The 71916-nt window shown below is 42.4% G+C and overlaps 1 protein-coding gene across 4 annotated transcripts; it reads left to right on the top strand.

The window, feature by feature from the left end:
* Nucleotides 1–39732: 39732 nt before the first annotated feature.
* Nucleotides 39733–70669, top strand: GPM6B (glycoprotein M6B; the record flags this gene model as incomplete). 4 transcript variants are annotated; one of them, XM_080344730.1, is made up of 8 exons in its annotated part: nucleotides 39733–39793; nucleotides 47188–47307; nucleotides 57852–58038; nucleotides 62016–62172; nucleotides 65623–65794; nucleotides 67713–67786; nucleotides 68100–68165; nucleotides 70520–70669. In XM_080344730.1, the coding sequence occupies 8 exons, from the start codon at nucleotides 39733–39735 to the stop codon at nucleotides 70667–70669; spliced, it is 987 nt and encodes a 328-aa protein (XP_080200856.1). The 4 variants fall into 4 exon arrangements, with proteins under 4 accessions (XP_080200856.1, XP_080200857.1, XP_080200858.1 ...); XM_080344731.1 differs by lacking the exon at nucleotides 70520–70669 and adding an exon at nucleotides 68866–68946; XM_080344732.1 differs by lacking the exon at nucleotides 47188–47307.
* Between the last annotated feature and the right edge of the window lie 1247 nt (nucleotides 70670–71916).

Raw genomic sequence — 71916 nt, 5'->3', positions numbered from 1 at the left:
AGCTGGGCATCATTACTTATATTTTTAAGCAACATGAAATTCCTCTTCCCATGTTCCCACAAACATCATGCTATAGATACTTTTTTCCTCTGTGTATACATATGGACATGTTTATTTCCTGGGGGATAGATGCACCCTCATGGTGCTTATCTTCCCATGCTATTATTTCAAGACTACTTGATGGCTGCAAACGATAATTCCCCAAACAGGAAGACGTCAGGTCTAGATTCTTTCAAAGCTTGTCTCTGGCATATTTCTCATTAGCTGAGGGAAGGTTTCTTGTGTAATGGATGGCTGAGGAACCTGATGGGGACTGCAGAATATTTTGTTGCTCCACGTAGAAGAAAATAATTTGCTCCTTCTGATTTTTTCAGTTAGGTATTTGTATCAAGCTATATATAGTCTATACTGGAGACTGGACATGATCTCCAGGAAAACTTTGGGTTGTTTTATACAGAGTACTTTTAATGATAGCTTTGTTAAAAGTTTGTCACCTTGTTCTCAGATGGCAAGAGAGGAATTTAATCTTGATTTTCTTAAGTGGATTAGCCCTGTGATGCTACTCAGTCTTCAAGGTGCCTTCAAGGTTGCAGTGTTATAACAACATGAACAATATTTCTCCCAAAATGCACTTGCTAGCAATCTTCAGTATTAAGTGAATCCATATAGAAAACCTTTACAGGGAGTTTAATCTTCTATCACAGTTTAGAAACTTAGAGCTGATGTGCAACTCTTTGTATGTTAAAAGTTATGGAATTTGCCTTTTTTTAGCAAATGTCCTGTTTTAGAAACTGTTGCAGCTGATTGACGATCAGTGTTTCTAGTTCAGTTAGTTTTGGAACCAAAATTCTAGTTCAAGGTTGTAAAGACCCAAGACACAACACTATCAAGGTGGAATCCACTAATAATTTAGTGCATTTATGGACAAACAGTTGAAGTGAGTGAAATCCTGTGCTCAGAACAGATTATTGGGAGCCTGACTTGGATTCTTCTCATGGGTTCGTCCTGCCTTGAGCTTCTGTGTTAGTCCCCTCAAAACTGAGGATGAATAACACTCATTTCGCTGATGAAAATGAGTTTAGAGTGGGTGTTGTTTTAGATATGCAACTTCCACAAACAGACTAGTACAGTGTCTGTCAGACTGTTTCAGGTAACAGTTGACAGTGTGTTGCAGAGCGTATATTAAACAAAGTTTACACCTCACTTTGAAAACTTAAAATTCCTACTGTTCTCATGCAGGTATCAGCTGTTGCAAGCCCACTTTGGGATTACAGCATTATGATTGAGAGATGCCATCGTATCTCCTCCAGTGCTGTTTATCCGTCTGCACTGATTGTTTTCTCCTGACTCTCTGCAGGGATGAAAGGGAAAGACAGAAGTCTTGATCTGATGACTGGCTCTATCATTCTCATACTTCAAAGGCTATCGCTTGCTCTCGTCACCTCCTGCACTATTTATGTTGTATCAGCTGATCCACATTGTGCTCCTAATAATTCTCAAGCTGTTTGCCAGAGCTGCTCATCATTGTCCTTGCTGCCATGGAAACAAATGATTCCTAGTTTCATAGGAAGAATATTTTCTTTTTTCTGACAGCTTTGGTTATGATGCATCAGAAATTGAGAGGCCAAGCATCATTCTCTATAACCAGGTGCTCTCGGAAGAGTTTTTGAGGGATTAAAGAATGGGCGATGCTACTTAATGGTTGTTGTTTGTTCTGTTTGGAAAATCAAGTGAAAGAAGTAAGGGGACAGGCATTTGATCATATTTGTTGCTTTCTCTTAAGGAAAACACTGTCCAAAAGTCTTGCTGCAACACGTCATTTTAAAGAATGAATGACTGCCATTGTCTTTCCCTTGCTCCTTGCATCTTCATGACAGTGTGTTCCCATTGACTTTTTCTCTGACAACATTGGGCAGTCGCTAATTATTTAAGCCAGATTTGACCTTTGCATCCTTGTGAACAAGAAGTGATGAGGGGAGAAAAACAACCCCTTTCCTAATTGCAGTATCCTATGCATACCTAGTGGGATCTGGTAATGATACATGATGAGACAATGCTGACTTTTGCCTGCTCTGAGATAACCTGCTGCTGGATTGTTACTACGTATGTTCCCAGAAGCACAAAAATTGATTAAAACCTTTTGTCTTTTTTTATGCATGTGAACACACAAAATATTCTGATGTCTCCTTGACCTGAATATGAATTCTTCCTCAAACAACTCTATTGACTTTAATCGTGCTTTTTTTTTGCACACAGTTTCTGGTTCTTTGTAGTCCTGCTGTGTGCATGTGGAAAGAGCTCCCTGTCCAGGAAAGCAATGCTTCTGTAAACGTACCTTTCCAGAGTGCGCCTGCCTTGGTAGTGTCAATCTGGCCATGATCTTGAGCATCTGATTGAAGTCTCAGATTTTGATAATCTGCCCTGATTTCACTATTGCTTTATCCTTTTAGTCGAAGGATATTCCATGCCATCTGTTTCTTTTGTTCAGCTCCTGCAACTTGTCTATGCAGCAAGGAATTCAGTCTAGGATTACAGCTGCTTTCTTCCTTCCTGACGTGCCTGGAGCAGCAGGAGCCTTCTCCCTACTTGAGCCTTGAAGGTGCTAATGCAGTAATACTTTTTGCTGATGGTGACAGCTGACAGCATATGGTCGCTCCTCAGCAGAACAAGAATACTCTCATACAACGGAGCTGCAGGGTGGGCAAGGTCCCCTTGGCAGGTTGGTTGCATTTCTGCTTTTCCCCAGATGGAGAAAAACTTGCATCAAAATGGCTGTGGATTCCCTGCCCTGCTACCTTTAGCTGATTTTTATTCCACCCTTACCAATTATCCATGTTGTAGGTTTTACCTGTCTGCAAAGTTATAGTGGTATTTGATTTCAGATTCAGTGGGATGCGCTGTTGATGCATTGAGGAAAAGGGAGAGGGAACAGAGGAGATGGAGGATCATTTTGATTTACTGGGCTCACAAACCAGGTCATTGAGTAACAACTGAAATAGGCAGAGGAGGATGAGCTCTCTCACTTCCACTCTGTCTCCCACTTTCAGTAGTTTGGAGTTTGAAGGTACACTGTTTTAAGCATATTGAAATTAATTGCTCAGTTTTTCATCCTGCCTTAGATTTGTCAGAAGACGCTCCAGAAAGAAGCTTTTATTTTTTTTTTTTTGCATTGAGGGTTTTAATGTAAAGAAGATACTTTTAATGAGGCCAGAAAATTCGCAAGCAAATAATTAAACTATGTACTAGATAGTGATCTCTGCCCATCTCATACTCCAACAGTCATGAAAGTAAACCTTGATACTGGATGTGAAAATGAAAATGAACTCTTTTTATGGTCTTCCTGTGATATACAGCCAATGAAACTTGACAGTAGAACAAAAGACAAGAAAGCTATCAAAAATACCCTTTCATCTAATAGCATAAGCAAGCAAGAGGCGGTCGCTGCCCTGCCAGGAAGATTTTGGTCGTGTGCTGCGGTTCTCAACCCACCCCGTTTCGAAGTGGATCAGGTGCAGGAGCTCAGCAGACGCCTCAGAGTGCTGAGTAGCTGGGGGCGAGTGGGTAAAACACTGACTGACTTGTGTTGGCAGATGGGAATTCAGGGATTCATTAGTTATGCTGTAGTCTCTTGTTTTGCAGTGTGTTGTGATGAAAAGAAAGAAAAGAGTTGCCTTTCAGTCAGTGAAGAAGGTTTTTAGATACTGCAGGCTGAAGGCTGCTGTGCTTGAACAATGTTTTCTTCCACAGCAGTTGATCACCGAGGTAGTCATGCTGCAGATCAGGGATGTGTATGTGATGGGATTAGGATTACCAGGCTCTGTTAATGATGGAGAGTGGACTGCTGGACATTATTTTGGAATAAGCAGAGAATGATACAAAGAGACATCCTAAATGAATTTTCTGTAGGTAGGAAGACTGTTTTCAACTACAGCATAATCATAGAATAATAATTCTTGTCTTACCAAATTAGGGTCCATTCTGATAAAAATCAGTCAACTGAAAGATACATACAATTTTTTTCAAAGCATCTTACTTGATGGTACCTTTATGATACTCAAATTTGGGTTCTACATCTATGTCATGTTTCTTTCACCCAAGAGGCTGTGGCGTGCCTACTTAAGAGAAGCTTTGCCTTGCCATTCTGGAGTGATTCACTTTTTGGGTGGAAATTGGGTCTAGACCTGTGCTATCTGTCAAAGAAGTAGAGGATGTGTGAGGCACGCTGTCCTGGTCACATAGTTTTAATTTTAGATAGCAGGAGGGAGGAGGAAGACAAACAAGTCTTGCCAGCCACCTACATCTTCAGTATTGAAGTCACAAATGTCTAAAAGGGTGTTAGTAGAAATGATTAGCAGTAAAATTGTCCATTTAAGTTAATAGATGGGTAAATATACAATGAAGTGAAAGATGCCATAAAATTAATACTTGGAGAGTCATGAATATTTGTAACCTCACTAATGTCTGTAGCAAAATGAAGTACTCTTGAATAAATTAAAATAACAATGAGAAGAATAAGCTTACGAAAAGTTGGAAGTATGTTCTGTCAGAACCGGGCAACGTTCCTTAGTCAGGTGTATCTCAGAGGTACGCTCTTGCCTTAGGAGACACAGACAGACTTTGTGAAACAGTCAAGCCAAGAGAAAACCAAATTAATGGGAGCCATGCCATTTTGCACTGGATGCTTGGTAAAGAGATAAGTGTGAAAGCCCTTCATACGATGAGACCAGTTTGTGGGGACTGACGGCTGGCAGCCTTGGGGTTAGAGCTCTCCAAGCTCAGCTTCATGCCTTCTTCTCCTGAAGTGTAGGTGAATAGAAAGATTTAAAATAAATGTTCCTCAGTGTAGGAAGTGCAGTTTTCAATGAAGTCATCCCATGTCTTGGCTGCCTCCAAAGACACTGAGTGTTGTGCTTTTCTCATGCTCTCTTCTGTCCCTGTTGCACTGCAAGCATTTGAAGATTTTCATGTTCGCAGTCACCTTTGGGTGGTAGTGCTGGTCAGAAGTACCTTTCTGGCTCTTGAAAGAAGGGACATAAACTACCATTTTTTTTGGACAGTTCAGGTAAGCACGATATTCAGAGGTGATCCAAGCCCAAGTTGTTCTTGAATTAAGGAGACATTTTGTGTTTGTTAGCTGTGAGTGTTGGACAGGAGCAGCTGCCTGCTGGGCCCTGCTGTGTACCATTCCTTTGGGATGCCAAAGTGCCAATCAAGAGGCCAGGTTTGTGCATCTGTTAAGGAGCTGCTTCTGTGCAAATACTGACCAGTGCCCTTGCAAATGCTATGGAGAACCAGCCTAATAAAAACCAAAGCCTCATCTTTGAATAGCTTCTGGATGGATGTACAGTGCGGGAGCAGCTTTTGTACTTGTGTGGGGGGGAAAGAACTGAAGCGTTTGGTATTTCCAAAATGTTCTAACCATACTGTCAGTGTTGCTTAGCAGCAGAGGGTTTAAAATAGCGGTATTACTCAACAGTGTGAGCCACATTTGCACATGGTAATGTTCTGTGTCCTGTATTGACTTGCTGCATTATAAAAGCGCTAAGTTAATGTAAGGAAAGTGAAGATAGCTCACCTCCTCATCTCTTAACTTGATGAACAAATGGCTGAACAGTGACATGTCTTCCGATGGTTTCAATGAGCAGGTGTCCAGCACAGACAAAACATGGTGTTTTGGTCCCTGTAGATGTGCACATTTAAACCTCACTTGGATGTAAAGGCCTTTCACACCCCCGTTTCATTATGGGCAAGTTTAACTGTCAACCCAGCATCCCACACTGGTGCCAACTGGGGCTGTGCTATTAATGCAGCACTAGTTGGTTTGGGTGGCCCTAACGATGAACAGCGGGGATGAGAACAAGTGCAAATAACACTCATCTCTCAGCAGCCCGACTTCTTGGTCCTTGTCAGTGCACGTTCCCACTCCTCATCTGCTTCCTGGGTGGTCTGGTCTTCTGAAGTGATGCTTAGAGCATCTGAGGTGGGGGTGTCTCTCACCCACCATTTCTGGGAGTCCCAGACTTCCCTGGAGTAAGTCAGAGGGCTTAAAGAACTGCAGCTGTACTTGCTGTCTGCTCCAGAACAATGGATTACACTGGTGAGGGCAGTAGGTTGTGGTGGCCCAAGTGAAAAGTTTGATGCAGGTATCAAGGAGTTCAAGAGTTTTGTCCTCTACAGGATTAAACTAAGGATGAATGGTGGTTAAGTTGTATGGTAGCCTACTTTATTTGCTGATGTAAAAATGAAGAGCCCAGTATATTACATGTTTTACCTGCTTTGAATAACTTCAACGTTTGCTTTAGAGCTATAACATTGCTAATGTCTTCCTAACAAACATGACTATGTATTATTGTATCAAAATGCGGCTGTATTTTAAAGCCATGTAGTGAATTAAAATAGCAACTGGATCTGTCATTAGTGTTTTGTATGCTGTACCATGGAAATAAAATGTTTATCAGATGCAGATGTTTAAAAGCTGACCTTAAAATAAGGAAAAGATGTTTCTTAAGGAGATCTCTCTGGGTTTTTTTCAGTATTTAAAACCATGGCCTATTTCTTCAGTGAAGGCTCATAAAAAATCCATCTCCAATTGTGCAGTTAGAATATAATATCATTTAAATTTATGGCTATTTTATTCACCCTTTACCTGAAGTGTGGACCATTTTATGATAGGCATTGCCTCAGCACACAGTATATGAACAGTGAAGGAGTATGGCCATTAAGTTTTAATCTAAGACTGGGCTCTGTGCAAGTAAGTACTTCATTCAGCCACTTGAAGTTTGTCAGGTAGTGTTTCAGAAAGAAATCTTGGTAGTGCTTGTGACAAATAGCATGGTACAAATGGTGGGAACTAGTATTCATTTAAAATGCTTTTTGAGGAGGAGGACCAAGCTTAGTACACATATAAATGAAGTCAATTGGTTTGGGTCGGAGATAGCAATGGGTTTAATACTTCCATAGACTTACCTGTCACTGCTTTACCTCTGTGGAAACTTAAGATACAAGTGTCAAGGACACCAGAAAAAATTATTATGCCACCCGTTGCTTGGAAAGATGATGATTTTCAGCTGTTAAAAGAAAACAAAACCGACATCACATTTTAGTCAGAAAAAGGTCACCTGATGTGCCAAGGGCTGACGCTTTTTTTTTTTCCCCCGAAATGATTATGAAAGACATAAAGGTCATATGACAGACCTCATATTTCCCTGCACACATGTTTTGTGCTTCAGAGAGTAGCGAGTCTCAAGAAATATCAGTTTCTGAGAAAAATATGCTTCTGTTTCCAATTAGACAAGCGAGGTCTTGTGAAACCGTCTCTGCAGCCTCCTGTAGCTTTGTTTCAAAGTTCCTGTTGGAGATGCATTCATAGGAGCCCAACTTGGAAATTCCTCAGGTGCACAGGAGATGGTGCGACTAATTTCTGTGCTACTGGCTTTACACGTTTGGGCCATATGGTACCCAGCTGATGTACAGAATGCCATGTGCAGACTGAGGATGTTGCTGTCCTGTGCTGTCTGGTATGCTTCTGAGCTGGCAAAGCATTTTAGTGAGTGTGGTTCAAGGGCAGCACTTAAGGACGCACTGCAAAGAGGAGAGAGCTTTTTCAACTGGTATCTCTGACAGTGAATTGCTCTGAACAGATTCCTGACTGGAGGAGAGGAAAAGATGGGGATTGGAAAGCACTCGGTCCAGCTGAGTGCTGTGTTGATATTATTTACCACTTCTGATAAGTCCCTAAACAAATAATTTCTCTGTGTGTGCACATGTGCTATAACAAGGCCTCAAAATGTTTATCCTGCATTTCAGAAGTATCTTGTTCTTGTGATTTCTAGCAACAGTGCTTATCTGTGACCTGTTTCCTGGATAGTTTACAATGAACACAAAATTTATTTAGTTAGAAGAAAGCAGCTGAATGAAAATTAGCTGGGCACATACACAATATTGTCCTTTATATGACTGCCTGCCCTTACTGATAAACTTCGCAGAGAGATGAGCAGGATTTCTTTTTATTTGTTGCTGATCAAAATCTTGCTAGAGCTTGGAAGTATTTCACAGATGTGCATAATTAGCTGATAGGAGCCTTACAGGACTCACCTGGGCTTCAGCAGGGTTGGATTGGGTCCTTCAAAAGTGTTATTGCCATACACGTGCTTGAAGTGTGTGTTGTCTCAAGACTTCAGTGTTGCCTTAGATCACCGTTTTCTTGAAGACTGGTAGCTCCATGCAGGAGGAGGGATGAGATGCTGATTCTTTCCACCAGCCTCCATAACCATCTTAAAGGTTGGTTTCCTTATGCCTTTTTTCGTGTCTGTGTGTGCTTACAGTTGTGAATGTAAACCTCTTGAGCCAGTTGCTGTGGAAAGAAGGAAAAAGTTCCACATTCAAACTGCTGCTGGCATGAGCCCAGCTTTGCCATGAGTGTCTCGCATTAGGCTCTGAGGCCAGGCCAAGCTAAGAGATACATTTCCAGGTTCTCTTTGGCTTTGGAAACTAGTTTTACATCTGGAGAAAAGGCTTCCATGAAATGTTTACTCCCTTTGGGCAGAGGCAGATGCGGACCCTGCACATAAGCCACGTACCAGCACCCGGATGTTTGTTGCTCTCAGTTCAGCTGCTGGTCCGAGAGCTCCTGACTCCCTGAGGGAGCAGCATTCCTGGTTAGATGTGGGATGAAGAGCACCTCAGGGCAGGCACATGGACAGCTGCTTCTTTTTAGTGGGACCTGGGAAGGGACATTTGTCTGCATACTGTCCTGCTTCTAGGTGTGCCTAAGATTAGTTTTTCTGGCCCACCAGATAAGTGATGCATAGTGAACATGGTGGTATTTTGATTTGTGACCAAGCATTGCATAAACTACTGCATACATTACATTGCTGATGAGGCCTGTGCATAGCATCTAAGGACTGTTCTTGTGCTTTCACACCTTGCCAATTCAGGACCTAAATAAGTAGAAACAGATCTCAGGTGCATAATTTTGGCTCTACTTTCCTGAAGTTTGGTGCTTTCCCATGTCTGGCTGGTGTCACTCTCTTTGCCAGCCCCACAGATAGCTGTCAGCTGTGGGGAACTATTACATGTGCTGTCTCCTGTTCGGGGTTGACCTTTTGCTGTTTCTGAATTTGTATTCTTGTTCTGAAGGGAGTTTTTCTTCTTAAAATTTTCCCTACAATGAACAATGTGGTTCTTTTGCTTGTTCTTGTTTAATCTGGGGGCTTCTGATCATGGACCATCTTTACTCTGTTTTGCTATGCTGAAGCAGCAGTTGCTGGTACCTGAAAAAGCTTTGAGCCCTGGGTGTTTCTTTAGTGTGGGCTGCCTAAACGTAATTTAGGGGCAGGTTAAAGCATGATGAGCTGTGGCTTGTTTGTATTGTCACTTGGCTGGCTGCCTGGTTCAAAGTATCCCTCGTGGCCTTCTTTGTTAGGGGAGAGCTTGCCATGTTGCTCTGGTACAACTTCTCCCGCTCAGGGCACTCTGTGCCAGTGTGCTTCTGACACACTTGCGTGCAAACTGGTGTGGTTTAGTAGGAAAAGCTGAACCTGGCACAGAGCTGGGATCCATGCTTAACTGCTGCCTGAGGTGCGCTGTTTCCTAAGCCCAGTTTTTGCTTTTGGTGGGTAGAAGTGTCTAGAAATAGATCCAGGAGCTGGTATTTGCACAAGTCAAATCCAGTGCAAAGTCCACTTAATATTTGGTGGATTTTTTTTTTTTTGATCTGTATGCATATTTCCTGGTGGTCTTGCCCCTGCCATTTAGATGTCTTGGAGCTGCCAAGATTTGGTGGTGTGTACGAGCTGTGGGATGGGGGTGTGACCAATGCGTTCCTAGATATCTCCTTGCTGCTTCCTGCCTCCTCCAGCCATCTCGTGTTGCTGTGGCAACTCTGAGCATCTACAGGCATGGAGCAGTTGTTGCCTATCCTTGCTTCATTATCCTCATATTTCTGTGCCTCTCAGTTTATTGCATGTTGTGGGGCTTGGGGCTTCTTTTGGTCAAGGCTAGAAACAGCTAACTTTTTAGGATGGCATTTGTCTAAGACAAGATGTCTTGGATTACTTTTGGCCATGCTGGATGTTGTGTTGCGTTTGTGTTTGATTAAAATTCCTCAGGCTTCTTTTCCGAGTGAAGCGAAGCACGCGGTCATGCGGTGTCCCAGTCACACGGTAACAAAGGACTCCATTACAACATTTCATTAGAAGTCTGTGTATATCACAGTTACTTCCATTTCCAACAAGAAACCCACAAGCGACCCAAGGGAAAGTAAAAAATACGTACGCTGTTGTCCAGCTATCTGCAGCTGGATGGAAAATGTTTTTGCAGTCTCCATCCTGTGTTTTGTTAAATATTTTCTCGTGGTCTTTTAAATTAAAAGACTTACATTTTTGCATTTTATCAACTATTACAAAAATTCAGAATTATACAGAATGTATTTTGCTGTCATTTTCTTCAATTAAATATTTTATCTTTCTCTAATTAAGCTCTTTATCTTAAGCGATTACTGCAGTCTTGTAGAAACAATTGCCAAAAGGTTATCTTCCTCTAATAAGAGAACAGGAAATTGTGCTAGGGATTACAGGCCCTGTGGAGGTTTGCCAGTAAATCTTCTGCATAAAATGTTTGTAGTCATTGTAATTGCATACTGTACTTTGTGCTAGTGCAGAATCATACTCTTCCCTTGAGTTCATACTGCCTGAGTCTTAGGGCTGTTATGGTGCTTACGTGTTTAACAAGAACTTGCTGCTGCAGCCCAAAAGCAGATTTAAATTATGGGGGAAAGAAAATGGCTAATGTTTTGCTTGCAAATCTCTGTCACAGTGCTACAAAGAGGAGTAAGCCAGGTGCAGAGACAGACCAGTGGAGGGAAAGACAACGTGCCTGAAGGGCCATGGCAATCCCTGTTGCTAGATATGGGTATAGAGGAAATCCAGGCGAGTCTGAGGGGTGTCAAGTCAGGCTTGTGAAAGTAGATTCAGTTTCATGGGGGCTGGAGTGAAATTGTGGTGTTTCACCCTTCATTTCAGCTGAAATGCCCATGTACTTGAATTTGTACAGGTTGTTCTTGCGTGTTTCTCCTTGTGACTTGGTCTGTGGTTAGTAACTACGCTAGCTAGAGAGAATCTAATTTGGACATGCCTGCATGTGTTACCATTGCCCCTCTGATGATAATGTGTGCTGGAGAAATACATACGAAAACTGCGCGGGTCACTGTGAATTCTTCCAGCTGGCCCCCGTCGCGTTCCTGTTTTGTTCTTTGCATGGTGATATTGCTCTAGCCATGAGTCCTGCAAAAATAAACGTTGAGTATTAGAACAGAGAACTTTTTTGGTTTTCATGTTTGTTTGTGTTGTGGGTTTTATTTTTTTTTTTTTTGTTTGGTTTGGTTTTTTAACTAGTGGAATACCCTCTTGGTAATTAAGATTAAATGGATTTATCCTTTTAGAAGGGTCTCCTCTTTCAGGATTGCTGGTTTGATGATGACCCCAAAGGGACAGAGATTTGTTTCAGAGAGATCTTTCACTAGCAAACTGCTTTCCCTACTTTGCCAATTGTGCATCCGTCTATAGAAAAAGCGCTTCTGGTTATTGGACTCTTAACATTTAATAGTATTTGCAGACACACATCTCTGCCCCGTGTGTTCTATTTTGATTTAATGCAACAATAATGTGTCTGATATATTGAATCTGAAAAAAATGAATGGTGCTATAGCAGCACGGGCAGTGTTATTGTAAGGTACTGTAACTTCAAGCCAAACCCCACAATACAAGAGGTGTCAGCTACCTAAGGCTTAATTTGCAAATGTGAAAACCCCATCCCAATTAAATTCAGAAAAGTTGTGGGCCCTCATCTTTGCGCAGGAGAGCCAATCGAGTTTCCTTCTCTTTAAATGTGGAGCTTTGACCAAGCTCAGTCCCTCTTTCTAGCCCTGAGCTTTGTTGTACCAAAAGTAGGGAGGGACGCACAAGAGAGTTTACATGTCTCCTATAAATGTGGGTTTCTGAGACTGGGTACCTGATACCATGTACTGATGGCCGCTGTGTTCTTCAGAAACGTTGGTGAGGAGGTGGGCATGGAGCTGAGGCTCCAGGCATGGACTGTGCTCTTGCATGTATGTGTTCTTGCTCTGTATGTAAGTGACGCCCACTGCTGTCACCCTGGCTGTTGCCATGTTTCTGTGAGGTGGGCAGGCTTTGAAAGAGAGGCTCTCAAGAAGTTTTCCTCAGCCAGAATTTTCCATGATAGGGTCTGAAGTGTGCAGAAGTCCTCACCTGAGATTTGGAAAAGCTTACAGCCAAGGTTCAATTCTTGTCATGCAGGGTGAGCATGCTTCTGGGTTACAGCCTGGCTGCTGGTCTGTAGGCAACATTCATCTTCTGCACAGCCTCGCTGCCTAGCTCAGAGTACTGAAGTCCAGCCAAGTACCTGGAAGGTGCCCTGCTGCTTTGTCTAGGCCAGGACGGACTAACTGTCCAAGTCCTGTGAGGAGCAGCTGAGGGAACTGGGGCTGTTCAGCCTGGAGAAAGGAGGCTGAGGGGAGACCTGATCGCTCTCTACAACTACCTGAAAGGAGGTTGTAGCATGGAGGGGGTTGGTCTCCCGAGCAGCAAGTGACAGGACAAGAGGAAATGACCTCAAGTTGCTCCAGGGGAGGTTTAGATTGGATATTAGGAAAATATTCTTCACAGAAAGGCTTGTCAGACCTTGGAACAGGCTGCCCAGGGAAGTGGTTGAGTCACCATCCCTGGAGGTGTTTAAAAGGTGCAATAGATGAGGTTCTTAGGGACATGATTTACTGCTAGAGTTAGGTTATGATCTCTATGCCTGAGGGTCTCTTCCAACCTAAATGCTTCTAGGATTCTATAACTGCAGCTGTTAGCCATGTCCAGCAGCTGTACATCTCTCATTGTTCAATTTGCTGTGTTACCAGCAGCGAGACAGTGCTGGGAGGTGCGCAGTGGTGCGGTGCGGAGGGGACCCTGCTGTGCCCCATGCACATCAGGTCTGTTCTTCATGACCCTCTGGTCCTGTTGTCCATCACCTTAGATTTTCCTCAGCTTTCCTTCATAGGTAACGTTTTGCTCCAGTGTGGGTAGGATGTCTTTTGGCTCTTACATGGATTAAGAATTTACTAGGCAAACTGCATTCAGGAGTGTGCTCTGTCCCTTGATCCAATGCATGTTCTTCGCTACCTAAGGAGCTTCTCGTGCAATACTTACTTAAAACTAAAATACAGCATTTAAGATTGCCTGCAGTAATCCAGTGGCAGTGCTTATCTGAGGATGCAAAATTAAGATAAAAGCTAAATTGGAGGTTTATAGTATATTACTTAAATACAAAAATAACATTTTCTAGCCCCAGTTGCCAACTTCTAAGTTTGGTTCTTCAGTGTCTCCGCAGGCCCCCAAATCTGCTATGCTACATGCAAAATGAAGCTACCAGCTACTCTGAAGCCAAAACTGGTCATTACAAAACCTCTGTAAGCCGGCTGCCAGCCTCAGAGTTCATTATGAGGGAGGTCATTCTTCCTTACAGGGAATGAATGTAGCTTTTGAGTACATTTTAAAGTTTCATTTAATCACAATGCGGATGAATTGTTTTAGCCGTGATCGCCTGATGGGAAACTAACTTTTTTCTTCCTGGAAGAAAAAATACCGTGTTGATTCTCGCAGCAGCTTTTAGAACTACGGGATGTGAATTGTTTTTTTTTTTTAAGGAGTTGAAGATTTTTGGCACTAACAAAGGAAATTTTTTTCTTCCTCTTCTTTGCTTTTTCTTTAATACTGAGTAGTCAGTTTTCTTTTGAAATCCGTGAATGCACAGAATAAGGTCTTCAATGGGGCTCTTTCAGAAGCATCTCCTCAAAGTGCATGTTTTTACAAATATTTTGAGCTCTTCCATAAAAATTGTGTGGTTGCAAAATGCTTTGAAGACTATATCGGTTTTGTATTTGCTTAAAATGTTTTAGATGGGGAGAGGAAACAACTATCTTCTTTTTTTTTTTCATGGTGGATAGTCATTCATGCCCTAATGGGAAGGTTTGAAGAAGAAGCCACGCTCTCCTTGAAGGTGTGCAGTATTAGGATGGGAAACCAGATTCCCAGGCTGGAACACAGGAATTTCTGATGAGATCCAAGGAAATATTTTTTTTCTCTGTGATGGTGGTTGAGCCCTGGAAGAGGTTGCCCAGGGAGGCTGTGGACACGCCGTCCTTGGAGATACTGAAAAGGCAACTGGACAAAGCCATGAGCAACCTGCTGTAACTGCCCCTGCTTTGGCCAAGGTGTTGGACTAGAAACCACCAGGGATCCCTCCCAACCTTTGTCATTCTGTGAAATCACCTTTCATTGTATATGCAATGTGTATGGTATTGCATGAGTATGCCATTCTGCTATATGATTGTATTTTGTGTGTGATTACTGACATGGAGAGGGGATGGTCTTGACAGAGGTCAGAAGTCTCATGCAGCAGCTAGAGGTGAGGAGTCCAGTGCAGTGAGCTGCTAATTGTTCAGGAGATCATCCTGCAAACATGAAATGTAGAGCGGTGTGTGTACATTACTCCTTGGCAGCTGTCTGAGGGTTGATTGTCATGTTGCAAATATCTGTGAAGAGGTATGCCCAGGCTTGAGTGTCATTATGTGTGTAAAAATGGGTTGGTGAACAAAAATAGTAAGTTTGAAGTACTGTAGAGCTTTACTTTCCCTAGTGTAGACCCTTTGCCAGGATCAGTTTAGAAGAATCCAGTCTTGTAGCACTAGTCCCTGAATGCTGAGAAAAACAAATAGCAGCGATTTCAAACACCTGTCTCCTCCCAGCCAAACTCCAGGACTTTTTCCAAGTAAGTACTTGTTTCAAAACATGTTCAAATATTAAATTTTCACATGGCTTAAACTAAACACATAAAGTAGCGGGGATATCCAGTTCTAATCCTCTGTAAGCCTTTTGATGTACTTTATGGTTGTTGGAGAGGATATTGATTGTCTTTTGCCAGAGGGATTCAAGATGAGTAAAAAGACATAGTATTGTAGATGCTCCCCAACCCAACAGGTTAGAAAGGGAAAATTGCTTTGCGTTAACTAACTTGAAATGTTTCAGCAGAAAATAAATATGGCTTCCATCAAATGTTGTGCTCTCAATTCTAGGTGTTTCTTGATAGTCTGACGTAATTGATTAATACAGATATTTTATTTTTTAACAGAGAGGTGTCAGTGCTATCCTGGTGTGGATCCATAGAAATTCTGGGCCATCAGTGTCAAAGAAATTCTAAATCAATTAGGTGTGTGGTCCAGGCTGCAAGGAGGTAGTTAAGAGAATATGTTTTCCTGTCACAATCTGTGTATTGGTGTCCTTAATGCTTATTTTTTAAAGTGGGAGGAGACTTGAGAAAGAGTACTAGGTGATGTTCACTGAAAGAGAAGGTCTCTTGTTTTCAGATTCATCTGAAGAATCTTTTTTTACTGGGAAGAACTCGGCCAACTAGTGTTGAGATGTATCTTCTATACCATGCAAAGTTGCAGAAGCCACTTAAAACTGTCATGCTGCTGAGCTGAGATGAAAATCTTTGTAGCTGTGACTCAAAGAGCAATATCTGGATTTTTTTCCTCCCTCCCATCGCCCCCAGAAGTGGAAAAGGAATTCACTTAATGTTAGCTGTCCCTGGCATACCTGAGCCACAAAGTCCAAGTCTAATTAAGGGTGACTGTTACGTTCTTATTAATGGATAAAGAAAAAAATGCATAAGAAAGTCTTGGTAGAGCCATTTAAACTGTAAATAAATGCTATTGTGAGTAAATGATACATGACATAAAATGCTTCCTAAAAATCCAGTGGACTTTGAGCAGATTTGGGGGGGAAGGGAGGTGGATGAGGGAGAATAATCTTTTTTCAATTAATTCAACCAGCCATAGGTGATGAAGATAAAATATTGATGAAAATAGGGTATTGAAACGCTTGAAAAAGAGGTTGTATCCAGAAACCAAATGTAGGTCACAATCCAGGAAAGGGAAGAACTGGGGTTTGAGAAGCACATATGGTTTATGATGGATAACGGAACATGAGCACTCGGTGTAGTGCACTCGGTAAAGGAACACAGCTGATCCCTGGTTACAGGAGTGAATGAAGATTCAGTGCTGTGTGAAAGAGTTTGATTCATGAGAGTTGCAAGGAGAACAGTAAGTCGAGAAAGCTGTGAGGGAGTGAGCTTTTGCTTTCGTCCAAGAGAAAGCTAAGATATTGCCAGGTCAATCTCCATATGGGAGAATATTTCTACCAGCGGACAGGGGTTTGATTCATAAGGCAGTGGCATAACAAGATTTGATGCCTGGAAGTCGGAACGTAAAATGCATGCTACTAATAAGGAATACTCTTTATTATGCTGATGATTCATTTATGAAAGAACTAAGGCATAAATTTGGTAGGTTCCCCATCTGGCCAAGTCTTTAAAGATATGAGATTAGCTGTCTCTGTCCAGAATATATGGCATAGCTTTGTAGAAAAGGTAGAAGACAGTGAGATGACGCAGGACTCACTGGGTGAAGTCTGGTGGGCTATAATAATCTGGAAGCTTTATGATCTGGAATAAGTCTGTCAGGAGCTGGAGTGATGCCATCAGGTTTTTTTCCAGATAGGCTGCTGAACAGCTGTCAGACAGTAGCTGCCAGTTAACATAAAGAATGTGTCCTATGTTGCCAAAATGTCTAAGTGGTTTTGGCAATGGAAGGAAATGTGGGCTTGCATTGTAGTCTTTTCATCGCAGGAATGGATCATGCGCAGTATAATCTGTTCTAGCTGAGCATTTGTTTGTGCATCAGAGGAAATGAAAGAAAACACAGAACAAAAATCCAGATCAGTGCCCTGTAGAGAAGAAAGGGCAAGACTAGATCATGGAGGCTTTTATGTACAGTAAGTTCCACTCCTCAGGAAACTTTTAGAAGCAGCTTCCTAAGTCATGGAATATTTTATGTTGAGAGTTCTGACTTGCTTGAAGCTGTAGGCGTCACTGCCCAAGAGTAGCTTCAGCTGAACTCACCAAGGTTAGAGATGGGAAATGTGTCTGGTTTTACATTCCTGTTGTCCAGCGAGCCTTTCTTCTCTTTGCTCAGACTGTGCCAATTTGGGGCTGGTGCCCTTTCACAGGTGTCAGAGCTGAGTGTCATCATCCTTTACACCCAAATGGGTGCTGACTTGGGTATCTCCTTTTTCCAGACCTGACCTCATAGGGGCTCTGCTCCTCTCCCAGCAGGTGCACATGGTTTGAGATGCAAAATGTGGATCACGTAAATGTTGAGAGGAAAACTGAAATCTCTCATACTCTGAATATTTTCATTTTCTTTATGACTCTGCAGTACTATTTAAGCATATGTCCTGCAGGTTTTGGGAGTGCCATGCTCTGCCTAGCTTGGCAATTCTCTGTGTGGTATGTATTACCTCCATTTAAATCCCAATAAGAAAGTTATCTTCACTCTTGTCCTCTTACCTGTCTCGTGACACCCTGACCTACTACAGCACTTGATCACCAGGTGTTGGGCCGGTTCAGTGATTTGTCTCTGGCCTGTTACAACAGACTGAGATCTCCAAGGGCCAAATCTTTCTCTCGAGCCTTCCATGTGAATATCAACCATGGTCAGTGATTCTTCATTACCAGCTCATTGTCATCACTCTTTGCAACTTTCTTTTGAGAAGGGGATAGAGATCGCAAAGAGGTCAAACAAACCTTGAACTACCCAGTTTCTAGAGATCTTGGTACAGTCAATGGACATAAAGATTGTATGTAGACCACTGAGTGCTGCCTTGTTCCTGCTGGAAGGTACCTCATCTGGAGTGAGGCATGAGGAAATACCTATGCTTGGCACCAGCAATCAGCTGGCAGCCATTCCCAACTTCAGAAGTTGATAGTGAAGAATTACATTAAAATAATGACTACTAAGTAAATACTAATCAATTGGAAATTGAGAAAGGATGAATATACTGCATAAGCACAGTGTTATTCCTTTACTGTAGATATTTAGAATATAACTTTTCTACTAACACTGAGAATCTGCTGGAATTCAGTCTTTAAAAACAGTCCATTACAATGAAACACGATGAGAAGTTAGGATTAGTTTCCTCTCATAATAATCAGTAGCTATATGTAAATTGTGACTACTCAACTCTGAGAGACTTGTACCTCTAGCAAAACAATTCAATGAAGCTGGCAGGGTTCACATGAAAAAGGGGTTCAATGCACTTTCAAGTAAGTTCATTTGCTCAGCTAAGAATAAGCATATGCAAACATTACAGGATTCAAGGGGAAACCAGTGAACCAGCTAGCTTCTAAAGGAAAGATCTTATTGCCTATCTGTTTCCACAAAAAAGCACCTCTACCCATCACTGTACTTTGAATGGCCACTCTTGTTGGGGATCTTTTTGTTCTGTAACTGGTGTCTAATCAAGAGCTACTAAGAGAAGATTAAAAGTTCTTTCATAGGAATTCAGGAATAGTTCAGTACCATCAAAGAAGAGCAATTGAATTGGCTGCTATCAATCAAATGCTTTTTGTTGTTGTTGCTATTAAATCCTCATTCCTTTCTGTAAAATATTTGCTTTGCTTTGCTGAAAATTGTTCACATTTCACATGGAAGATCTTTTCCCCAGCTAACCCGAGGCTGTGCCTGTAGGTCAGGTCTTTCTCCTTATAAACTGGCAGTTTGCACCTCATCTGATCTTGGGAAATTTCTTCCAACCTCCATGAATTTGCTATGCTTTACTGAAAACGATGCTATATTGCAAATTTCCACATGATGCTATGAGAGGTGAAGGAAGAGAGTGAGACTTTAAGTCCTCCTTCGCATATGGGTTGGTGAGAGAACCCCAGTGAGGTTCTCATGTGCTCTGGTTACTTCCAAGTAACAACCCAGTCTGGGGCTATGTATATGCTTTATGTTGCTCAGAGGTGCTCTGTGAGAAAATGAAACAGCGAGGCAAAATCTGTGCAAAATTTTACCTTCTTTTACCAAAATGTGGTTTGCATACTGGCTTTTCCGAGTCTTCAGCCTGAATTAATCCTCTTTCTGATTATTCATTTAAAAATAAGCTGGCTTGAACAATCCACCAAGTCCACTTTGGTACATAGAGGCATGAGGTTACATCTACATGTGAGGTGATTACTTCCATGAGCTCTCTTTGTGTTTGGTGAGTAGCTCTCTGAGCCTGGCTGCATATCCGAGTTGCTGGCATCGTAACGCCTTGCTGGGCTGTGATGGTGCTTTTGGATAATATCTTGGGTATTGCATGCTGGAGAAAGAGAGGGTAGCGCCCATCGTCTGCTTGTAGTGAGACAACTTGCTCACCAGAGAAAGTGAGAAGAAGCCCACTGGGAAGTTGGGATGTGTTGATGCTGCTACACTTGCCTTTGCAATAAACAGAAGTTTATCTGGTCACAGGCAAAGGAATTAACTCTTCCCCATCAGATGAGGCAATTGACAAAGAGAGAAAGTTCCTACAGCACAAGAGCATTCCTACCAGAGGACAGATTTTTGTATTGGATGCAATGAACAGGCTGAAGTTTTATCTAATTAATGACTGTAGAAGCTGGCCTGGTGCTAGAAGGCTATATGTTCCCTTGTGTAGACAGGGTGAAAACAGGCAAACAGCATCTGCAGCACTTACAGATCTGCCTCAGAGCTGCTTACTCACTGCAAAGCACTTGATGAGGAAGGCAGCCGTGGTGCCAACCTCCTGAAGTAGCATTGATGCTCGCTGATGATACATGAGCAGATACAGCAGTACACGAATATTCATGGCCCGTTGCTGCCGGCAGCATTTTGTCACTATGGGAGGGGGTCCTCAGCCTGTTGACTGGCTGGAGGCACCTCATCCGTAGAAGGGCTGAACTGCTGTATAAATGCTTGGCTACTCAGAGCAGCCTATCTGCCAGAAAGAAGGGAAGCAGGTGTGCGTGGGAAGGACTCACCTATGTGAAGTTACAGCTGGGAGCTTTTCTCCAGCCTTTGGTAGCAAAGTGTATTTCATCACCAGGTCCACAAATCCTGAAATGTGTGCCAGAGCTAACAGGAATCTATACATGCATGTACCTCTTTTAAGTATAATTCTCTCCAAGGAGGTAAGGGAAAGTGTATTTTAAAGGTGGGAAAATAGTAGTTCAGTATAAAATCCCTTCTGGAAATCTGTCTCAGCCTTTGAGAAAGTTCTGTGCTTCTGGTTGGTCTTTTCTGCCTGAGAACTTTGATATTCAAGGAGTGAATAGGAGACTTTGAGAAGGATCAGAGCACATAAAACAGTTTTGCTGTGATCCATTTTGGTAAGATGAATGGTGACCATTTACTTGACTCCAGAGTTGCATTGTTTCAGTGGGCAGATGATGCCTTGGGTTGTATAGGCAAAATCTGGAAAACTTTTATTGAACTAGAGGAAAAAAGGTGGTGTTTCTTTGTCCTTGTGGTGTTTTGTATTTGTCCTCTGGGATAAAGGATAGGTCAAATGAGATAATTTTGGAAAACTAAGAAGTACTGGCAATTTTTTTTCCCTTGATATTTTTGCCAATTCAGGCAGTTCTGTCTTTCAAATATCGTTTTTGCTCTGACTTTCACTCTGACAGAGGCCAGCTCCTGGGTGGATGGCTTCCAGCGCTTCTTGGCACGTGAGGGAGAAATGTTAGCCAGGGAAGGGGTATTGTTCAGCTCCGTGGCCACATATAGCCTCACCATCTCCAAACACAGGCACTTAAGTCTTCCAAAAGTGAGCATTTGCATTAAAAGATGGGAAGGTTTGTAGTTACCTGCAGTGAAATGAAACCATTTTTATATCCACCTCTATACCACCAATGGGCAAGTGGGCATTTCTGATCAGTTGCAGAAGAAATTGTAGAGATTTTAGTTGTCTCAGTATCTCTGTGGATTTGTTAATTATCCTTTTGTGCCATTCAGCTGAAGCATGTTTGTTAGTTGCTCCAAAGTACTTCAACTTCTTTCAATATATTGAATTCCACTTGGATGCTTTTAAAAGTGTTTGGGCAGCATATGCCTTTCTTAGGAGTATGGGAAATATTCACAGTCTGAAACAAAAGTACAGTATTCTGAACTCAGCATCCATGTTGTTATCCCGTAAATTAGTACGTTCTGTGCTGTTACATAAGTTTATCTTGTGTCAGAACAATAAAAGTTGAGTGTGCTAAAAGGCTGATAAGCCTGCCATGAAGGATTACATTGTTCAAATTCTTCTGCCTTAAAATAACACCTATTGCTTTACTGACTGGTGCTGGTAGAATAGTCTGGCTTAAGAACTAGTATGAAGTGTAAAAAAAAAAAAAATAAAAATTTTTAGAAAACCTTTTTTTTCAGGCAGTTTAGATATGAGCCTTAGCAGCCTTGAATTTAGTATTGTCTGTAAGCCACTCTTACACAAAAAGACTACAAGAAAGCACAGCTGTTCTGTATTTCCAGATATTAAAAATGGACAAAGTAACTTTTCAGTACTACTACTGTAGCCTTGAGGACTGAATGCAAAAAAACAAGTGCTCCTTCTGTTGGCAGGTGGGAAGTTCAATCCCTTAAAATGCAAGATAAAAAGTAATAAAGTAGATGGTTGTGCAGATTCTGAGGGTAGCCTGCAATGAGGGTGAAGGGACAAGCACCCCACAGCTGCCAGCAAAAATCACTGCTGGCTGTGTGCACGCATAAACCCACAGCGTGCTCCCAGCAGCCCTGACATAAATGGCAGGGGGGAGAGGGGAAGTTCATCCCTGCTGCCACGGTTCTGCACAATGATCCCCTTTCTGGATGCCGGGGTCACAGCTGCTGTCTGGAGATTACGTACAGAAGCACTCTTCTTCTCGGGAGAATGAGGTTTCCTGGAGGATTAAGCACCAGCTGAAAGCAGGAGGAATTATTCAGGAGGGAGACAAAGAAAGCGAGCCCAGGGCCATGACAGGCAATGGGTATCAGGGGAGGAAGACCCTGAGCGAGAAGACAGCTACTGGTAGTTGCTGCTTGAATGAGAGATGTTCCAGTTTGGGTTCCTGAAGTAGTCCAGTTGTGGGGTGAGGTCCATGGGTTTGGCATGACCCTGCCTGCCTGGCGTGAGTGGTGGACGGAGCCTGACAGAGCCCGGCCACCCCCTGCATCCAAACTGAGTCAAGTCGCCTTTAACCACTCAGAAATAGTCATCAGTGTGGTGATCTGAATCCCCATGTAAAGGTGCATTTGCACTCCCCATCTGCTCAGAAAGCTACGCTTTTTTTCTCTGTCACAAACATGGTGTCACCATGCCTTCTGACCCTGCTGCTTTGGTGCTTCCTTCTTCCCTCTTCCTTCTGATCTTGGTTTTTCTCTCCTTTTTTTTCTTTCTTTCTTTTTTTTTCTCTCCTCTCTTTTATCCTGCTATTTTACTTCTTGAGTGCACACATTCCTGAGATAGTACCCAGAAAAATCATCATCCTACCCACGTATCGTGTGCCAGCACCTCTGTTTTGTGTAGGAAAGTCTTCTATATTTGAAACCAGGGCCATCTGCCTTGCTCCTCAAAAAAAGGAAAAAAAAAAAACAACAAAAACAGGTTTCTTGCATTTTTCTGCAAGGGCAGTGGCCACAGTTCTTCTGTATAACTTCAAAAGGAAAGTCCAACCCATCCTATAGTAATACTATTTTGAACTTCTGTTTGTTAACTACTTCTGCAGTTGAGACTCATTTCACTTACTGGATCAAATTTCCCACAGATCCTATATGCCAGCCACCTCTGTTTAGTGGCTTCAGAATCCTCTAGTGCTTTTTATAGTCTGAATCAAGCGGGTGCTGCACATAGTGTAGGAAAGGAGAGGTGGAGGCAGAGGAGGCTGACAATGGATGCATTCAAACTATGTGAAAATGCAAGTAGGAAAAATATGACTGTGTTGGTAGAGCTCGTCAGATGGGTATTAAGGCATGTCCTGTATTAGCAAATCATAGATATTTTGAAGACAAAAGAAGGAAATTTCTTGGAAGGAACAGAATTCCAGAAGGAGGCTAACCAGTAAGTTTTGGGTACCAGTATTTAAATGCAGTGTCATAGTTGCTAGTTATTGTCCCTGCTGCATGGATATTTCTGAAGTGCAGTATGAGTCTTAACAATCTCACTTTTAAAATGCTTTTTTGTTTGCCTCTGGCTTTGTAAAATCCTCTCTGAATCAAATAACCTGGTAAGATATAAAATACTGATGCTGCAGCTGAAAATAGTTAATGCTTTTGATGTTGCATTTGAGCACAAACATAAATAAATGGTAAACGATACAAAAGGTATTGAGAAAAGTAATTTGATATAAGGTAGAAATGTGACCTGTGCTGCTCACTTCGGTCCTTGGTTGGTACTTTTGTTGGAGCAGGGTGCTGACAAGTGCTCCCTTGCCGAGAAAGAACTTAAGACACTTTGGTTTTTTACTGAATCACAAGTCCTTAACACGAAGAGTACTGATGACTGCCCACATCTGGTGAATTGGATTAAAATCTAATTAGCATGAAGAATTTAGGAAACTTTAATAAAGTTTCAAAAGTAATATGTGAAGGAAATAAATAGCTTAGCAACAAATTCAGAGAAGTATTGCTAAGATGTTTCTTGGGGATAACTTGAAAGTAGTTTTCCTGCTTCTGAAAGATTTAGCAGACATGAATGGTAACCTATTTTATTTGTTAACATTTTCTCTTCTGATAATTTGGTATGTTTAAAGATATCTGTTGCCTCTAATTGACCCCTGTTGTTTAGAGTCCATCTAGAAATCTAGGCACATACTGTGAAAGATCAATAAAGTGATTTTAGTGTTTGTGAAAGCAATTTTTCTGGCCTCGTTGATGCATTAAAAAGGATAATACACCTGTCCTATGTTTGTGAAGTATCTCAGCAAACACAAAAGGGCAGTCCATTCAGTTTATGTACTTTATTTGCCAAGACCGTATTGTGGTGGCATGTTTCCAAGTAAAAACATACTTTCCCCTGTAATCTCATTCACTTACATGCACATTAACTATTTTGGATAGTGAAGAAAGGTTAAATTCAGGCTGAAATGTGGTGCAAAGGAGAGATGGAGGCAAAAAATCTAGAATACTTACTGTAGAGGAGTAGAAATTCCTTTTCCATGTCTCTAAATTTAGGATTTACATCTGCAATGAGAAGCAAAGGCTTTTTGCAATTAGAATAAATTGTGTAGTAGAAATTAGAAATATTTTAAGATGAAAATAGCTGCTTTAATGTCTTCCCTCTCTGTTGCAGTTCTGACTATCTGCTCAGCTTTAGGTGTGCAATCTCTTTTTGTCTGTGGGATTGCATGTGGGATTGCGTTTGGAGAGGAAGCTGTATGAAGAGCTGCTAAAGTCACTTGGTTTGTTCAGCCTGGAGAAAAGGACACTGAGGGGAGACCTCATTGTGGCTACAGCTTCCTCACAAGGGAGGAGGAAGGGGTAGTCACCAAAATCTACTCTTTAGTGACCAGTGACAGAACCCGAGGGAGTGGCAGGAAGATGTGCCAGGGGAGGTTTAGGTTGGACATGAGGAAAAGGTTCTTCCCCCAGAGGGTGGTGCAGCACTGGAACAGGCTCCCCAGGGAGGTGTCACGGCCCCAAGCCTGGCAGTGTTCAAGAAGAGACTGGACAACGCCCTCAGACACACGGTGTGAACTGTGGGGTTGTCATATGCAGGGACAGGAGTCGGACATGATGATCCTTGTGGGTCCCTTCCAACTCAGAACATTCTGTGATGATGAGCAGTGCTTCAGCTTGTAAGGGTGGGAAGTGGAGCCCTGTTTGCGTTGTTAGTAGGTATTTTGTGTCCTGAGGAAAAATCTCAAACAATAGTTGTTAGGATGGACCACCACATCTAACACTATGTCAGATGATTCAAACTGTGTGAAAATTACATTTGACTTCTGTAGGGCATCTCACATATCTGGTTGCTACATCTTAGATTTTTTTTTTTTTTTGGTGGTATGACACTCTAAACCCTTTATCTTTGAAATAGTTATCGAAGACCATGACATTTTGTCAGCATCCCTGGTGATGTTATATTGCAGGTGTAGTAGAGGTAAAAAGGAAAGTGGAGTATGGCTTTTGGGGAGAGAAGGAGTTTAATGTTTTTAAGCATGCAGGCATTTCAGTGTTTCTGGAGCTGTTACACTTCAGAGATACATCTCTGTGAGGAAGCCCCTCTGTAGCAGGACACAGGATATTCCTTCCCAGTTTGGGATCAGCTTGTGCTGCACACCAGGGACCACAAAGGATCTCTGTGGGAAGCTTCACTGCCAGCACCATCCAGGTACCACACTCCAACTAGGATGGAGTAGGATGGAATGTGGGAAAGCTTTTCCTTCTCTTCTCACCCTGCTCTGTGCATAGTTTCATCGCTCTCCTGATCTTGATCCTGATGTGGCCAACAACCCAGCTCCACTATTTAGTGTTCCCAGCTCTCCAGCCTGGACTTGAAATCACAGAATCATGTAATAGTTTCGTTTGGAAAAGACCTTCAAAGCTGATCTAGTCCAACTCCCCTGCAATGAGCTGGGACATCTTCAACTAGATCAAGTCGCTGAAGGGAGTCTTTTATTCTATGGGGCCCTATTCCTCTGTCCCAGGGCAGTCTTGAAAGCCCAGAATGCTTTTTGTCTTTAACATCTTTATGTGTATCTGAATAAGTGCTGGATCTCTCACACTCAGAGCAAAAGTTTTAGACTAGCAAATCTCTACCATATCCTGAGAAGACTGAAAATCACCTCTGCCTTGATACCTTCAGCCAGATTCCCCAAGTCAGGCCAGTGTTTAGAAAGTAGTAAAAATAGTCATGATCTGGGAAGTCAGGTTTGTTAGACTGAGTTAAAAGCACACGAAAGAAGACATGAGGGACTTGTCCCACTTCACAGCAAATCAATCTCAGTTTGAGTGCCAGTAGTTTTGGGGTTTGTTTTTTCATTAGATTAATATAGAAGGCCAGAAATTATTTCTGCCTGCGGGACTAGGCATAGTATGTCCTGAACGTCTTCTGTGGCTTTCTCTTCTCACTGAAAGCTGAAGCGTGAAGCATATTCTGAGGTAATTCCATGTTGTTCGCTTGCACAGAAGAAAATAGCAGTAGGTGGGATATTGGAAAAGTTAATAGCACTTACTCAATTTGTTTCAGCAAGATAGTGACTCACGATGCCAAAATGAATGTAATGAGGATGGTTTATTTTAGCTTAGATATCATATGTACCTGTTGAGTTCTACGAAAAAGCAAGTGAACCTGTGGTAGGAATTCTGTCAGGGTTCGGTACCCTGTAGTGATCTGAGCTGTAAAAGCCCATCTCCTCACGTGAGAACACAGAGCGCTCTTTCTGGGCTGTTTGAAGGAAGAGTGGTGCTGTTGTTCGTGAGGTGCTGCCCAGTGACAGAATGTCAGAGCGGATGGCAGCCTGTGCTGTGTGTTCATTGTTGGTCTGAATCCAGTGAATCTGAAGAAAAACTGGAATTGGAGAATATTTTCCTTGACCGATGAAGTTCTATGATCACGTCCCTTTGGGGCATTGGCAGTGTGAAAGGGACTGCTTTACCCTGCTCTGACTTCTTTTGCGTCTTTTCTTCTTCACACTCCAGCCATCCTGAAGAGAAATTATACAGGCGAGACTTAATATCTCCTAATTAGTGGAAGGCTTTTTTTTCTCAGCCTTCTTTTGGTCTAAGTTCAAAGTTACGAGACTCTTTTACCTAAAGTTTCTATTGGTACCTTGCATCCCCAAGAAGCCTAAAATCTCATTGCTGAGTTGACTGCACCTTTTTAGTGGGCATTTCTCTTATTACCTTTTTGTGACCTATCAGAACTGTGGTGATGTGAGTACATCTGTTTGTAAATGGAACTGAAATCTTTTTTACTTCATTCTCTGCGCCAAGCTGTTGTGGAAGTTGGTTGAGCAACACTTCCAAAAGACTCATCTCAGAAGTAGCGCTTACAAAGTGAAGTTCTGCACATCTTAGTATGAGAAAACCAATTTCCATTTTGGCATTTCGTTCCCTGTCTCCTGTCTACACTGCTTTATTACTCTCATCCATCTCTTAATGACTGAATGAAGGCCTCTGAAAGACATCATAAATCCTTCCTCCATTTTCTTTGACATGAGACCTTAGTGTGGTGATGTGTGAAGGTCTTGTCCACTATTTTGGTACCAAGTTGTGAAGTGCCTCAGAGCAGGGCAAAATGCTTTAAAGGCGATTTACAGGTAGTGGTAGAGAAATACTGCCAAATAATGTCAGATTTCTTTAGCACATTTGGTCAGAAGGTCTCCATCCAGTCACACGTGGCCCCAACGGCAGCAAACGCACCATTAAAGCAAACTTGTGGCTGTTGGAGATGAGGAAAGAGCCTTCCTGGGGGAAAAGTTGTCTCATTACTGTCTGAGTTAGTGCATCAGAGGAGAGCGCAAGTCATGGGCGGACAGACCCTTGGGTTGTAGGCGCTTGACGCTGCAGAGGAGGTTTTGGTGAGAAGGGCGTGAGAACATCTGCCGGAGGGAGGGCTGTGTCTACAGTTAGGCCTCAGTCACTGCTGTGCAGTTGTGGTATGGATGCCATACCGTATCAGTGCCAGGAACTCTTTGGCTCTGGTGGAAATAAGTAGGTGGAATGCCTCTCCTGGCAGGTAATGAAAACCTCTGGGTTGGCACTCTGAGGGAGCATGGTGCTGCGTGGGCCACTTGGCACATGGTAAAAGTGGATGGTTGGGAGTGAAGTGCTCATGCACAGCAGAGACTGATGAGTATTTTCAGCATTGCTGCTAAAGAAGTCAAGGAGTGGAGATGGATCCTGATCCTCAGGAAATTTCCTGGAACAGAAGAGGCTGAACAAAACAGACATTTCTCCCACAAGACTCCTTCTGCAGGCTGCATCCCAGGCTTTTTTTTCGCAACAGTTTTTGTATCCACCTCACTTGCAAGCTGCCTGCCTGGGATCTCATTGGCATTCTGCTTTTCTGCTGTAATCTCATGTTGTTAAGGAGCGTGATTTTTGTTCTTAGCTGTACCATATATAGATGATTACATAAATACTTTGGAAATCTTGGGAGAAGGAAGAAGACACTCCAAAACACCAAACCCTTCCTCTGAGAAACATTTTGACTGTGTAATCTTAGGTCTTCCTCTGAGAGAAAATTCTGTTTAACATAGGAGGAAGGCAGACGTGCCTCTTTACCAAAAAAGCCACAAACTGGCTTCCTAATGGTCCAGCTGTGCTAATGAGCAATTACAGACCCACACACTGAGCTGAGGTACATTTATTCTCCTAGCAACTGTTGCCCAAAGATGTTTTGATAGGGGAGCGCTCTGAGCTCCTCCTGTCCATGTGTAGAACTTGTGTCACTTCCTTCTCCTTCCTTCTGCCCTTCTTTCCCTGATAAATAGCTTTTCACTTTCTAATTTGAAGCTGTTTCATAAAGGTTGTACTTCAGGGTTTCAGCTTTCACGTTCATAACCTTCCGATTAAACCAAGGGATAATCCCAGGGGTGGGGGGCCGGTTTGTTTTGCCTTGCAGAACAGTGGTTTAGTTTCCCATTGAAAACTGGCATTTTCACCGGTGTGCCCCTAGTTCAGGGGGGAAATTGAGCTGTAAGTATAGGACCCTTTATATTTGTTTACTGTGAATGTATGTAATTTCTGAAATCCTCGATGTCAGGGTCTGGGGAAGTGCTGGGGGCAGCCAGACAAGCTCGTCAGGGTGTGGACCACAAGCCTGTGGTTCAGTGGCACACTGCACAGACACCATGTTACTCTTTTCCACATCGAAAGAGTGGCTTTTAATTTTCTTTTAAAGTCTGAAATGTAGCAAATAATATAATTTACTAAAAAGATTGTATCGGTCCTGCTTCCTTCTTTTCAGAGAGAGTGAAAATTTGTTAAATATGCTTGCAACTCGGGAGAGACAGAGGGGGAATAAAACTTCAAACAACGCTGCTAAAAACAGCCTGGGCTGCTTTTGTTTGGACTTTCAAAACGCAGCAGCTTAATGCCTCCATTGTATGCAGGGGGAAATATGCTAATTCGAAGCACATTTCCCATCAGAAGCCCTTTCAGTCCTGTCATCGCTGAGATATGAAGGATGATAAAAGCAGGGAGAAGGGGGAGGCCCCTATCATGGGAGTGCGGCTGCTGGTTATTGTGCTGGGGGAGCGAGGCTGAATAGGGCTGACGAGCCCGGTCACCCGTGAAGGCCCATGGCCCCGGGGCCGCGCGGGTTCCCATGGGCGCCGGCTGCCCCCAGCTCCCTGGGACCCCCGCCACTGCCACCACAGGGGCAGGCATCCTTGGGGGCACTCCTCATGTCAGCCTCCCTGCTACCAGCCAAGACAACAGCGGAGGGGCTGCCATCAAGATTTGCAAGCGCCAGCCACAGTCACCCCTCCTGCAGCCCTGTAACCCAGTATTTCTTTCTGGGTAACACGGGCAGCTACGTTCTGTACGCCTTAAACTGTACGCAGTTTAAGCTGAAATAACTGATTTTTCCTGACGAAGCCTCCATCATTTCCTTTCCAAGCAGCTACTGCTTGCAGGGCGGTGGTGCTGGCCAGCTGCATGGTGTTGAGCTCCCTCAGCAAAAAAGCATCTTCAACTCGGGAAATGGTGGCTGCTGCAGTTGGGGTGGTTTTTTTCTTCACAGTTACAAAACAGAAGAGATGAAGATGTGAACAGAAGAGTGAAATGCTACTTAGTCTGTTACCACTGATTTATATGACTGTATTATAGGTTGAAATAAATACATTCATTAGTGTTAGGCATCTAGTAAAAATCACAGAATGGCTGGGGTTGGAAGGGACCTCTGGAGATCATCTAGTCCAGGGGTGTCAAACTCAGGTTCACCCGGGGCCACATCAGCCTCGCGGTTGCCTTCAGAGGACTGAATGTAATTTTAGGACTGTATAAATGTAACTACTCCTATTACATTTGGCCCTTTGAAGGCAACCGCGACACTGATGTGGCCCCCGGTGAACCTGAGTTTGACGCTGCTGATTTAGTCCAACCCACCTGCTAAAGCAGATCCACCCAGAGCACTAGGTGCTGTAAGAAGTTCTCTTTGAGCACTACTCTTGCTGTAAGCACTATTCTTTAAATACTGCATGATATCTATAAAAACTTAGGATCTCCATCTCCTCTCCATCTCCTCCTTGAAGTTATGAAAAGCTCTTTAAATGGAGGGATTTGTCTCAGGAGTCTGGCCCTGTTGGTCTGGAGCTGGGGAGATGCTTGGTTTACCCAGCAGGACTGCATTTTCTGCTTTCTTTTTAAGAGGTGCTACTGTTGTTTTATTTTAGAGAATTTAGGATTAAATGAACTCAAGGCTCTGATAATGTTGCTATGATATTTGCTTGGAAACTGTTGGAAATGAGAATTTAGTTGTAGTTGTTTGTTTGGCTCTATAAACCTGCAGTGTACTAATGGCAAATTAAACTAAGAAAATGGGCTTTTGATTGCGTTTGCAATCTGGTGATGTTCTCTGCTATAGAAGCATGTGCTACACTTGAATACACAGTTTAAATATTTCTGAAGCCCATAGCTGGAATGAAGTGCCTAGAAATACTTTTAAAGTAGTGGTTTGTTTTCAGTTTCTTCCCTGTGCTTATAAACTTGTGAACAGGCAAATCATGCTGGTTGACATTGGCTGGGTGTGAGAAGCTGCAATATTTTTCTGCAACCTGTGGGCAAGTTTCTGATCTGTAATGAGAAAAGAGCTCTATCCCATGTTGAGCAGCATGCCTTTGGTCACCTCCAGGGTGGTGAGCCACACACTTGATGTAGTACAGTTTTTTGATCCGGAGACACAGTTCCTCCTACGGACCAAAGAAGGAACCTTAGCCAGAGGCTAAGGCCTTGTGCTTTTCTCCAGCATTTTACTTTTTTGTTTGTTTGTTTGTTTCCCTAGTATATCTATCCTTCCTCCCTTTCCCTGGCTTCCTAGCTGCTTTCTTTTCCTCTCCAAAAGGTGTGGAAAGGTGGAGCAGATGATGGTACTTCAGGAATCAGTAGTGGTGATAGATAAGTAAGAAATGTCTATAGTACTACTGAAAGCAAAAATGCCCAGTACCATTTTGAATAACAAATGCCGGGGTCTCCAAACCAGACTCATAATGACAACGCTTAGTGTTTACACTTGGGAAGCTCTGAGTGCAAGTGAGATGGTTACAAATGTGCTGAAAGCCATAGAGCAGAAATAAAACGAGATGGGAATGATACAAGGAACAGATGAAGAAAAGTAGATGCTGAATGAATTTTACTCTGACTCATGGCGAGGGACAGAAATTATGCCTTTCAGCTGTTTAAAACAAGTCAATGTCACGTTTGGAAAGAAGCAGAGAAATGAGGTTGTAACTAGGCAGTGTCAGGGTGGGATTGCTCAGAAAAGAGAGCCCATGTTGTTTCCAGGCAGTGAGATAGGACACCAGCTTGGAGGCTGGGATCCTATTCTGCCTCCTCTTGGAGAAGTCACTCCTGCATTGCCCACAGTGGGGGCCTGACTGATGTACAAATCCTCCTTTGCACCAAGCTTCGAAACTCGCCAGGATAGAGAATGGCTCTTCCTTTCCCCAAAACAACCAAAAGGCTCCAAGCTCAAGACACTTAAAAAATTAGGCAAGACAAAGTGATGGAAATGTATACTCTAGGGAATAATCCTGCCCTGGGAAGGGATTTTACTGGACAGGCTATCTGAGAATCCAGGCTGAAAGCTGCTACTTTGTCCTTAACTCACCCTATAGTGCTTTTGTCTCAGAGCTCGCTTTGTATTCAGGATCACACACTGCTGAGGTCCAGTAAAAATCGAGACATGACATGATCCAGATGGAGCTCCAACCGTGCCCGTTGTTGGCAGGTTAAGTCATTCAAGTCATTCCCTATTTGTAAGGTAGAGGGTGGGGTTTTTTATTGTGCGTGGTTTGATTTCAGTGTGGGTGGTTTTTGTTTGTTTGGTTTTGGTTTTTTGTTTGTTTGTTGTTGTTGTTTCGTTTGGGGTTTTTTGTTTGGTTTTTGGTTTTTTGTTGTTTTTTTTTCCAGATAGCGCTGAACTCCCAGAGTGCCCACTTAACTTTTTGTGGGTGCAAGTGAAAGAAAGACCTGTGAAACACTTCAGCGGCCGTTGTTTGTTGTCCACTGGCGGTGTTCTCAAAGGCATTGCAAAGTGCAGAAAGAACAGCTACTTTGTACATGACTGGGATCCCAATTGATGCAGTTAGAAAGAGGGGATTGGAAAAGCTAGGCTGGTCGACGCTCCCTGGCACATATTTAGTCGATGAGTTAATTGGATACCCTCAAAGTAGAACTTGTTAATGTCCTGCCGCTTTCCTAATGAGGATATCTGCTCTTGCAAAGAATACAATGATTAATTGGGGACCCTTCCGTTAGTGCCTTAACTGAGGATTTCATGACTAGTGTTCTGTGTGTGAACAGAAGCTATATTTGAAATTCAACAGGTGGTCCAGGGCTGCATGACAGAACCGGTCCAGGATCTTTCCCAAAGTATAGCTTCCCTGACGCTGATTCCCATTCCAGTGTAATTAAACAGCTACAGTAACAGTGACTTACAAGGTGCTGAAACTTTAAACAATGAATTTCAATACCTTGTACCAATCATTGTTTTGGTGCTTTCTATTATGTCAACATTTTCACTGCAGAATAATGTGGGCTTTTCAAAATGTTAACACACAATTGTCCAGTGATCCATGAGTGCGTCTCAGAGTGACACAGAGCTGAGCCTGCTGTTGGTGCGACCAGCCTTTCAACCGGGGGTGCTGAGGTGAGCAGATAATGGTGCCTGAGAAATGGTGCTCTCACCACATTCAGCTCTGCTGCAAACTCCAGTGTGATGCTGAGGAACTTCATTTTCAGCCCTGAAGTCTTGAGCTGGAGGAGGCTGTAGCACTGAGAAGGGTGCTTAGTTATGCATTCACCATCAAACTTAGTACCTGTTGCATGACTCTATAAGTTATTTTGCGTTCCTCATTGTGGTTCTGATAATGCTGATAAGGTTTTCTGCTCAATAAAAAAATGCATATAATCATAGGAATGTGTTTTCTTAACACATGTTTTCTGCATATGTATACACAAACACACATCTATATCTATACATAGAATCCCTCATGAAACCCCCATGCCCCTCCAGTGTAGGGTACTTTTTTTTTATAGCAAGTGCCCATGGTTTCTTTTTGGGGAGCTGTAGAGTTTTGTACTTCTTTATATTTCCCTGCTTTTTTCCATTCTTTGTGAAAAGACTGGACTGAGGCCAAGACTGAAGAACAAAACGAGCACTGAATAGATGAGAGATTGTAGGTGGGATGCTGAAGTCTACGCGAAGAGTGGGAGGGCAATTTTGAAAATCAGAACTGGATGTAAAGTTAACACAGGATTGTCTGATTAAATCTGACTTTGTGGGGCTGCCGAATAAGTTGGTGTCAAGGCTGAACTCAGTGAAGTTTAGGTTTATTTATAGATAGAGAAAAAAAATCAACAGGTAGCCTCCCTGTCGCAAACTTTCATGTGTTTTGAGACTAAGCAGCTGCATTAGCAGGAATGTATTATAATGATACCTTTGCTGCCTTCTAACACTCTGGCAGAAATAGCTCCTCTAGAAGAACAAGAGGCACTCCTACTTAAGCGCTAACAAGTGCAACATAAATATGTAGGATGCTCGTTCAGTATGTCCAGGTATTTAGGATCACAAAATGGTTGATGTTGGAAGGGACCTCTGGAGATCAACTAGTCCAACCCACCTGCTAAAGCAGGGTCACCCAGAGCAGGTTGCACAAGAACAAGTCCAAGAAGGATTCTCTTGTTAGTCTTCTGTGATGGCAGTAGGCTTTGGCAACAATATTGGAGAAGAGGGTTCATAGCAGAAGCCAAGTAGGTTGACTTGTGTTAAAGGTGCAGAATTAAGGGAATGAAGAAAAAAGACCTGAGCGTATCATTTTCCTGCTGCACTGCAGCATTCCTGCTGCTGCCGAACATGTGACTCAAAGCAGAGGGACAGAGACACAAGCGTGACAGCTGAGAATCTCTTTGCGGTTGTGAAGGTGACAGAGAGAGAAAAAAAAAGGTGATTATGTGTGCCAAAATCAAGAACCTAGCCCTTAAAATGATGGAGGAGTGTTTGAAGCACTGTTGAAAGGCTTCATTTATTAGTCATGTATGTGAGGATGTTGCCACTGCTGAGCGGAAAATGTATGTATGGTTGGGTAACTCAAAGCCTTGTTTTGCTGCCTAATTTTAAATTTAAAGCATTTGAAACTTGCCATGCATTACACTTGTAGGAAGCTATACATATTGCCATAAAATTGTTGAGCTGGAGTAGAAGCTGAAGACGACTATCAGGGCTGATGCTCTGAACGTTGCTAGCTGAGTGAAAGCTGCTTCTAGGGGAGATGCTAGGATGTATTTGCTTTTTGTTTCCTCTGTTTCTGTGCTCTTTCACCTATTTTCTTTCTGGCTTACCAAAAACATGGTGCTACTCCAGGCAGCCGAGCAGGAGGTCATGTTGCTTCCAGCTCAGTTTCTAATGTAGCCTATTTAATTTTCATTTTTATTGCTTTTTCTCAAAAGTTTTTGGCATGGTTGAGATTCCCATGTTCTGTCTGTCAGGGTTCTGACTTTTTGTTTTTAATTATTTTTTGAATACAACTTTCTTACAGCCAGGAAAACCTTGCTAAAGCCATTAGTTAGGATAAAGAAATAATAAAGAAATAATCTAGCTTTGTTTTATTTTTTTTTAGTTACTTCTGTGCTGTTGACTGCCCTTCATAAGCAGAAACGGACCTCCCAGATGCTTAAGAACATAACCAACTTTTGCTTTCATTTTTTCTTTGATTATAGCTCTTCAGGCTTTTTGGTGGCTTTCACATCTCTGCTGTTTGAGTCATCTTTGAGACTAGGACTTGATGAGACTTACCTACTGGAAAAGCCATACAGAACCATCTATTCATGCTTTAAGGGACTTTCACCCCCTCTCTTTGTGTTCCAAATAAAGGTTAGCCATCCGTGTATATTCTGTTTATTGCCTTTGATTCTCGCCAGCGGCTGTGACTGCAGTGGGCTGGAGCAGTGGTCCAGCTGGAAGCCAGCAGGCTGGCCAGGGAAGTGTGTGAAACCCAAAAACTGAAGGGCATCCACTTGGCCTGCCGTGCTCACTGCCAGGCACTGGGCTTGCTTGACAGCAGCTATTGCCACCTTCCTGTGGCTTTATTAAGGGGGTCACAGGACTGGCGCCTTCACACTGTTAAGGTCTGCTCACCCTCCTGGATTTACCTGTATCATTTATTTCAGTGATTTTCTTTGACTGCAAAGATAACCACCACTATCCACGCCTAAGCCTTTAGTTTTGCCCTTCCTACTGGAATCCACGATTGAGATCCCTAAGTGCAGTGCAGGCTCATGTTTTTTAGTAGTCTATATTTTACACAGTGCAGGTTTTTTTCCACTGTTACTTGTTCATGAATTTGGATTTCATTTTCCTAGTCATTTAGTATGTCTGAAAGAACGGGCCTCAATTTTTTTTTTTTAAGTACTTGCCAGTTATATGACTGCTGCACAACTGAAAGCCTGTTGTTATGCTTTGATTTTATGCACATGGAAAATCTGCCTGCTTTTGCATAAGCATTCGGAGTGGGTTTTATACTCAGGTCTGAGGTAAGTGGTCTAAAGCTGGTCCAAACAGAAGCAATTATGTTGAGAGACACAAAGTGGCTGCATCTCTATTTGTTCTTTCTCTTGAATATTTTAGCATATTTCATATATATATGTATTCTACAAGTTGTGTTTAAAATGAGTTGTTTGGAGTACATGTCAGTTTTGTTTGAGGGACAATCTCTGAATTTTAACTTGCATCTTGGATCTCACAGATTAATCTCAAATTACACTTGAACTATGTGAGAACACTTTTATTACAGCTGTGTGAAGCCTTTGTAGAAATGGCAAGTGTAGATTCATCTCCTGAAAGCCTATGAAGAATTTGCTGTAGCTTATGATAAAACTCCTCAGCCTTCAGGAATGTAAACTAGATTCAGTGACATTAAAGATAGATGTTCAAAAGGAATTGGCACATGAACAGAATTGGCTTTTTAATAAATTTTTTTACTTGTGTAATTGTACTATTTTACTGGACTGAGCAAAATGATAAAAAATGGTTTTTGTGTGTGGGTTCTTTTTTTTTTTTTTTTAAAGCTAGATAAAATAGATTAAAGCCTCTTTTTAAAAAAATCTAGTTTGCAGTGAATGTCACTTGGTCTGCAGTGCCTTCACATACTTTGCTCCACTGCTGTTATTCCTGACAAGCCTTAGGCTTGGAGTTGTGCTTTAGCAGCAGACACCCTTACTGCTCAGCCCCTCTCATTTCATTTTTATTTTTGTCTGCAAATAAAATGCTGGGCTGTACTCCTGAAACGTAACTAGCCACTTTCCCTGGTTCCTGGTTATCTCAATCAACCTTGTCTGCACAGCAGGTTTTTGCTGAATATCAGTCTTTAAAGAATCTTTTTGTAATTTCTACCTTTGTAGATTTGTCTTTTGTCATGTTGTCATAGGTATAGACTTGACGTCTCCTAGTCTCATCACATATTATGAAAGGGATGTATCTGATGAAGAGAGAGGGCGTTGGATGAGACAACTTGCTGGCTGAGATCAGTGCTCGAAGTGGAAGATCAGTACCCGTGGTAGCACTGGAAGAAATATCACATGGTTTCCTGTGTTTATCACTGATGAGGCAGAGGTTTGAACATTTAGAAATGACTTAGGATGATAAGTGCTTAAAATCCATTATATACTGCAGCAATCTGGAAAGCAGTAAGAAGAGAGGGAGGAAGCTTTACACTCATGCATCACTTGAAGGTTTCAGGGAAAGATTTAGTAGGTAGAATTAATGCTTTTGAATACTTGAGATTGACAGCTTCTGAAGTCTTCAGTTCAACCTCTTGTGAAGTTAATTCTGATACTGAGCACTTCTTCATTGCTTATTTGGGGAAGGGGTTATCCTGGTAGAAAGTAGGAGAAGCAGTCCCCCAGCCTATTACTTTTGTGCCTGGAAAATCTGCTTGCCAGCAGGAGAGCATGCAGCTGTTTGAAGGAGTAGGTCTCACTCATACAGAGCGGAAGGCTTCATTAATGGGTTTCTTCCAGACACAGTCTGTACCCAGAGGTTCTGTCCAATGTGTTTTCTGTTTAAAGAAAGGAAATTCCAGATGACGTTTGTTTTTTCTGTGTATTTATACCGATAAGTACATTAATATTATACTACTCAAGTTAGTTTTTGTACAGGTCTTTTGTAACTTGGGATAGTCAGAAGAGAGGTTTCAACCTTTTAAACTTCTAGACCTTCCAAAGTTAGAAAAGATCATTAAGGAGCAGTGTTCTAGACTATGACAGCAGTGAGCAGAAGTACCGACTGAACAATGGGAAGTTCCAAGAAAGGAATTCTAGTGTGAGGGGCAATCAACTGTTTTGACCACTGACTAAAATTTGTGTGACTTTCACAAAGTAGGGTGTGTTTGCTATGAATTTGCAATCTTATTCATGTTATGTGGGGAAGACAACCACTCATTGTAGAACATTTTCCTTGTATAATTGTTATCCCAAATGTTAAAGAAGCTGTCTTTCTTTTCTTGACTGTGGGATTTGAACAGCCTCATGGTTAAAAGACTATGCCAAATATATCACCTTACAGTTTCACCTGTCAGCTGCTTCCTTGAGGGAGTACATTTTCAGTACACAGTCTTACTGGGCAGAGATTTCAATATGTGTAAGGGCTGCTATGTGGGCATTGGAGAAGGACGTTGGAGATCCATGCCTTGCACCTGGGTTGAGGTCTCAGCCTGGGGTGCTGATTTCATTACCTTTAGGAACCCAACCCATTGCCTCATGTTGATTCCCAAGGATACTTCATCTCCTCTACAAATTAACTTCATCCTGCATATAAAAAGTCTGCTGAGGTGGGAGCTTCAACTGCAGACTCTTCCTGGACTCCAAGAAAGCTTTTTAGGCAAGTGCTTGACATCAAATTTTGATGCTGTGATATGAAACCTGAGGGGAAGTCCAAGACCTCTTGGCAGCTGGGCTGAAGCGTATGTCTGAAGAGTAATGCCCAAAGCAAAGTAACAACTATGGTGACCATGTTGAGAGAAGAGGATTTGTGCACTGATTTCTTAAAAGAGGAGGGAAGCTTATCTATAGATTGGGTCTGAGGTTTTTTGTGCTTTTCACTAGGCATCCTTAGAAATAAAAATGCACAGCAAAATTGTGGGTGTAGTAACTTTAACCAGAAGAGGCTGAACTGCAGCTACAAATCCTTGGAGCGCTTCCCTCTTCCCACTCTCCTGGTTGAATCTGTTACATGGAACATGCAGCGTGTAGGTTTTAACATCCCCAGCATTTGCTGAATCTGCTAGGCATTTTTGCAGCCTGCAGAATCAGCTGCGGCAGCTGGCCCCGCGAAGCCTGCCAGACCACAAAGGCCATTACTCCATGGTTGCTCCATCGTCCTCCGCACATCAAGGGCTGCCTTTGGGCATGTCTGCCCTGTGCAGTGTGGCACGCTGCAAAACAAACAAGGTGACAGGCAAGGTTAATTACCCTTAAGTATGTCAGTTATCTTGGGGTTTGGAAGGTGAGTAAAACCCCAGCGTGGTGTTCCCTGATCTGTGGCTCCCCAGCATGGGGCTGCTCAGTGCAGGCTGGGGACACCTAAAGCCACCTCATGCAGTGCAATGTAGATGTGTCCTGGTTTTGTTGCTTCCAGAGCCAGGTTAGGACAGCTTGTTAGATTGTGCTACAGTTTGTCTCAGTTTAGGGGCGACCAAATGCGAGTTTAGCAGCCACTCTGCACTTGTGTTTAAATATGGATTTAGCGCTCTAATGGCCGACATCCTTTTAAAACCCAAGCTGTGTTTTCTTAAACATTTTATCCTTTAAAGTATTGCACATACATTTTAGGTCACTTGAGCTTGCTTCCTTTCTGCTTGCTTGGGTATTTTTTGTGCTTATTTTTTTTTTCCTATCCTGCTTGCTAGTCAGAGGAAGAATTTAAATTTCCCATGTACATGTATATATGCCCACTTTTGCTTTTATGCTTCTCTCACAGTTTTTTGTCATGGGCGAGCAGAACTTACTTGGCAAAGAAAGCAAACAGAGAGAACAGATCCATCGCCCCCCTCCCCTTGAAAGAGCAGAGGGCATGTGGAATAAATCAAAACACGAAGCATAATAACGAGGTCTCATGGGAAAGGGAGCCTTGCGATTGTGTGCCGGCGTGCACTCCCCTCAGAGACAGTGGCTGGGGGGCTCCTTTCTTTCTCGGCCGCATCTCCCCTCCCGATGTCACCGATCCATTCACTGCCCAGGGAATTGATTAACGTTCGTTGGGAGCCTTGGGAGACGGGAAAGGGGGAGAGTGAAGGGTGAGAGGAAGGGGTTGCGAGGCGATGATGCCGATCCCCGCGACACGGCGAGCCGGGGCACAGTGGGGCGCGGGATGGGTATTTTATAGCTGGGGACCGCGGTGACGTATGGCTGAGCACTGGCTGGCACGGCTCCTCGTGGACCAGTCAGCGGAGCGAAATTGAAGCTGACAAGACTTTTTCTGGCGTTTTGGAAAGGACTGTAATCTACTGTAGGGGAGAACAGAGCCGCTCAATCACCGCCGCCGTAAATAGGAGACGGAAGGGAGTGAGAAAGGAGGCGAAGAGAAAAAGTGCTTACTGGGGGGGGAGGGGGGGGCAGCATTTTTGGTGGATGGTATGAAGCCAGCCATGGAAACTGCAGCGGAGGAAAATGCAGAACAAAGCCAAGAGAAAAAAGGTACCCAGGGGTCTAACAATAGCCTGTTTAAATCTTTTCATTCAAGGGGCTTAAAGAGGTTTAGGCCAGTTTTGTCACTTTTTCGAATAGCTCTTAAACAATCATTACTGCATCTTCGGGCTTTCAGTCGTCCTTTCCTGCGTGGCTTGACAACAAATTAATAGAGCAGCGATCTTTCTGTCTGTGTCTGTATTTGCTCTGAATCTGTCCTAACCATACCTGAAATGATGTTTGCAAAAGAAGTCTTACTGCTGTGTCTTTGATGGATTTTGGTAAATTTGGTTTATGGAGGTAGCGTATGCATGTGTGTTTGCATGTCTTTTCAGAGCCATTATTTGATGTTTTCTTCAAGTCTAGCCATGTAGCGAGGCTTTGCAGTGCAGTGGGGGAGACTTAGGTTATAATAATGTATTATAATATCACACAACCTTCATGTAGTTAGCTTGATGCCAAATGCTACTCTTATTTTAAAATTCCTTTTCTGTGGTGTTGTCTGGCGAATTTTGCTATTGTAAAGATCTCTCTGCACCATGATAATGGGAAATAATGCAATGAGTTTCACAACATTAGGTTTCAGGGTGTGTTAATCACTGAGAATTGCTGCTTAATGGAGAGAACAATTCCATAGTATTGGTTCTGCAGTGGGGAAACGGCAGCACAACAGAGGTGCTTCATCCAACCCAGCGTTACAGGTGATATATTAATATTTGGTCTGGAGTGCTGAACTTCAAAGGCTAAATTCAACTAGCAAAGGACTGTTTTGTTTCAGCATCATATAATTTATGCCAAATGAATGTCCCGCTTCAGAGTAGCAGACTACTGTACAAATCGTAGCAACCCTTTTTTTTCTGACTGATCCAGCATTAATAAAATTATTCAAATTTCCACTGCCTTTTTACATGAGTCATAGTATACTTTTGAACCTCTTATGTGTCATTTAGAAGCAATCTGGGTATCTTATAGGAATGTGCAGCCAATATGCAACTAATACATCTCCCCTAGTATAATTGTTTCATTTATTGTCAAACAGTTCAAACATGAATGTGATCACAAATCCCAGTACTGTCCACTACCAGATTTTGTTTTCCTACTTCGAATCTGATTCCTCCTACATGCTTTGTATAATTCAGACCTAGCTTCAGTTTCAAGTAAATGAAATTTGTCAAGTGATTAGACACAGTACAACATAATCCCTTAGGGATTTCACAAAAGGAGGTCCACTGATGAGAGATTAAACTCTGAAAGCCATTAGTGTATGTGGACAATAACCCACCTCACTGCAGATTTTGAGTAATTAATGTACAAAATGTCCTAAATACCTTGGGTATAAAACCATCTTGATCTTACAGATCATTCTTCAAAATTTACAGCAATTTTTTCTTCTGATTGATGAGTTTCTTTTAAACTGATAGAACTCATGTACAATAAACACCAAAGAACGTTATCCTTATGCATTAGCAGCTGTGCAAAAGAAAATGTGTTGCTGAGTGTGTTTATGATGAGTTTATGGTTTCCCTTTTATTTTGGCAAGGATGGAAGCACAACATGTAGAACAGTGAATCTGTTACCAAGTCAAGGTGGTTGGTCTGTTGCTTTCATAGGATGCAAGCAGGGTAACTTCCTATCTGAATTTTACCACCATTATATTTTTTTTTTGTGATAAATTTATACTTAGGATCTGTTACATTGGTCTGTGTATGTAACACTTCAAGGCTTTGTTCTTGCCAGTTCCCTAATTTCTGAATGTAACACACGGTCTCTCACATTATGCTCTTTATTTCTATTCAGTTAAATTCCCAATATGTTTCATGGCAAATTAAAATACAGAAAGCTGAAACAGTCCTACTCCTAGTTTCAACAGAAAAATAAATAGCTCAGATCCTCTTGCAAGGTTACTGCCATGAAGCAGTGATGTAGGAGGCATATTTGGTTTTGGGGGGCATATTTTCCAAAGTGCTAAGACCATTGAGTGCAGTCGGGTTTTCAGATGGGCTCAGCAGACATCAGGTACCTCTGAAATCACAGGATTTTTCAAAAGAGCTCTTTCACCAGCAGCTCTCATGGATGAAAATTACCTTTTTTTCTCTCTGTGTGAAGAAACTTACAGAAAAATGCTGCTGCTTCATTTTGGGGTGTAAACTAAAAGCTGACCCCTTCAAAAATGTGTCCATTTACTGTCTGAATTGGATTTCCTGCCCGCAGTGCCTTGCATGCTTGCCAGGCTCACAATACTTGCTTCTCTCCTCCAAGATCCCACCTGGACTTATCGTAATGGCTGTTTGCTCACCATGAGGTGCCCCAGATCCAGTGATGGGAGGGAACCACCACAGCTTCACACGGTCATTTAAGTCTTACAGAAATGAATTCTAGCGTCCAAGGAGATAAACCAGCGTCAGAAGGGGCTTGGGGGATGTTATTGCTAAGACTAAGCAAGAGGAGATCCTGCGCAATTTCACTTTGGGTACTTGGGTTCACACACAGTTTGCTTTGCACTGTGAAGTTTTGGGGAAAGTGTTTGCACTTAACCATTAGCCAATTGTACTTTTAATCTAAGTGCCTTTTTTTCCTTTACCTGAATTTTAAACAACAGGTTTATGAGTTGTGTTTTTTAATGCAAAGGCCTTCTCAATGATGTACTGTAATTATACAGAACAAATACTTGGAGGAAGTTGGGCTATAGGACTAAATGCTGTCTCTATCCAGGGCTCCCTGTACTCGGGAGAATGCTGGAGACCAATATTGTTCAAGCACTTGAGATGAGCAGCGACATCTGTTTTTAGTTTGAACGCCTAATGCAGTTGGATCTGAACGGTGCTGTTGCACAGGTACTGGTTTGTGTTCCCATCCCTGTGGCAATTGTGGATGGCCAGCTATTTTGGGTTGCAGTGTAGCTGAGACAATTTACACAAGCTAATATGCTTTGTGAGTAATTACTGATTGATAAATGAAAACAATTGCTCTTATTTGGATTTTTAAAGCTTGCTAAATTGTACATAAATTCCAGTTTTTGTATTTTAGTAATTATTTTCATTAATCCCGTGCCTGATTCAGGCAGTGATATTACCCAGCTGATGGATTCAGCATTTATCAGACATTTGTTTCTCTGCACCCAGATGAGTGGCTGCTGCCCCAGTTTTTTTAATTGGAAATGGAACAACACCCTTGTTGATGGAGATAAGAAATAAGTCAGCTTTATTCTGCATATCAGCAGCCCTTATCAGAGGAGAACACCATGAGCAATCTGAAGCAAAATGTTTAACAGATACTTTACAGGGCTGCAGGACAGATTGGATGCATTTTAAAGATGAAGGTTTGCAAATTATTACAAATGACAGGGTTTATCTTGCAGGCATTAAATTAAATCAAAACGTGAGGACTGGGCAGGCAGATTTACTGAGGTGGAATAAATAAGAAAAACAAAATGCCGTTTTGCATCAACAGTGAAGGACATCGATCCTGATACACATTAACAGAGACAAGAAGGTTCCCTTTTCATTTAACTCTGAGAAATACTACCAAGTTGCACAATTCAAGGAAAAAAAACCAAAACAAAACAAAACAAAAAAACCCAAAACCAAACCAAAAACCAACCAACCAAACAAAAAAGCAGAACCAAAAACAACTGTGGATGACCATGGTGAATTTACCAGTTATGTATGGGAGGATGGAAGAAAGGCCTTATGCCAGGATATAGTGTCCTTGTATGAATGCACATGATGTTCAAATTGCATGTGTTGTGCCGAGGAATAATGAAAACCAGCCTGAGCAGCTGTACCCAAGGTCCCTTTTAATTGACTCTTCCCTCCTAATGTGCTCTTGATGAAAGAAGACCTCGTGCTCAGGAATGGCTGAGCTTTATTATTTTCATCATATATGAAATGATCTTTCTGATTTTAAACTCTAAATAGACAAGTATGTGCTAGTTAAAAGTAGAAAACAAATACTTCTGTTACATACAACTGTGTGTGACAGTGTAAATGAAGCTGCTAAAGTGTGACGTGAGAGAGGAGTGAATTAATGGGCAGTTTATTTCACTTTTAGTGAAGTTTTTTTTACGCAATGAGCTTATGACATTTTGATGCATCACAGACAGATGTCTTTTTGGCTACAGCAAATTGAAAATACTGTATTTTTTATATTTGTGTTATGGTTATTAGCCAAAACTTTAAAACATACTCCCTTAATGTTAGGCTCACACATTGATATCAGAGCTGTCAAGCTGTTGAAAGATTTTCATTATGCCGCATATTTTTTCCTATTTCAGGCAGCTTACTGGTGTTTCAGATCCCCTGAAAACAACAACTGCTTTACATCCCTGAAGAATATGACTTTAGGAAGAGAAGTCCAGCCCTGGGAGAATCTGGGACACGCGATATTCTAGGGATAATAATTTGGCAGGCTTAGTGATTTAGGTTTTAATGAATAGGATTTGGTTTCTAAATAGGAGGGGGGCTGAAAAACGCTGGAAGAACATACTCATACTGATCTGAATGACCTCGTGAAAGCAGAAGACTTAGACATATGTGCCACAGGGTATGGTAATGGGAGAAAACCCCAGATGGCACCGTACGTGCACAATGGACTCTGCAGAGGGAGCAAAGGGGCTAAAGAAGGGAGCAAAAAGGGATGGGGAGAGCCCCTTTCTATTATTCTAACCTTTCCCCATTTTCTGGCTAGCCTTGCTCCTAGTGCCAGACTGCCAAAACATAAATGACCAGACCACAACCTTTTCTTTGCTCTGGTGGACCTGCTCCATCAACCGCAACAGATGAATGCCCAAAGTGTTTGTTTCCTCTAGACCCGTATGCTGAAGGCAGCAAGCGTGGGGATGTTGGGCACTGGGAATTTTATTGCGGGTATGGAAGACAATTCATCCAAAGTGAATATTGAACACCACAGTCGCCATCAGCGTGCCTGCGTGGAGTGACATGGAAACGTTGTCTGTCTTGTAGCTGCTTCGTGCAGGATTGAGGACATGACCTGGTTCAGACTGACAGGAGGGATCGAGCTGCAGGAGCTGGGCTGTGTGTGGAGAGTGTCATACCCTAGAGCTGGGAATGTCACTTGTATAGCTAGTTCCTCAAAAAACTAAAGATAAATAAGTCATCTAAACCTATTTCCTTTCGTGACTATTCGGGATACAGAGTTAAACTCTGAATTCATATGTACTGTGCGTGGTAGTTGTTACACCGCTGAAGCCGGGGGGGCTTTTGACCTGGTGATTTTACATGAGTGGGCCTGGGTGGGGCCCAGCAAAGCCACCAAATGATATTCTTCAACTTCAGAGGTTGTGCCAGGGGTGCAGTGAGGGCTACCCAACAGCCCTTTGTAGAGCAGTGGAAAAACCGAGACTCCTTACAGAGTTTGAACCAGTTTATAATGAAAGAAGCCCTGTTATTGGCAGCACCAGAAATTGCTATTTAAAAAACCCCAAGTTCATAGAATATTTTCACTTACAGAAATTATGCTGGAAAGTTTACATTCTCTGTCCACATTTCAGGGATTGATGTTTGTCTCGCAGCAGGCAGCGGTGACTTCACCAGGGTCCCCCCAGACTAAGGGAGAAGGGCAGCTGCTGCCTGCTCTGCTGCTCTGAGCAAGTGGCTTTTGTAGCCACTGCCGGAGAAATCTCAAATTGTGAGTTCAGGCTTGGTAGGATAAAACCCTTTTGGTGCCAAGGGTTTGATCTAGATGCCGCTGCAGTGCAGATGGATTTTTTTTTTCTTTTGGGAAGTCTTGGCAGCTGGTTATTTTTAATTCATTTATTTTTTAATCTGATTCTGTTACCAGTGTCCAGTAAGTAGCTTCAACAAAGCAGGGAGCAGATAGTTGGGAGGGGGAGAGGAGACAGTGTGCAGCACTTGCAAGAAATTATATTATTTTCCATTTTGTTTCCAGTTCAGTTATTATGGTGTTCCTTGGGATCTCAAAAATGGGATTGTTCCTGTGTAAGCAGAAGGAGGTGATATCATCCTAAGCGTGTGCAGTCATTTTGGAACAATACTTTCAACATGTTTTGCATTTGGTTATGCTCATAAGATGTGGGTTTTTCCTTTCCTAAAAGGAAGGGTCAGCTGTACCAAATGGAATAATGTGTTTTAGGAAAAATATACTACCTTATACCAGCTTACTGCTTTGTGTGTTGAGCCACAGGTTGGGCAGAAATACCAGGCCACAAAGTACCCTTTAGAGAGCCATTCATACTAAGTTTGCATCCGAAACCCAAAAGACTGTTTTAATGTTGGAGTTCATTTGCTGATAACAAATTCTTGTTTCAAATCTCTAAATGCAACATTTGGATTTGATGCCAAGATTTTTTCTCTTCTTGGCATATCCAAATGCAGCTGTGTCAAACTCCTCGTTGTACCAGCAGAAAAACCATATGAGAGAGGGACCAGGTCCAGGACCTTCCTAGCCCCTCACATCCCAGAAATTTATGGTATTTCTACTCCCCCCACCCCCTGAAATCTGTCTCTGATCTAGTTTACAGTAGATGGGTTTTCACCATCATAATCTTCACTTTCTCTACATGCCCCAATGCTGCTGAATTGGATTTATTTTGGCCAGAGGTGATGATTAACTCCTCATTTAGCCACCACAGAGTGGGGCTCTGGTGCATTTTAAATAGAGATCAGTCTGTCTTACCCTGACAGCCGTGACAAAGCCATAGTGGTGCCGAGGGGGGACATGTAGCTTCAAAAGCGGTTTGATGTTGTTTGAAGACCCTGTGCCGATGAGTGTGTGAGCGGCTCAGGTGTGTTACCACGCGTGAGATCTCGTTGCTGAGCTGCTTCTGTCCTTTGAAAAGAGGAGAAGAAGGATAGCTGCTCTCCTTCATTGTAAACCTGGAACAAGTCTGTTTTAACATGCTTGGTCCAGGGTTTTGGATGTGACCAGAGCCTTTGTGAAATAAAACCCTTGACTTTTTTTTTTTTTAATGTAAGAAAGTAATGGAGCAAACTCCTGTGTTTGCCCTGCCTCTACATGTGACAATAATCATTTTCTTTGACAGATTTAAGGTCTTTTAAAAGATCAGGTAACGTGTTTTTCCATGACTTTGTCTTCCTTTACTTCTGGAGTAGAGCTCTTTGCCACGGACAAAAGGAGGGAGATGTGAGAGTGGGTGGAGGGAAGGAATAGAGTGCCCTTCAATCTGTATTAAATTCAAATCCTAGGCGGAGTTTTAGCTATGCAACCTTTCTTAACACCTGTGTGAGCGTTTCCCTGTCAGTCATCCCTCCCACCCTCTCCCTTGGTTTGTAAGGTTATGTTGTTTCAGTTCTGAAACTACAGCGTGTTTTTCTGAGCTCTTATTTTTAAATAAGTTAAATTACTGAAAGTACTGAACTAAAACTTGCTGGTGACACTGACTTTTTACCACCTAAAATTGGCAGTGATCACCAGACCAGAAATGGAAATTGGCAGGTACCACTGGATGTACAGGAGTTCAAGGCCACACCGGTACCATCATGTGCCAGCATTGAGAGGCAATGTTAGTCCTTTGGGGATTCAAGGTAAATAAAGGGCTGGGTGAAATGGAGAGTTCAGAAATGGTAGTTGCATAAACCTAATGCTTTGCACTAGTCCTAACAATTTAAGATAAATTATGTTCTTCTGTTTTCTTTTCTTTTGTTTGTTAAGGCTGTAAGAAGCCTAGTTCTTTCATACAAATAGTTGATATAAATTTAAATGTGGTTATTAATGCTTCAAAGACTATAATGTGTGGTGAGGGACACCTCCCTGTTAACTATGCTGCCTGATTGTTTCAGAACTGTTTACAGATGAGATGACGTATTATGGGTTTTTTATGCAGGTGAATCTATCCTCAAACTGATCAGCCACAAATGCAGAAATTGACACTAAAGCAGTGACAGCACATCAGATTCACTGGTCTCTTGCAGTATACTTCCTAGACACTATTCCGTGGTTTTGTTTGCATTTTTCCCTTGCTAGAAGCAATAAGTGCATATGTCAGAGTTCAAAGGAGCATATCAGCTGAGGCTTTAAAAACTGTTTGGTGATTCCACATGCCTGTCCTTTTGATATCTGGCTTGAGACCTCAGAAAAATCCTATTTTGTTGAAGAGTTTGGAGGGAACTTAGTTTTGAAGTATCTCAGAGAGACACCTGAAGTCAAACACGTGATTGATTGCATTGGAAAATTCCAGTCTGACTGCTGGTTAGCACAGCGAAGGATATAAATGCTCAGAGATAGCATTTGCAGCTAGCTCTATCCAGCAATCCTCTTCTCTTTATGGAGCTGATTGACTGAAGCCTGCTTGACAGGTTGTTTGCTGGAGATGCCTGCCTCCGCAATTGCAGGGAAATATTCACCAGAGCTTACTGCCTAATCCTTCCTCTTTCCCTTATATTTTCACACGTTTGTTCTTCTGGATTCAAATGTTTATGTATTTGTATTTCAAAATGGCTTTTTTTTTTTTTTTTTGGCAAATACTTAGGTTGCAAACCATGATCTTCCTCTTCAATATCAATATTCATTTTAAGGATAAATGACCTGGCTGACAGACTCGGTGCTGCGAAAAGACATTTCCAAATTTCACATCGGTGCACATGGGATATTTTATACACAGGAGAAATGCTTCAGGAAGGAGCAATAGATTATAAACGCTGTCTTCCTGGGAAGGAGGACATGGGGGGAGCAGGCCAGGTGCCTTGTTATCAGGGTCTCGTGCCCCATCAGTTGTCCCCAGTGATGAGACACGTCCATATGTGCTGGCACAGATGAGCCAGGACGCAGAGGAGATGCACAGCCTTCTGTCGCAGCAGCTGGGAGTCTGGCACCTAAAATGGTGCTAGAAACCCTTGTTTAGGCAACTGAACCCTATGCAGGCTGCCTTGTGAAGCTTCCTGAAATAACACGCAGGTAAATGTGGTGCCTGTCATGGAGGAGTTGAAAACGAAAGGGTTCATGCTGATGGAGGGAAAAAGACCCCACCAGCGAAGACCAAAAATGCCAGTACCAGGGAAGATGCTTCAAATGGCTACACTTAGAGAGATGAAAAGGTTTCTAGGCAGCAATGAAACTGCTCTGAACAGGTCTTGAGTAAGACCGATCTGCCAGTGATGGATTAGCCACAGTGAAAACACTGGTCTCTGCTCCTTTCCCTTAGATTGGAGGGAAAATGTCACTTCAGTCACAACACAAGGCACGGCTGTGACATGCCTCCCTGCAGTACTGGCATACAGCTCCACACTGCTGGGTGGCATCAGCTGCTGTCTGAGATCAGCTCTCTGTTTCTTTGACAAGCCACGTTATTTCTTGGGTGCCTTTGCAGTGCAGATATTTTGACTTTGCCTCCTCTGCTGATGTCTGAGTGGACATCACTAGGAGAGCACCTCAGTGGCAGCTATGGCATCCACCTCTTCTCCTGGGCTCTCCATGTACAACAGGATCTCTCTTCCCAATTTTAAGCTTTAATCTGCCCTTTGAGCAATATGGGAAGAGTCAGCATGGGATATTCACTGCAGTGCTGGAGCCAAGGTATCCCCAGAACACCTGCAAACTTAATGAACCTTTTTTTTTTTTCCCCCAGGAAGCAAAGTACCATCTTTTTCTTTAGTAAGAAAGGTTGTTTAACATAAGCTTAGCTGTAGGCATTCTTCCAAGGCTGGGTGTTGTTTGCTTTATGGGAATCTTTTTTTTTTCCCCCAGATGCTGGGAGGTGTTTCATCTGTTTTCTGAGTGCATAAGGGCATGCAAATGAAACTGTTCGCTTACTGAAGGAAGCTTAAATTTTGAAAATGGTATAGTGGGGATGCAACTGGGGAAATACATACATGGAGACTGTTGCAGGGCAAAGGACTTCTGCAGTTGTGGTTCAGGTTTCTTACTGCTTCTCTAGTTCCATAGGTGGGTAGAGGTCTGGGAAGATGCTGTCAGCTTCAGTTGTCCCTGAAACGTAGGAGTTCCCCACACACACAGTTTTTCACCTTCAGCGCTAGGGACAGAGAGGTTGTGTTTCTGTTTGCTTCTTTGTAGCTAGGGAGGAGTCAACTGGGGAAGCTGTGAGTAGCGGTGGCTGAAATGCAGTGCGGCAAAAGTCTTGCTCTCCCGCAGAGGGCTGAAGGCTGATGGAGAGTGAGGTGAGTTACAGCTGCCAGAAAGGTGGAGCTAAGAGTCTCAACTCCAGTCTTCCAGGTAAGATACCTTTGATTAAAGTAAAAATCAGCTTTAAGAATTATGTCAGCCAAATACAGGTGGGTCTAGAGGATGGTTGACTCAAGGAAACCCAAATATCTTTACAGAAGGTTTCACAGAACTGCTGAGATCTCCCATGGGACTGAAATGCTTCAGTGCTTTTGTACTGCCCCCAGAGATGTTGTCTGGACCTTCAAGCATTGGAATATCTTTGGCAGTCTGCCCATCGCTTCATCTGTTTTATCTCTTTGATTTGAGTTTGTCCAAAATTATCAGCTGGGCTGGCATCTACTGAAGCAGCAATTCTTGCATGTTGACCCTACTGAGTGTTTCTCCAAGGGGACAACAATAGGTGAAGTGAGGGGAGTGAGGTCAGAGTGAGGGCAGAAAGGAGGAATGTCTTCTGGTGTGTTGAGCAAGGAGTTGCTGATGTGTCAGCTGAGAGTTACGGCCACAGTTTGGATCAGAGGCTGCCCTTGCTGGTGCAATGTGGTTGCACTTGGAGCTCTGCGTGTCAGTGAGCCCTTCCACATGCTCAGGCTGTGCAAAAGGTTATTTCGGAGAGAAAAACACCAGAACGAGTCTCCAGGAGGAATAACGTCAGAGCTTATATCAACAGTGCTTGAGCTATTCCTTATGTGAGGAGTCTCTTTAAATCATCTACTTAATTTTTTTTCTGCAGAAGTAGCTTATAGCTAAAGAATATTCATTCTCAAGTATTGCATATAAACCTGTTTGAAGTAAGGACTTTTCCAAATCATTTATTAAGTATTTTTCTTCTGCTGTGGTTTGCACTGTTTCATGGGCCGACAGTAAAACAGAGACAACATGCATTAAAATAAGCAGATGTTTGGCTGTCCTTTGCCCGAGACCAATAAAGCTGGACAAGAGCAGTTCTCTTGTCCTGCTGTCTCATGGGGCAGCGTTGTTCTTCCCGTGCAGGTCTGGCTCCTTGCTCTCACACAGCGATGGGCACTAGCAATAGCGCAGATGGAGTGATTTGTATTTCAGAGATTGCACTGTCTGAAAAAGATGCCTTCAGAACACCTGTGAGCTTAATGAGCCTTGCAGGGGCTGGGAATGATATAGATTGGGAGTGTGTGTATTTCGATAAATTTGAAGATGATAAATTAGATAAGGCCTGTAAAAGACCATTTGGGTCATCGGGCCTTGCATGAAACAGGTTTGATTCCTGCAGTGGGAATGCTAATATATTTTTTTTCCTATAAGAAGTGTTGGTTTGGGCCTGAGATTTGAAGAAAAAAAGGGGATGGTGTTTACTGCTGTCTGTTCTTAGAGTCTTCTCTGTGTCATTTAACAGCATTAAGAAGAGGCAAATCTTGCCTTGGTAAAACAGCCTTTTCTCCAATTTGAATGCCATGTTTTCTTTAGTGAAAGGAAAAAAAATTAGATTTTGCTGTTGATGAATATTGATAACCTCCGCAGGGATGTTTTTTGTTGTTGTTGTTAATCACGTTAGAAAAAAATGTCCTTGATTTTAGATCTGTGCCTGCTGCATTTTTGTTGGAATATTCAGGAGCAGCTTATTATCATTACTCGTGCAGTAGCACAGAGATACTTGGTGCTTTGTGGATTTACATGTGGTCTGCTAATGGTGCTTCCAGGCTGGGAGATGTTTGTTCTGAGTGTGCACCAATTCTCCTGGTTTCTCTGTGCCGGTTCCAGCAGAGGAGGCATGAGTAAGGATTCTTAGTTCTCTGCTACACAAGAATATGTAACCATCTAATGAATTTTGAAGATATCAGGCTTAAAACTGGTAACAGAGAATAAATATCTTCTCAGAGTGGGGAACTAGCTGTATGACTGCTGAAACCAAATATCTCACATATGTATCAAGGATATCTGGAGAAGTTGCAAATAACACTGATAACCTTCAGAAAGGACCTACTTGTTCTTCAAGTAGCTCTTAAATAGTAGAGACTGGATGAGAATTACTGGATGGACCAGAGTAACCCAGGTCTCGCCACGTTTCACCTGAGTGAAGCATCTCGTGCCAGCCACTGTGAATGATGAGAGTGATGGTCTTGCTGGATTTCAGATCTGATCTTTTGTGGCAGCCCTGACGGCTGTGGTCACCCAAAGTCCCATCTTCTCCCTCACATATACTGTGCTGGCTATGAAGGAATATTTATTGATTAACAGCTCTGGAAGAGGAGGATGCAAGTGCAGAGGGGAAGTTGTCGGTCTGGCTAGACTAAAATACCCTTGTGTTAAGTTTTCAGACTCTCATGAAGAGTTCATTTTCAGTATAAGTTAATTTTACAGCTTCTGATTTGGGGAGGACAAAAATGCAAAGTTAGAAAAGGCTGAACTTGAAAGGAAGTTTTCTGTGTAAGAGCTTCAAGAGGTTTCTGGGAGAAAAGTGAAGGATTTTTTCTGTTTGAGCTCCCAATTTAGTCTGTTTAATGTGCTTAATCCAAAAGTGTGGTGAGTGAGCATTTATTGTAATCAATAGCAGAGGTTTTAGCTTTGTGCTGTGTTTTGTAAACCAGCAAATTTTAAGATGAACAGGAATAGGTAAGGATAGAGCTTCAACAAAGACTTCCAAGCAATTTAACACACAGCCTTTTTATTTTAGTGCCTCTCTTAAAGTGTGGAGAGAAATTTGTCACATGCTTTAAACTCACCCTTGTAAGACTAAATGTTTTATCTTATTTTACTGTTGCCACTGACCCTCAGCTTCTGGTGGCTGATAGATGTGAGAAGTAAAGTTATCTTACTGCCAGGGACTGGCTTATTCTCACACAGGAAAGAAGGGGGTAAATTCCATTTTTGTTTCTGAGGTAATAGTGTATCCCTGTATTCCTCACTGATTTTCCCATAGCCATCAATCATGCTGTAAGGTATGAAAATGTACATCCTAGCATGTATAAGCTATTCAGAATGGAGATTTTAAAAAATACGGTTGGTGGCAGAAAGTAAATTGGCATTTGCTTCCATTGACATAAAGTTCATTTTCTGACAAAGACGCATGGTGGTTTAGGACTCCAGTTATATTATGCATGCTTGGTATTGGGTAATCTTCAGCCCTGGGGAAACAGGAGGTGAATACAAAGTATTGAGTTCTCCTCTTATATTTATTTGTGAATTGGGAGTAGTACTCTCAACACCAGGCTCCCTAGATGTGTAATGAGCCTGATTTACATGCAATGGCTGCATTTAAGATGTTATCTGGCACTTTCATTTGAGATCATATCTGGCACTTTTTCTTTCCTTGGGTCTCTCAGAAGCTTTTTTTTGTTAAAACAGCTCCTCCACACCTGCTCTCTGAGCTGTGTTGCTGAAGAAATCAGAGATGGTGGCTCTGTGGTGGAACAAGCTGGGTTATTTCTACCATGGAGTAACTGGACAAGTGTCCAACATGCCAGAACTTCTAAAAATGCACTGCATAATTGCAGGAAGTGATGAGACAAAATGGTGCCCATTGCTTCATCTTTCAGAACAGCAAGACAGATTTATGGGAGGGGAAGAAATGAAACTTCTAAGGAAAAGAGAGTGGGAGCTAAATCAGAAAACAGCCAGGGGAGCCTGGAGATTTTCAAGCTTCCTTTCAAGTTTTCTTTGTTCCTTGTGTTTTTGTTCCATAGTGACGTTGACTCTGGGATCAATGGTTTGTACCTGAGATGCACTGAGGCACAAGCTCAACCTAGGAGGAGTTTGGGACATTAGAGAACAGGCTGGTTTTCTGTCCAGGAGGTGTGGACACTCTTCCCTCCCATCATGTTTTCCATGCTTCGCTTTGAGGGGTGGCTTTGTGAACATGTGTTCTGTCTCAACTTTTCAACTCTAGGCATCAAGAGCTGATGTGTGAACTTCCTAGAGCAACCCCTGGGGATACTTAAGGCAACTACCTGATCCCTTTGCATTGTCTTTTGGCATTTCCAAAGCACAGATTTTGTCATTCCATTCCATCTTGACCTTTGTGGGATAAGTTGGAGTCTGAGAATTGCCTTTTTTTTTTAAAGTCTGCTTTCTATTAATTCTGTATTACCTTGCTTTTCTGAGTTTAAATCTTGAAGCGGTACTTAATGTACCAAAGAAGGTTTAGCCACACAATTGCCTTTTGACATAGGAAATTGAATGGCTAAGCCCCTGCATATATGCAGTAGCCTGTACACTGCTGGGTAGATTGTATAATTGTTCTTCATACATTAAGCAGCCAAGTGCCGATTTGTGTACATATGTAGGTTCATCCTTTACCAATTTCCTGTGACAGATAGTTTCCAGGAGATTAAAAAAATAGCTGGTTCCTGTTTTTTCTCTTCTCTTTATTTTTGTCCTTTAGCAAGAATATTTGTGTGTGTGTGTGTCTGTTTAATAGCATTCATTCCCTAGAGAATAATCTCAGTCCTTGTTTTAGCTGCCCTCCTTCTGAGAGTGTGTTAAATCTGTAGCCAAGATCACAGGCAGCTCTGGGCAAATCACTGGGCTGTTATTAACCTGCCTCCATGGCAACTGCTGCTCGCCAGCCTGAGGACAAAAAATGTTTTTATTCTGCTGAGTTGCACAAAAGGTTCTAGTGATGCCTTGCACAAAATGGCTATTGAAAAGGGAGATGCAGTGATGTGTATTTGTGCTGTACAGTTTCATATTTAAATCGTTTTAAACTGCTGTGTTGGAAGTGGATGTATAGCTGAAAAGTTCAGTGTGTTTTGACCATATGGAAAATAAAAACTAGCAGAATGCTGAAGCTAAACTTATTTTAATACTACTAATTTTTGTCAGCTTGAGTTCACCGGTCTCCAACCTGCAGTTGTCATCCGTGTGTTTGCCATTTACTATGTGAGCGTGAACTAGGCAAATACTCTCATGGGTTTTCAGTTGTACTGTATGAAGATACTTGCTGTCTTGGGAGAGAGACCATAAAACAGGTTGCCTGAAAAGCTTTTGTTTTTTTGAAGAAATCCTCTGATTTGCTTCAGTGCTAGTTTGAGAAGCTTGGTAAGCATATCTCAGTGCTTGATGGGCTTCAGATTTTTACCTGGTTTTGAAAACTGCTCCTGGCAGTACTGGTTTAGACTTGCTCTAAACCAAAATTATAAAACTAGCTATATTGCTCAGGCTAGGCATAGATTTAAGCTCCTGATGAAAAGGGTTCACAATGGGATCTGTGAGGGGTCTGGCAACCCCAGCGGCCTGATGAGGCCGTGTCCCACAGTTAGTTACCCTCTGGCAGGAGGCTGCATGCAGCTCTGCTGTCAGTTTGGGTGCAGAATGACTGTTTGGATGGATGCTGTCTCTTGGAAACGTGCTGGTTTGGGATGCTTCCTGCGCTTGCAAGCTGGCCACATGCTGTTTTCCTGGGAAATGAAGTCCCTCTGCTTCCTGCTTTAGTCTTGGTGCGAGGGCGAGTAGTTGCTGCACTTCCACATTTGGGCAGTTTTCTCTGCCTCGCTCAAAATAGCGTGGCTGCTTTAGACACCGCTTGGGGTGTGCCTTGGCCGTGGTCTGCACTGATAAAACCATGGCCACCCAGATACTGTGATGCCTTTTACTTGGGCTGGAGAGGAAGACATAAAGAGTATGGCCACAAAGATGCCACGTGCAGCTGCCAGTAACTGGGAGGTGAGATGGGCTTTGCCACTCTCAGCTTCTGTTTGAGGGTCTGTGATTAGTGGCAGATCTTGCCATGTGTTTGGGTAAGGGATCTGACAAACTCTCCAGGCAGATGTTCTGCTGGTGGCCTGAAAAGCCAGTTGTGGAGTGTGGGGTACCGGGAGGACAGCTATCTAGTTGTGGGGAGTTAATTGTCAGTATGGATCTATACTGATTTTGAGAGCTTTTTCAAGCAGGCTGCCCTGGCAGCTTTTCTTTCAGACCCCATCAGTCCCTTGGCTTTGTTTCCAGCTGTTTTTGTTTCATGTCTCTGATGGGATCCTTTTGCAAAGCAGTTGGTGGATCAGCATGATTTGGTGATCAACCCCCTCCACACCAGCAATGATCTAGTGTTCAGTCGCCTTCTCCTATGGGAGTGCAGCCTGAAAGGCCGTTCACTTTGTGTGTGTGTCCACGTGTGTGTTGAGTGTTGCCGGCTGGATCAAAGCATGGTTACTCTTGGATAATCTTTCAGTGCTAAACCTGTGCCAGGTGCAAGCGTTTCTTGGATTAGCTGCTGGAGGTTTGTGCCTGCCCTGGGAGCAGATGCTGCGGAGGCGAGCCAGCTTCACGTGTGTGATTACCATTGCGTGTGGCTTTTGAGCTGCACTTAGGCAGATTCCTCAAAGCAGAGCATCACTCTGCAAGGTCCAGTGTCTGAACTTGCCCCTGGACCTCTGTGGTAAGATGAAAATCGGAGACAATTTGCTCTGATAGCGCGCATTTGGATTGTGTTTGCCCCATCACCAGTAAGCTGCAGTGTTTGTTCATTCGGCAGTATTTTTGTTGTGAAGATAGTTCCTACTCCAGCTGTGGGCTTGACTATAAAAGCTTCCCAGGCTTGTTTCCGTAGAATTAAATCTTGTCTGCAGTTAGTGAAGTGGCATTTTGTAAGTCATTTCAGTGGTGATAGCCACTTGAGCCTGACTAGGACACTTGCTAGTGACTCTCTAAGAGTTTCCCACTTATAAAATGGGAAGACTTTCAGTTATCAAATGCATGTTATTCCACAGTGGTTCAGAGAAGTGCCTGCTCTGCAGCTCATTCATTAATGGGAAAGGGAGGGCAATAAAAATAAACTTGCCTTGTGTGGCCGCTGAAGACTTGCTGAGCTTTAAAAGGAATTTTTGGGGTGGGAAGATGTGATGTACGTACTTGCCAGCTGTCTCCCTGCCTTCAAATGCTTTGTCCATTTAATGCCTTCCCGTAGAAGCAGTGGGCTGTTCCTGTGACGTGCAACGCTGGCCACTCCATTAAACGTTGTCTTAATGGCTTGTGTTTTGCACAGTTGTATGAAATGCCCATTAATGGAGACAGCTTAATGCCATCACCCTGAAGTAATGAATTGGTATGGATTGCCATTACCATTATAGCGCAGTTAAAAGCTGTGTTTGTTTCCAATTTACATTTCCCAGCTCTGCAAGCAGATGGGTTTTCAGGCCACGCAGTTGGGAGGAACCTGGCGATTCAGCTGCAACCTCCTTATTACAGTGTTTGTAGAACAGCAGTTCTAGGGGGGTGTTTTGTTAACTCAAATTGCTTAAATGATGCATTTCATTAAAATCGTTGTGCTACTGCAGAGTGTATTCAGGGATCACTGTTAATCCAGTGTATTCTGTAAAGCTGGAAATGTCTGTGTATTACGTCTTCATCTCACTGCTCTTGGTAAAAATTGCTACCCCTTGGCTCTCATTCAATTTTTCTGTTGTTAAAATACTTGTACCCCTATAAATTCATATGAAGTTATACAAAAAGATACTCAGAAGCCATGGGAGAGTGTAGAGTAGTTAAATTTTGCAGTCCTAAATGTGTTCTTCTTCCAATGAAAGTGCAAAGTATCGCTTACTTTTCCAAAAGGCTTCGTTGTCGTGAGTATTTGCTTGTCTGGCTTCCTGAATGGTGCCAGTGTAGCTGGTCCCCTTGCCATTAGTAATGCTGAAACATGGTGAGCTCTGTATGAGCAGCTGAATCACAGTGGATCGCTTTAGACAAGTAATTTTTGTTCTTTTTCCATTTCATAGGCTGTCTCATCGATCTCCTCTTGATCCTGTCAAGTCAGGAGCACTCAGCCCACTTTCTGGGCTTTGAGTCCATACCAACAGATCTGTAGGTCACTGCTTTAGAGGGTGGTGCTGTCTTGCACCACCTATAGATTTTTGCTTAGCATGTCAATGTCTGGGCTTTTTAGTCCTTGTGGCTCTTGCCAAGTGGAGGACTGATATTTTTTTCCCCATAACTTGCTTTTTGCCCATAACATTTCTTTTGCTTTCTCTCTTCTGCTTAGGTTGCTTTGAATGTTGCATTAAGTGCCTAGGAGGAGTGCCATATGCTTCGCTCGTGGCAACCATTCTCTGCTTTTCGGGGGTAGCGTTGTTTTGTGGCTGTGGCCACGTGGCGCTCACGGGAACCGTGTCTATCCTCGAGCAGCACTTCTCCACGACTGCCAGCGACCATGCTTTGCTGAGTGAAGTGTAAGTATGCCTTCCATTTCCATTATTCCTTGTAACACCCTCATGCTAAATGAGTAGAGGTGGATTCAAACCTCAGTCTCCATTCCTGAGTATTAGATTGCTTGTTTGTCCAACAGCGCTCAGTGGGATTTTGATGTTCACACACAATCAGAGCATGTATCCTGCTTAACCTGTTTATATTTGGACCAATACTATTTAATATCTTCATTGGTGCCATAGACAGTGCGACTGAGTGCATCCTCAGCAGGTTTGCAGATGACACCAAGCTGAGTTAGTTCACTTGAGGGAAGGGATGGCATCCAGAGGGACTTTGACAGCCTTGAGAAGTGGGCCGTGTGTGAATCTCGTGAGGTTCAACAAGTCCAAGTGCAAGGTCCTGCATCTAGGTCAGGGCAATGCCCAGAATCAATGCAGCCTGGGACATGAATTGATTGAGAGCAGCCCTGCAGAGAACTGGGGGATACTGGTAGGTGAAAGGTTGGACATGACCCAGCAACGTTCATCTGCAGTCCAGAAGGCAAACCAAATCTTGGGCTGCATCAAAAGGAACGTGGCCAGTGGGCTGATGGAGGTGATTCTGCACCTCTACTCAGCTCTGATGAGACCTCACCTGGAGTCCTGCATCCAGCTCTGGAGCCCTCTGCACAGGAAAGACATGGACCTGTTGGAGAGGGTCCAGAAGAGGCCACAAAAATGATCAGAGGGGTGGAACACCTCTGCTGTGAGGACAGGCTGAGAGAGCTGGGGTTGTTCGGTGTGGAGAAGGCTCCTGGGAAACCTTGTTGCAGCCTTTCCATATATAACATGGGCTTATAAGAAAGATCTAAAAATGCTTTTCACCAGGGCTTGTAGTGACTGAACAAGGGGTATTGATTTTAATCTGAAAGAGAGTAGATTCAGTGTTTGTTGGTGACACCAAGTTTGAAGGGATGACAGGAATAACAGGGAAGTCTTGTTTTGTCCATTCATCCTTAGAAGAAGGCAGACTGGTATGGTATAGATGGGGAAAAAAAAGAGAGATAAAAGACTGGAAATAGCTTAAATGTCTCTGCAATCGTAGCCTTTGGAAATAACCACTGGTTAAATATTTGGGGCTTTTGTGTTCCAAAGGTTTCTGTATGGCACCAGAGGAGAGCGTGGAGGCCAGCACCAGGGCTCTTGCCCAGCCCCACCAGCACCAGCCTCTCGTTCCCCTGGTCGCTGAGGGATGGATGGGTCCCAGGTGATCTGAACACACTGGTCCTTGGCAGCCCCTCCAGCTGGACCACCAGGCTGTGGAAAGGCTTTTATTCGGCAGCACAGGAATTTTGCTTGAGTCTCGGTTCAGGATGATGATGTCCTGGTGCCAGGATGCCGACTGGCTCTGGGTTCGGCCTCCTGCCTGCTGCTTACCACAGGGCAGCACTGGCTGCAGGCTGGAGACCTCCCCTGTGCATCACAGAATCACAGAATGTCCTGAGTTGGAAGGGACCCACAAGTATCACGGAGTCCAACTCCTGTCCCTGCATATGACAACTCCACAGTTCACACCATGTGTCTGAGGGTGTTGTCCAGTCTCTTCTTGAACACTGTTGGGCTTGGGGCCGTGACACCTCCCTGGGGAGCCTGTTCCAGTGCTCCACCACCCCCTGGGGGAAGAACCTTTTCCTAATGTCAAACCTAAGCCTCCCCTGGCACATCTTCCTGACGTTCCCTCAGGTTCTGTCATTGGTCACTAAAGAGAAGAGATCAGCACCTGCCCCTCCTCCTCCCCTTGTGAGGAAGATGTAGACTGTGCTGAGGTCTCCTGTTAGTGTCCCCGCTCTGTACAGGGGGGTGGCACGAGTAAGGGCAGCTAAAACCTGTGAGAAGCCACCCAAGAGCTGTGGGCAGGGGTCCCTGTGTGGGCCACGTGTCCATGAAGAGGGGGCCCATGTGGCACATTGCCAGTGGGCCAGGTTCCATGCGCTCAGCTTGAGATTTCCACAATTGGCCTCTTCCCATCCCCTGAGAGCTCTGTCGCTGGTCCCACAGCACCATTTTAGGGCTGCTTCTCCTTCGCAGGACCCCCTGTGCCCAGGTCTGCCACATGGCTCTGGGGCTGCACCGTACTGGGGTCCTGTCCCGCCTCCCAGCAGCTCCCAGCCCCATGGTTTGGCTGGGTGCCATGTCCCCAGCTCCAGGGCATGAGCCATGGGGACCCTGCATTTAGACACAAGATTTAGCAAATAACTAAGCTGCTATTCCATCCGACCAACTAACAAAATGGCCTTGTGCTTGTATCATTCTTATTTTGAGCAAAATAAAAGAAATTGCAAAAGTAACTATGGTAGGCAGCAAGTTTTAATTTCTGGAGAATTGTTGGCAATGTTTCTTATCAAGTCAGTCTAGCAGCTGGGGAAATGTGTCATTCCTACCAAAGCAGCTGAGGTCCTGGGCTTTATGGAGGTAAAACAAGGCAAGGGAGAAAAGATGCTAGAAAGGAACAAATAATTTAAGGCCAGAGAGACATACATGAAAAATATACTAGTAGGGCACCCTTTGTGAAATGGATTTTTAACCAGGTTTCATATTTCGGGTAACATGCATCAAGTTCCTCCTAGACTATTAATGATGGTGGTATGAATTCTTCTCTCGCAAATGTTGGCTTAATTTTTTCATGCTTTACAGCACAGGTGCAACAGATTTATCCTGTTATTTTTAATCAGTTTGTAAAATAAACATAACACTTCCCACGTGTAATTTTAAATGGGCGATATCCTATTTTGATACAAGAGGTGTGGTATCTATCTGGATAACATTTAACTATATAAATGGTAGTAACCACTTCTCTAAAGAAATTAATCTATAATATTCAGATGCTCCTTGGAGATGTACATGTATACTCACAGCTACTTAGTGGAGAGTGGTAAGAATTGAAAAAGCATTTGAGGAAAAAATTATTTATCCTTAGCAAACTGGCAGTATAAAATTAACCTCTACTGTTCTGTGAATAGCTTCATCTCTAATAACCATCCCAACAATGAAATGACGTTTAAGAAGCTGTAAGTTCTTGTGCTAATAACAGTAGGAGTTTGGAGACCACAGAAATGTCGTATGAAAGATATATCATTCTCGTCCTCCAAAACGATCAGATTCAGATATTGAATCTGATTGATAATATTTAGAAATAATTCGTTCCATTTACCTATTCTAGACAGAGTAAAAATTCAATAAGTGTCATTGCAGATGGTAGATTTCTAAGGAATTGAGAACCTTCTCAAATCATATCTGAGGGAAATGCTTATGCCATGTGATCTACAATCTTCTTCCTCTGGATGGTTCCAGAGTTCCTGAAATAGAAGCATTTCCTAAATATTTTTTCAGTTTTTGAAAATTTAATTACATTTTGGGGAGCTCAGCACTTCTGTGACTTAAGGCACTGAAACTACTTGCTCACTTGAAAGTACCCTCCTAGACTGTGGAGCGAACTGTTCCTCCTCAGGAGAATTTACTGCATTTGCTGAGTTTTGTATCAGAGAAGTATCACTGAATTTTTGCAAACATACGTTAGCTAGATTTTATGGGTAAAAACAGTGAATATCAGGGACTGCTTCCTTTCCCAAAGCCAAAGGAATCACCACAGAGCCTGGCAGTTCAGCCAGTAGTTCAGCTTCCCTGAGTTAGTTTTCGGCATCAATAACAGGAAAAAAAGTCTCCATAGTGGAGGCATGAAATTGGGGCTTTGAGATGGTGACTAATACCAGTCAGTGTAAGAACTGCCACACAGGGGATGCTCAAGCAGATTCAAGACTAATGCATGTCAGTATTGCTTACCTGTAGAAGTGGGATAGTAATTCCAGGGCTCTCCTGCAGCCCGCATCCTAAAAATGCATTAAGGAGCCTTGAACTGTATTTCTACGAGGGGAGTTATCTCATACTGTTTATGATTTGGGAGGACTGACTGTTTTCACAGGACTGAAATCTAATTGTATCTTTTTTTTTCTTTTCCATTTTAGAATACAGCTAATGCAGTATGTAATTTATGGCATTGCATCATTTTTCTTCTTATATGGGATAATCCTTTTGGCAGAAGGTTTTTATACAACAAGTGCTGTGAAGGAGCTGCATGGAGAGTTCAAAACAACAGCCTGTGGCCGCTGCATCAGTGGAATGGTGAGTAGCATTAGAAATGGGAACAGTCATCTTTGCTTGCTGAAATACATTGGGCTCAGTTTGACTCCTGTGGTTTCGAACCGCAATATATTGCTGCCTTATTTGTTTAACTCCCTATAGGTGGTCAGAGTCAATCCCTGTTGCTAGTCATCCTTTGAACTTCGAGGATGCTTGGTCGGATCCAAATTCTGCAGATGGACTGTCAGGGTGTTACTGTAGCCTCTAAAGCTGAACCCACTGGTCTAAACTAAGTTGTTGGAGACTGCTAGTTTTAAAACACTCAATGTGAGACAAAATGACAGATGTGCTTTTAAGCGTGCAGGACACTAGTGATGCTTAAAGGCAGACTGTAAAATGGCTGCATTTTGTAGAGCTGTTTAAATAACAAACTGTAATGCCTTTGACTTCATAGTCAATTCTGCTTGGGATGTCTGCATTCTTCAGTAATGAATGACGCTTTGCAACATCTTTGCACTTGAATCAAGCATTGCTGTCTTGCTTTTGCAGATGGCAGAAAGCATACAGATAAAATAGTGAGTCTTATTTGCAAAGCTGAAGCACTTCAAGCCTTCAAGTTACAAGCCATCTTCCCTTCCCTATACTTCTGTATGAGAACAAAATTTTTTAAAAAGTTTAACTAAAAATAAAACTTCAGATTCTCACCCACGTTGTCCCTTAGGGCGCACTCCGCAAGAACAGAAACATAACTGTGTTTATGAGAAAGGATTTCAAAGCTATTTCTGAAAATCTGAATTCAAAGCTTGTAGTTATGGAGGAAGCTAAAGCAGTGTAACAGATCGCCCACAGGAAAGTGTGGGTGAAAAGAGAAGAGGCTTTTGATGTGATTGTTGCATTTTAATATACAATCTATATCCTGTACTTTAAAAGTATGTACTTTCAGCTGGTTAAATACAAAGGAGATGCATGTTTGTTTTCAAAAGCTTTAACGATTTTCCACTGTACTGTTGGATACTTAGTGAATTTTTCAAGAGCTAATACAAATAAAACATCCTATCATTTCCCAGTTAAGCAGCTATTCACTCACTATTTCTCCAGGAAGTGTGATCTTCACTAGGGAGAAAGATCTAAAGCAGTGTTTTCCAACGATCCAAAAGACAAAGACACTAGAAACATACACATATGTGCATCTCATTAGTGCACACAATTGCCTGTGCAGTTGAGTAGTTGCAGGCACATGATTGTCAGCTGCTTAGATAAATACCAGTGTGACACATGGAAATGTGACAGAAAAATGTGTTTTTATGTTTGTCCACACAATGAAGGAGAGAATTTAGCAGCTGAGTAATGGCTTGGAGCTCTGGTAAGACACATGAGTGGTGAGTGGTGACAGTCATGGTATAAAAATTCCTGTATGCCGCTGTGTAGTGGTAGAGCTCCGTAAAACACCAGGGTTAGAACAAATTTTACAAGGAGATCTATCATTTTAACAGGCTAGTGCCTGCAGCTGGGTACGGACAACAAGCTATTAGACATACAGTCAATTTTTTGCCTCTTTGATCAAGGGTTGTCCTATACAGGGACAGGAGTTGGACTTGATGATCCTTGTGGGTCCCTTCCAACTCAGGACACTCTGTGATTGTACAGTAAGAGTTCCTCTGCTTCTTCCTCTGTTACATGACCAAGGTCCTGAAAGGCAGTCCCTTCCATCTTGTATAAGGTTATTGCACAACATAGACTTCCAACTTTCCTAAATTATTTTTGTTGGCTGTGGTAATGCAGAATAGCCATTTCCCACAGTTATCACAGTGAAGGTGAGTGTGTTATTTCCTGGGTATTTTAGGAGTTAAAGGCTTTGTGTGCTTCCAACGTGCAAGTATACAAACCCATATTTTACATATAGTGTATCTATAGAAATACTTTAAACTAGTCCACTCAGTCCTTACCAAACTCCAGAGAGAGAATTATTGCATAAAACATGCAAGTCTTTTATGCAATTCTTGCATAAAACATGCAAGTCTGGTGTATGGCACTATCTAATACAAAATCGGGTATTTCAATTCATCTGTGTATAAATTAAAGGCTAGCAGGGTTCTCCATGTGCCTTACTTTTGCAACCGCTTCCCCCTCCCTACAGGCACCACCTTCCTTGGCTGTACAATGTAACCAATTGCTCAGCCTTTGCTGTAACATTTGCAGCCTCCTTCAGTGCACCTGGACAAAAAGCCTTTGAGGATGCAAAGTTCCAGCACTGCAGCATTCCTTGAGTCCATCAGTTCTGGGTCAGGCTGTGACAACCTCCCCACTCAGAGCCCTGCCCATCCTCACAGGTGGCGAGTGAGATAGTTCAGCATCAGTGCTTTGCTGGAAATGAAGTCTTTCCAGTCCACCTGCACTTAAATAACAGTGAAAAGGCAGCACATAAGATAGAAGAGCATTTCCCCGCTCTTCAAGTAGGATCCAAATCCTAGTCTCACCATGAGGAGGGACCTAGGAAGTGATGCCAGTACTACCATTTCACCATAAAACTTAGAAGGAAAGGGAAAAGGCAAGAGGTCCAGTGGGAGGGGGAAGCTGGAGATTTCCAAAGCAATGAGTGCCATACCTGGTAATTTTACCAAAGAAAATCGCATGTAATCCTTTGTTTGTTTGTTTTTGGTTTTGTTTTTGTTTTTAAGAGTAAACCCAAATGAGCAAATTTCAATGGAAAATCCATGATTCTCTAAAGCAAGGGTGTCAAACCTGTTTTCACCGGGGGCCGCATCAGCCTCGCGGTTGCCTTCAAAGGGCCCGATGTAATTTTAGGACTGTGTAAACGTAACTACTCCTACATTTATACAGTCCTAAAATTACATCGGGCCCTTTGAAGGCAACGACAAGGCTGATGCGGCCCCCGGTGAAAACGAGTTGGACACCCCAATCTAAAGTGAAGTAACTAATTTTCTTCTTGGCGATGTGTACTAGATCAATTGAATCTTTCTGATCTGCTGCAACAGTCGTGCTATGTTTGCAAATATAGATATTCTCCAATGTTACATTCAAAATTGATTTCAATAAGTCTGGCAGTATGGGAGAGCTCTGTGAACATCGATTTACTCTATTGTTTTGATTAGCAAGCTGTAAAGAAATGCTAGTATGTTACAGTTAATTAAAAAAACTCCTTAAATTGATTTTTGTTGGAGTTTTATTGGCTTTAGCCTGCAACCAGCATCCTTGCTTAGCTGAGAATCTGAAGAAATTAATGGACTGCTCTTTCAGGAGGGCAAGCTGCTTACTCAAGCAGGCTGATGAAAAAGGAAATGTCTGAATTACTTTACTACCACAGTATTTCTAAGCAATGAGAACACTGGTTTTATTTGCGCTTCGAAATAAAATGTTGTCATTCTTGATTTCTGAAAGTATGGTTAAAGGTGATTTTGGAGCCTTTTTAAGGAAAATTCAAGTACTTTTTTCAAAGAATAAACGTGAAGTGCTTGTGTTTTCTCTGCCCAGTTTGTTTTCCTCACCTATGTGCTTGGAGTGGCCTGGCTTGGGGTCTTTGGCTTCTCTGCTGTGCCTGTCTTTATGTTCTATAACATATGGTCAACTTGCGAAGTCATCAAATCTCTTCAGACAAATGTGACGGTTCCAGGGGACCAGATCTGCGTGGATATCAGGCAATACGGTACTCATTTTAATCCTGATTAAATGCCTTATCCTTTCTCCTTGGACTGTCTTCAGTAGTTTTGTCTCAACCTTAGCAAATGAACCGAATGCAAAAGCACCTCGTATCTCTGAATATGCTATTACTTTTCTAATTAATTCAGATAACACTGATCTCTTTCCAGATGCAATCAATTTAACTGAACTGGCAAGTCATTTATCTAAAATGATTTCGTAGCAGTTTCCAATACTATAATATTAGGTTTAAAAATAGATCAGCCTCAAAATAAACTCCTTAGAAATAGTACAGAGAACTAGATAACCAGATTCTGGGGTTTGAACCCATATGCATGGATTTTTTTTTTCCTTTCAAGAAGCTGTTTTTGCATTTATATATGAAGTTAACACCTGAACTTTGCTCTAACAATTATTTTCAGTTAAAAGACCCCAAACCTGCAATCGAGAGTCTGTCTGAACTATTAGTGAATTAATACTGCTTTCTGATGACACACAGAAAGCTGAGGGGGGTGCAGGTAGCAGAGGAGGGGGACAATACCTTCAACTAGGGTCAGACTTTTCAAGTAGTTCATTCCTTAAGGTGAGTTTTCCCTGAATCTTTTCAGCTTCCCTTATGCAGAAGAGCTTTTGTCACCGTTACTTTTGGCTTCATTTCAGGTAGTATTTTCTAGAAATGTTTCTCTCTTTGGACTGGATCATTCAAAGCTGAGAAAATAGATTCGGAGTTGAAAAAACTTGGTTGTGCTTCCGTATCAGGCTGTAAGTCCAGCAGGAGAAGATAAGCTATATTCATTTTTAAAAGCAAGAAGTCCCAAATCAGTTAAACATTTGCATTCTATTTTAGCGGCTGACAGCAAGAGGCTGGGAAGATGTTTCCTTCAGCAGCAAAGCCTGAGAGTACAGGGAGCAAATGTGCTCCTCCACCTTTCTGCTTCTCCTGACTGTTTTGCAGCTGTATGGGCACCATGTGGGGCTGCGTTGTTTCCTGAGCAGTAAAAGCATTTGGGTTCCAATGTCTGATGGGACAGAGCAGCTCCTTAACAGGCGACTTGTGTCCCTGAACTGTCCTCGCGATTTTGGGTGGAAGCAGTAGCTAAAAGGCTTCAAGTGAATATTGCAGTTGCAGAGAAGCAGCTGGCTTTAAAGTAAATCCTGTGAAATCTTTTTGAAAGCCGCACCATCCTGAGATAATTTCAATGGTTTGCCCTTACAGAGCTGCTAATTCCAACCATCTGACATGCAAGTTATATGGGGGAAACAAACTGGTTTTCTCCTGTTTCAGATGGCTTTTGCTTAAGCTTTACATCTGTTATGGACCCAAAATTTAGGTTATTTTAAACCTTCTAGATCCTGTCAACTTTTCAGATTTTCAGTCGTGTAACAAAAGTAATTGGGAGTACGTGAGGTATGGCAGACTGAATTTCCTTGTAGCAGTGCTCTCCTGGTGCTTTTTTACCTACTGGGACCAAACCAGGGAAAAAAAAAGAAAGTAATTCTTCCCTCTAGCTCCATATTCACACTTTTCTACAGTAATGACTTGTTCAAGTAGAATTTAATCCAATAAGTACTATCCTGAAAGGTGCCAAGTACCTCTGAGATGGAGATTATCCCTTCCAGTGCTGAGTGGGAGAGTAGGCAGCGTGTGACTGGACCTGAAGTGCAAAAACCCAACCAACCATTTGGCTGCCATATGGGAAAACCACATCTGAGAACACGTCTTGGCAGGAAGCCTCGGAATAGGGAGAAAGCACAATTTGAGCGAGTTGTTTTAATTCCTCCCGCCAACTCAAAACCTCTCCTGGTCAACGTACCGGTGCCCAGAATGGGAACACAACTGGCCAGTGGGTGGAAAAGATGAGAGAGGAACAGAAAGCGTGTGTTCATCGCTGAAATTAGTGGTTTCTTTTGCTGTGGTATTTCAGGTATTATCCCTTGGAATGCTGTACCTGGCAAAGCCTGTGGCCCGATTCTAGAGAACATCTGCAACACGAATGAGGTACAGAAACATAACCTGTGCGCAGCTTTTGCATCCAAGACACTTGGGCATGGTGTAATAAATAACTTGGTGAAAGTTTTTGGAGAAAACCAATACTAATAGTATAAAGAGATTGATTTTTAACACAACACTGAAATTATTCTGTGTTAGGTCAACCAGAAAATGAAAATTATTTCAGAACATTTTTATTTTCTGAAGTTTTGCATACCTTGCTATGAAGATGGTTTTATTATCCTTATTTTCTAGAACAGTTGAAATGCATTTTATACTGTCCTCAATTACCTCAATGTTTTTAACATGTCTTTTTCTCTAGTTCTACATGTCTTATCACCTGTTCATTGTGGCTTGTGCTGGAGCTGGTGCCACTGTCATAGCCCTGGTGGGTAGCATTTTTTATTGTTTTATTGTGTAACATGTTCCTTTCAGACTTAAGATGCTTTATTATTAAATTTTGTGTGTACCTTAAAAATAGTGATACTAGATATTAAGGAAGGTGAGCTGTAATTGCTGTCATTTTCTGCTATGATTTGGTTATTACAGGTCAGCAGGTCCTGAACTTTTAAGAAGTCATCTTAACCCACCTCCTCCATCCTTAGATTAAAATTCTTTGCATGTCCTTTGAAAATCGTGTTTCTACCCACTATTTCTGTTTTTATGTTCGCTCTTTCTCTTCATTTTTGTAGTTTATTTGATCAGTCGCTTGTAACCCCTTGGGTTTTTTGTCTGGACCTGGGCAGTTTGATTAGTCCAACTCTGCGATACCAGTTACAGGTAGCAGTTGGAAAAGGGATGTTAACAGGATGACTTGCTTCGTCTGTCTTAACACTTCCTCTAGCTGCCAGCTTCTAACCTCTTGTCAGCCAAATCTGGGTGTAAATTCACTATTTGTTGATGAAATAGCCTCAGGTCTGCGTGTAGGTTATCCTCTCCGGATAAATCACAGGTTACTTGTCTTGCATCTTCACTCTGGAAGAAACTGAGAATAACGTCTGTTGTAGAAGTATCGACAGTTGCCCACGTGGGCTTGAGCCATCACCTCGTTGTATCTTACTCTCCTGTATTTTGTTCTCTTCCACCAGCTGATCTACATGATGGCTACTACATATAACTATGCTGTTTTGAAGTTTAAGAGTCGGGAAGATTGCTGCACTAAATTCTAAATTGTATAAGCCCAGTAAAGAAAGAGCTGCATTGCGTAGCTTGAAATACCACTGACACTCTAGGCTAAAAGTCTAGCTTTCTGAATTGTGTTACAGTACTTGTAAATAGCTCCAGTAAGCATCGGCTAGCTTATCAGATTAATAAAATGACTTCTTGTATATGAAACTATGATGTGGATGAGATCTGGCTATGTTTTCATGTCGAGAGGATTCAGTTACTGTAGGGGTGTTTATAAAGCATCCTTTTGGAGACGGGACATTTCCATTTCAAGTCTCCTTGTTTTTCTAACAGTCATCTCTAAAACAAATACTGGAACAATTCAGGGTCAGAACTATTAATTTATTCTTCATCCTGAACACCAAGTAAAACTTCCCTGAGCATACAAAATATATATGGTACAAAACAAAAAGAACAGTAAAGTATTGCCAGTCTCTTTTGGCAGAAATCAGAAGCCCAGGTATTTTGAATTAGTTGGCTTGTCTTTCCAGTGCATGGATGATAAAGTTGATGATTTTCTTTTACTTCATTTTCAAGTAATTGCCAAACCATGCTCTCTCTGGAAGGAAATACATCCTTGTTTTAGCTCTGCGTAAAACAATCACATTCTTTCATTTGGACCCTGAACTAGTAAGAAACAGCATATAAATAGCTTCTGTTCTTGTATGGCTTGCACTTTAGTAACTGATTTCTCAGTAGCCAGATCTCAAAACTGTAAGTATGACTGCACAGGAAGCAAAACCATGCATAGATCATAGAGACCTTTTTACACTGTTGGGATTTTTAAAAAAAAAGTGAATCAGTGTTTTCAGATGTAGATTTTTGCATGTAGTATGGTCAGAAGAAGTTGGGAAGAGATGAATGCACAAACTAGAAAAAATCCACACAATAATAATAATAATAGTAATAATAAAGAACCAGTTGCTATATATTATATAAAACTCTTCATCTGGGTTTGGGCAATGGAAGTTTAAAATGTAGTTATCTTAATATACAATTAAGACTTCTTAACCCAGAGATTGCATGCTTTTGCTTAGCTTTGGACTCATGTTTTGTTGTTTAATTTTTCAATATGTTAATGTAGCCTTGTTCGCGTAAATAAAACTGTTTACAGTTTCAGGCTTTTTCCAGGGGGAGGGTGGAATTCTCATCTGCTTGTTGGGGGAAAAGACTGACCAGGATCTGGGCTTGGATGGGCATAAACACCACCACCTTAGAAAGCAGTTCTTCTGAGCACCTCGTAGTTTGCAGATTACATACATCGCCACGTACAAAACTTTTTTGCTGCTACTCCCCATCTGCATTTTAACTGATCCGTACAACTCTGTAGCTCATTTTATTACTGTTACACTAACTTTCTCTAAATTGTGAATAACCAACTGAAATATTAGCATGCCCAGTTCTTAGAGATCTTTGAAAATAGCCTCCGTGCTTGTTTTAATAACAGAATGCTTATTAACGTAGAATAACTATTTTTTTTGGTCGTTATTTTAAAGAGCGTCTATTAATCTAACTAGCAGCTTGCTTTGCCTCTTGACATGCTCACTAGCCATCATGCTCACCCTTCTCTTCCAGATCCACTTCCTCATGATACTGTCTTCTAACTGGGCCTACTTAAAGGATGCAAGCAAAATGCAGGCCTACCAAGATATCAAAGCAAAAGAAGAGCAGGAGCTGCAGGATATCCAGTCTCGGTCAAAAGAGCAACTCAATTCTTACACATAAATGTTTGCCACAGTAATTCAGCAGAAGAATTCTGTAGCTCTGACAAATCAACAGATAGCTGCTCTGCAGTACAGATGTGTGTCTACCAAACAAAATTAGAGAGGAGTTGCAAAAGCTTCACATTCCAGCTCCTGGAACACATTCGTAGGGAAACCTTCCCATGGGTAATCTTCCATCCTTTCATAGAGAGAATGGAGGTTTTATTCCAGGCATTTTAAAAGGCAACACTTCACAATACGAGTGACCAAATTCTTCTTCTTCGAGACTTTTTGGTATCTAGGAATTGACGTATTCTACAGCATGATGTCCTGCACAACACAGTGGCAAGTGCTGCAAACCAGCAGGCAGCAAATCTCTGTACAGCCCTTAGGCACATTAGCATCTCAGTTTATAGACACCCAATGGAACTGCGGCCGGCCGGGGTTTCTGGCAGCTCGTGATCACATCGCAGTGCAGTTACAGAACCACAGAATCATAGCTGCGGTTTTCTAAGTGGCCACAGGGTTGTCTCTGCCCACCCGTTGCAGCAGCGCTCTGCTGTTGTGCCACACTTTTGTATGACGCTCCTGTGCTTATGTGAGCGTTGAGCAGGTGTCCCAAGTTTTAATCTTTTTTCTTAACTCTATAATGGAATGTAGATCCCTGGATCTGGATAATGATCCCCTTCTTTGAAAATAAATGTCAGCTTTGCCTTAATATTTATTTTCTATAAATGTCTTAGCATTTATATAGTGGCAGGAGACCATTATCCGACATTTTAAGCAAGTGAAAAGTGTTACCTTATTAAAATGACGCTGATCTGACTATTCCACATGAGCGGATGAGAAAAGTTTGCAGAGTTTTACACAAACAATAAAAATTACAGCCATAAAAAAGAATACAGGATGTCCACCTTTCTCTATCTTGGTGCTTAGCAAATTTATAGTCAGTGCTTATGTGTTTTCCTTTTTACAAATTAATTAGCACATTACGAAAACGTGGTGTTCAGAAAACAAAACAAAACAAACTGGTGCCATTTTAAAGTCATTATTTCCCATAGAAGTCTGCCTTCTAATCAATGTTTTTTTTCAGAAGCATTCAGTGATATCTTGAGTATTAGTGATGGTATCTTTGGTGTTTGTTCTATATGATATATATATATATAAATGTTGGGGGAAAAAAGCAAAATACATCAGTCATTTGAAAAAAATTAAATATTCAAGTCATACCTATGTTAAGCTGACGTGTGGTTTGATAGTTTTGACTGT

The sequence above is a fragment of the Nesoenas mayeri genome (assembly GCF_963082525.1).
Source record: "Nesoenas mayeri genome assembly, chromosome: 1".
NCBI lineage: Eukaryota > Metazoa > Chordata > Aves > Columbiformes > Columbidae > Nesoenas > Nesoenas mayeri.
This window is presented reverse-complemented; position numbering and strand designations above follow the sequence as displayed.